At 33.3% G+C, this 72,089-nt stretch overlaps 1 protein-coding gene across 5 annotated transcripts; it reads right to left on the bottom strand.

The window, feature by feature from the left end:
* Window positions 1-26,082: 26,082 nt before the first annotated feature.
* On the bottom strand, window positions 26,083-70,301 carry LOC143240783 (serine/threonine-protein kinase RIO2-like). Of its 5 annotated transcripts, none has more exons than XM_076483832.1 (11): window positions 69,729-69,881; window positions 68,452-68,544; window positions 60,105-60,246; window positions 59,813-59,926; window positions 53,971-54,025; window positions 50,232-50,352; window positions 49,895-49,983; window positions 40,046-40,237; window positions 30,250-30,342; window positions 29,782-29,854; window positions 26,083-26,717 (listed from the first exon to the last, which is right to left on the bottom strand). In XM_076483832.1, exons 3-11 carry the CDS (start codon window positions 60,238-60,240, stop codon window positions 26,193-26,195), a joined length of 1,398 nt encoding a protein of 465 aa, XP_076339947.1. In that variant the 5' UTR covers window positions 60,241-60,246; window positions 68,452-68,544; window positions 69,729-69,881; the 3' UTR covers window positions 26,083-26,192. The 5 variants fall into 5 exon arrangements, with proteins under 5 accessions (XP_076339947.1, XP_076339946.1, XP_076339948.1 ...); XM_076483831.1 differs by having other exon boundaries at window positions 68,482-68,544; XM_076483833.1 differs by lacking the exons at window positions 68,452-68,544; window positions 69,729-69,881 and adding an exon at window positions 70,074-70,301.
* Window positions 70,302-72,089: the final 1,788 nt, after the last annotated feature.

The raw sequence follows: 72,089 nt of genomic DNA, 5'->3' as shown, positions 1-72,089 counted from the left end.
GTATCGGGTATAAACCAAGAGCTCACTGGATTAAAACGTAAGTTTAATATTCATCATAGGTAAATATATTTAGCAAATTACATCCTAATTTTAAAACTATATTTAAGTCAGAAATTAAAGAATTTTTGGATCCGTAAAGATTATAGAGGACTTGTACTGGAGAATCGGTAATCGTACAAGCCAGTGCTGACAATGTTAGTGTTAGTGGGCGTCATTATGTTGTGTGTGGCTGTGTTGCGGGAAACGAAATTTACAGAGTTAATGTGTAAGTGTACTTTATGATTCTTGTAACTAATACAAATTAACAGTTTAGAAAATACATACATGAATAAATATTGTTACGTGCATATGTTTTTTTAATATTTATATAAAATGTATGTTACAAAATGTGTAAGTGACAATAAAAACGTGTGTGTAATATTTGTTCATGTCTGGTGGCTCTCAAACATCTGAAGTTTATCATATGTGGTACTTTCGTCAAGCAAGTTTGGCCAATCCTGTTATATATCAAAGGGCCACTCAACACACATGGCATTTTCAAATGTGGCAGCGCTGTAACTGAACACCCAATTCCAATATCCAGTTTAAACATAATTGGGTATTGAGGCCAGATGATCTCCCATACCAATATGATCAAATGATTAATTATAAAAAAACTGGAAGATAACACAAACTTACCATAAAGCAATAAAACAGATCAAAATAACTGATACGTCTTTCACCCACACAGGATATTTTGTTACTGCAGGTGTTGAAGCAGAGGGGAACGTAAACTCGAGAACCACTTCAGTTTGATCTTGATAGAGAATGTCGTATGTAAATTCGGTTTACATATCGTATCGATTACGTAAAACCGAAAACAAATTTCGAATGGAAGATAATAATAATGGAAAAGAGGTACAATTCTTTATGTTCAACGATAATCTAAAGTTAATATTTTAAGTGAATAAGCATATTTCTTACATTCATAATGCAATTTCATACCTAAAATTGATAATGTTTAAAATTCGACAATTTATTTATGTATTTTCTACAGTTTAAACTGATACCTAGAAAAATAACAACTATTACGTTATTTGAGCTCCTCACTAGTAGGATTATTTCAGTCAACAAAAATCTCACTATTTTTTTAACTTACTATACAGTTCAGTATGACACAATTAATTAAACTAACTTCGACTCTGGTCTTAAACTGCAAAATTAGGGACGGCTAGCATAGATAGCCCTTGTTCAGCTTTGCAAGAAATTAAAAACAAACCATATACTTACAACACCTGTCAGCATTTATTCTGTATCCTCGAGTGCAAGCGAGGTTCTTCACTGGAGCATACACTGGAAAAAATATTAACAAAGCGTTAATCTCTATCAGCACCTTCACTGTTACCGCTGGAATATACGGTTTCTTTAGGATCGGTGCAAAAGAAAAAATTCTTGAAACAAATGAAAGTTAAATTATATGTTTTAATTAAAATTTTTTTTGACACACTCAGTCTAATACAGATATAAATCAAAGAGCGTGTAAAATCATTTTGAGAGAAATGTGGTGAAAGAACATCTTCGTTTGAAGTGATGTTTTAACTCGTTTGTTAACCAAAGAGCTTTATTGCTTCACCAACTTAAATATTTGGAACCCATGCTATATATATTTTACGGCGCATAAAAATATTTTTGAAGCCCTTCTGAGGAGTTCTGACATTAAAGAAAACATCAGACCTAAAATGTAATATTTGCACACTACTAATTTAAAATTCGTAAAGAGCTGAAACAAACAATGCATAAATATCTACAAGTGTGATTTTAAGCATAATTATTAGATTTCACCAGCCTCTCCATCAAAACTTTATACGAGTGAAGAAACATTCGTTTATGGTTAAAATTGAGTTTAAAATGAAAATATCTCATTTCTATAGATATAAATGTGTGTAGAGCTAACCTAGGGAACAAGACTTGTACGAAAATAGTATTAACAAACTGAAACCACATAAAAAATGTAAACCAAAAAGCTTCATTGCTTCATCAACTTACGTGGCCCAGCCTGGCCACTTGGGTTAAAACGTTTCATTCGTAATCTGAGAGTCGCGGATTCGTATCCAAGTCGCACCAGACTAGCTCTCCCTTTCAGCCGTGAGGACATTATAGTGTTACAATCAATCCCACTATCCCATGGTAAAAGAGTAGCCCAAGAGTTGGCAGTGGGTGGTGATGACTAGCTGCCTTCCCTCTAGTCTCTCAGAGCTAAATTAGAGATAATTAGCACAGATAGCCCTTGTGTAGCTTTGCGCTAAATAAAAAACAACAACAAAGTATATGGCAAATACTTAAGAGAAAAGTAATACTATTTTCGTAATATTAAAAATCTTTTGTATACATCAGCAATAGCAATTATTTTATAGTAAATACTCATGGTGGGTGAAAAATAAATGTCTTGTTTGTTTGTTTGTTTGTTTTTGAATTTCGCACAAAGCTACTCGAGGGCTATCTGTGCTAGCCGTCCCTAATTTTGCAGTGTAAGACTAGAGGGAAGGCAGCTAGTCATTACCACCCACCGCCAACTCTTGGACTACTCTTTTACCAACGAATGGTGAGATTGACCGTCACATTATAACGCCCCTACGGCTGAAAGGACGAGCATGTTTGGCGCGACGGGGATGCGAATCCGCGACCCTCGGATTACAAGTCGCACGCCTTAACGCACTTGGCCATACCGGGCCAAATAAAAGTCAAACGAAAATGTTATGGTTGCAAAACATTTAAAAGTGAGTTGAGCAATTTCCATTCAAGCGGTTTTGCTGTTAAATTAATATACTTTAATAAACGAAAATAAGATCTAAAAACAAAAACTTTATACTAACCTGTGTCATCATGTTTGTGCTCTCCTTCATTATTTCCCCATTTGTCTCTTCCAGAATCTTCAAACTGTTTATCTGTTAACACTATTTCGCCATCTTTTCCTTACTTTCGCTTCTCAGTGCTACTCACTATTTCACAAAGATTCGTATACCAAGTAATTTTCATTTGAGCACAAAAGTGTGAGAGTAGAACCACGTTCAATTTTGACTACTTCACTCCCTGAAACAAACATTAAAATGGGCAATTTGTAAGTGGCCCACTGAATAACTTTGGACTTAAACTGATAAATCTACACGACAAATTAAAAATAATTGTGTTAAATAGATTAGTAATAACGAAAATTAGGGTGGGGGTGGTTGAAAAATCCGAAAATACAACTAGTTGTATATGTTTTAACAAGGTTGTTTAGTGTATTTTCCCTTTAAAAGAAAAATATAAATAAAGGGCTGCAGAAACTGTATTTTGTGTTAAGGTTTAATGTTGAAAGGAAGCGGGATAAACTTATACTCGAATAGTTATTTGACTCTTTATCTTATTATAAAACATATAGTTTTCTTATAATAATATATACTAAACCTTTTGTTTTCCTCGTGATAGTTTAGATGTGTTAATTTAGAGGGCATTGCGGAAGAGAGTAGATATTCATAGATTTGTTTTTGAAGAACTTTTTAAAGGTTTTTGAAATTAATATTATACTTTATAGGAAATTGCATTAAATAGCGCGAGGAATAAGTCGCACGCCATAGATTCAGTGACATTATTAACTTTATAGGAAATTGCATTAAATAGCAGAGGGTTAGAGTTTGAAGTTAAATTTTACTTGTCCTTCCAATTAAGTTTAGTAAATGCATCGAAATTTTAAGTTTTCGTGTACTGGTAAATCGTAAAACAGGCTTTTATTCTTTAATTAATAACAGCTGTGCATCAAAGACTAAGTATGTAGAACTTAATTAGTAGTGACAATAACTAAAGATAATCATTTACCATGGAGAAAACTGGTTATTAAAACAATTTATACTTGAATGTTAGGGTTAATAACAACAATTTTGACAATAAGTCTTTCTGTGTTCGTAATTTATTTTCTTCTCTAATATATACTCTTCAAAAAAAAAAAACGTACAAGGGATATTTATTTTATTTTAAAGAGAAATATATGTAATAACGTTACAAGCTCAGAGTATGTGATGTTACACGTGTTAAGGCACTGATTGTCAGACTAAAATGACAATAAACGTTGTGCACTTTGAAAACGGAGGAAAACATCGGATTTCTCGACAAAACGCATTAGTGTCCAATAAATTTGTTTGAGAGATCTGCATGTTCTGCAAGTGCAACATGTGCAAAATCCCTATAAAAGTGACGGGTTCTCGGTTTCCATAGCTCAGTGTTAAGCCACCGACACACAATACAGTTACGCCAAGACTGACTGAAGCACAACGCCATTGGTCGCTTGAAAGCAGGCGAATCTCGATCATATGTTGCCAGAGCTGCGAATGTCCACCCAAGCACCATCACAAGGCTATGGAATCGTCACCAACAACATGGATCAACTCGTGACCGTCCACGATCTGGCAGACCTCGTGTGACCACGCCCATATAAGATCGCTACATCCGGTTTCATCACCTTCGGGATAGGACCACCACTGCGACGTCTACTGCCTCAACCATACCAGGACTGCGTAGGATTTCCGATCAGACCGTACGCAACCGTCTACGAGTTTCTTTGGCCCCATGTGCAACCCATCATGGTGAACGTCAACGGTTTTCAACATAACAACGCCCGCCCTCACCACTGTCTTCTTGAGACACTACAACATCAACGTTCTTCCCTAACCCTACAGATCACCAGATTTAAACCCCATCAAACATCTTTGGGATGAGTTGGACTGACATCTGCGACAGAGACAACCTCAACCGTGGACTCTATCTCAACTTGCAGCAGCTTTGCAGGCTGAGTGGACAGCCATTCCACAGGATGTGATTCGTCATCTCATCGCTTCCATGGGCAGATCCTGTTTATAAATCATACTCTACCATGTATTATCTATGTAACAAGGAACTGAGGCACAACAGGAATATAGAACTGTTAAAGGCCTGACATTTTAAAACTTTTGACTTCATAGCTAATAAGTATAATGATAACTTGGATCAAGGAAAGAAAAGTAGTTGGAATGAAAGATTCTTCAAAATGAATTTGAAACACAATCCAGTAAGATAATTTAACAAGGGGGGGTAACGTTTATGTGGTTCCAGGAAATCTGATCAGGGATGATCTAATAGTTGAGAATACTGATCTGAAAGGAAAATACAATCTTATGAATAATTAGTCTTTCGTGTTACTGACTATGAAGAAAATGGTTTTTGTTTACAAAAAATAGTTTTTAATTTCAGCTTGTTTGTTTTTTGGAATTTCGCACATTTCTAAGTGCAAGGTTATTTACTGTATTATTTAGGGAGAGCCATAGGGTTTAGTGTATGGAATTGCAACTCTAAAATCATGGCTTTGATTCCCCTTGCTGGACAGAACAGATAGCCTGATTTGGCTTTGCTATACGAAACATACACACTCATATGTGATACAATAAATAGGCATGATATAATAGGGTTACACTTCCGATATGTTTACTTTTATGTAAGCAGTTCCAATCCAGTGTTACTTGAATACTTCTATATATTGTTACTTTCATTAATTATGTTTGCTGTGCTATTTGACATAGCAAGTGTCATTAATATGAAAAGTAGTTAGCCAAACCACTACAGTGACAAATTAGAATATTAGTAAAATCCTGAATCAGTTTTCTCAAAGAATTACTAACATAACATACTTGAGATCTTTAGATAGTTGATAGAATGTGACTTATCATTAAGATTATCCCATAGATGACTGATAAGACTGAAGTCAGAGAGCATAAATTTTGCTGTTAATTTCTTTGTTTTCAAAGAATATATTAATCAGTTTAGATGGAGAAGTTGGGTGTTACTAATCACTCAGTTTAAGTCAAAGTTAACTGTACCATGTAAGACAACAGAATAGCTCTTGGATATGGTTCTTCCAAAGCATTGTTATTAGAATTCTGTATGGCACATCATGTTGCCCTTGAATGTTCGTGGCCAGTAGCTGATCCTCTTCTTTTCACATCTGTCTGATATTGGACATTTTCAAAGATCTTCACACATGGTTCACCTGTGACTGATCTTAAAGATTTCACTCATGTATATTTATTTGGTGATCATGCTTTTCCCTGTGAGTCTCCCATCTCTTATGACATTAAAAAGTTTCTTACTTGGGGCCTATCGTGATGTCTTCATGCAAGTCTGTCTTGATGGTGATATTTTCTTCTTAAACAGTCTTTAACTGGTACTAATCCTATTGTCTTCAGATGTGGAAAATCATTGGTTGACACTTTTCTTTTTACATGCTGAAGAACTTTGATCGGTCTTATACTTTTCACACATCATATCTGGGGCTAATCCCAATTCTAAACCATCTGTGTTATTTTGGACATTTCTAAAGGAGTTCACTCATGGCTCACCTGCAACTCACAGAAATGTCTTTATGTATATGTGATCTGTTGGTCATCCCTTTTTCTTTGTGTGATTCTCCTATGGTTGATTACATTATATTCACACGGGTCTGACCTATGGGAAAACTTTCTTTAATCTTATTATTTTTATGTCTTATCACGAGCTAATCCAGTATCTCTCATGTCCATCTTATTTGATATTTTAAAAAAGTCTTCACAGTGGCTCACCTTTTACTAAAGAAAAAACCTTCATGTTGATGTGATATTTTCATAATCGTGTGATTCTTCTGTCATTAATGTGGATGATACTTTTATCTTCATACATGTCTTACCATTAGGCTATACTGATGTCTTCACATGTATTGGTCTTGGTGCTGATTCATTCTTCTAAGACATTCTTCAAAATGGGCAAAACCCAATGTCATTAAATTTGGAAAATCTTCAGCTGGTCCTGTTTATTTCATACATGGGAGAAGAAAAGCAAACAAACAAGAGCACTATTAGCTTTTATAAGGCATGGAGTGTGTTTAAAGGCATCTCAACCTCTACATTATTTGCTCAACATTTTAAATATCAGGCCATAACTTAAGGACTTTTTACAAATTTAAATAATACAGTAAACATCAGATTTTAAGTTCGAACTTTCTAATATCTTAATAATATATGAAATTTAAACTGAAAATACCATAATTATTATTCTTATTATTAGTTTATTTCCATATTATGGTGATGTTAATGACTATACAGAAATGTTGTTGATGTAATCTTGTTCTGTGTTATCTCAAAGAGAAGGGTCACACCAAAATAAAACTAGAATCACAGAGGTAGAGACTCTGCTGCACAAAAGCAAAAATGGAGGGCTACAAAAAAGTGGAGTTTTCTTTAGTTGAAAAAAATCTAAAATTATACAATACGCTATTTGTGGTGTGTCCACCACAGGTATCAAACATTGTTTTATAGCAATAAAACCATTGTAAATATTGTAAACCAATAAACTTACAGTTGACACATCAGTATACCAGGGCTATAGAATCTAAGAGGTAGGAATTATACCTCACTCTCCAAGAAAGGAAAACTAGATTGCAAAATTTTAGATATAGGGTTCACGTTACTAAAATCAGGAAAGAATGTCTGGAAAATGTGAGGTCAAGAGATATGCTATTAAAAGTGGGTATTCAAGACTGGTGTATCACAGAGATGGGAATTTAGTAATGTTCCTGTTCCACTCTATACACATATTACTCATGTATCCTGGTTTAAGACAAAGTTCAGTAATATCCCTTTTCTGTTATAGACACAATTCTGTCCCGGCATGGCCAGATTGTTAAGGCGTTAAACCGTGAAGATATTATAATGTGATGGTCAATCCCACTATTCATTACTAAAAGAGTAGCCTAATAATTGGTGATGACTGGCTATTCTCCCTCTAGTCTTACACTGCTAAATTAAGGATGGCTAGCGCAGATAGACCTCGTGTAGCTTTGCGCAAAATTCAAAACAAACCAAACCACAATGCTCATACCAATCAATCTCTTTGAATATTTCATCAATCAAAATGGAGTTCTGTGGTAAAACTAGCTAAGAAACTAATGTATAGTATATGTTTACATTGCTAAAACTTCTGTCAACATTTTTCTTTTCATATTCTATCAAGATTATGTACATATGTTGAAAAATAAATACTACCTTACAATATTGTTGTAAAAAATAGAAATGGAAACTTTGACCTGATGTGTTCTTTCATGTAACATCTGGCCTTCACAAATTTTGAAATATCAATGCAGTGATTGCTGAACAGAATAGGCTGTGTTGAGTAGTTTATATATATATATATATATGTATAAATGATCAAAATATTTTAATTCTTGTACATATAAAACAAGGAATTTAAATTAAAATACATATTTCTCTTCTGATATTTACTGAAAAGTGTTTAATGTTATCAAAATTTAGCTTCAGAAAATATTTGGACCAATATAAATTTAAAAAATTCCAGACTTAAGTCACTAGGATACACATTTCTGTTTCTCAGATTGATGTGCATTTCAAAAGTCTTTTAAACTAAAACCATTTTTGCTCACATAAACATTCTTTACAATGAAATGATTTCTATTTTATTGAAATAAATCTGATTCATCCAGGTGAAGGTTTCTAACTCGGTAGGAACTATTTGTTTATAAGTACTTCCTTAATGGTATTGACAAGAGCAGAATGAGTAAGGATAATTCTATTCTTCCATATGTTTTGAGATACTCTACTAGTGAAGTTAGCTACCAGGTCCTTAATTCAAGCAATTATTAAATATCTTGACCCAAAAAATGTGCTATCGTAGTGTGAGAATTAACACATTTCATGTACTTTGTAGCAATTAGACGTAAGTTCCTGTAATGATGATGTGCTAAGAATCCTTTCAGTTGCATAATCTTCAGAATCAAAAGTTATGCAAGAATCAAGACTTATTTCCACTTTTACAAAATATCACCAAATACAATTTACTATTAAAGAATTTCATCTGATGCAGCACAACATTTCCTTCAGGTCCATAATTTAATATTTTAAGTTTACCTGCATTTGACTTGTCTGAAGAGATCTATGTATATTCTTTTATTGAAAAAATTGGTGTTTAACTAACAGTTTTCCCTACTGAATCATGTGTGATCTTTCATTAATACTTCTTCTAATGGTGAAATAAAATATTTTTATTTTGTTTATGTTTATTCATTCTGTATTTTAAACTTCTATCTAATTTGTACCATGTAAACTTTCTTCATATTCACATATTTTTACTGTTTCCATTAAATCAATTTTTTCTTTCGTTTTATTAAGAAATTTGGCTAATTTTGTTCATTGACTTATATATCAAAAACAATTTTCTTTGCTAAATTTTTTTTTTATTTCACAAACCATGTATAAATGACAATACTAAATCTTACTGGTTATAGCTAAATGCTTTTATTAGTTTTTCACAGCTCTGTCAACAATACCATAATTAAATTTTGTTTCTTCTGCAGTATACTTAACTAGTAATAACTCTTTATTAAAGTTTGTATATTAACAGCATAACTTTAGTATCATATCCATATAAGAATGAAAAAACAGCACTTTTTTGAGGTTTTTTGTGTGATAATTTTTTATGTTGTGTTATGTTAATGTTTTTAATAAATAGTACTTTTCATATTAACTTTCATTCATTATGACATTCAAGAAAGGTAAATATATTTTTAATATGCAAATCTGATAGAATTGGCAGTTTTTGAGGTAATTAATTTAACAGGTAATTCCTCTTTAATATGCTACCATGTAAATAATGTGTCATCAATATACCTCAACCAAATTTCAGGATTTTATCAGATATCTCTAATGCTTCAGTTTCTAAATAAATTTAATAATAATGAAGACAAAGAAGGTTCCACAGCTAAACATTTTTTCTGCTTATAAAATATTCATTTTAAAAAATATTGTTTGAAACATACTTATAGAAATATGGATGTAAAAGTAAATTCTTAATTTCTTTCAGTTCCTTCTTGAAATATAAAATGGCTGTTTTATCAGGCACTTTAATGAACATTGAAATATCAAAAGACACTAAAATATCTTTCTGGTTTAATGTTTAATTCTCCCAACAAATTCATGACTGTGTATTAATTTTTATCCATTAGAAATTAATTTTAGACATTATATATTGAACACTTAATATTTGACACAAGTATAATATTTTTGAATATTATAAAGAAATATAAGCAAACCATAATCTGGTAAATTACTTGTGCAGAGTTAAACTTTGCTTTTCACGAGGTGTTAAACTTGTACAGTTTTTACCTTTCTCTTTAATCATTGTAGGCAGTTTACTTATAGGATTAAATCAATGTTAAGATCAAAGATAAATAAAATTACTTAACACAGATTTCAAAACACAACTCTCCCCAAAGCAGCTGTAAGACATTAAATGCTAATACTGGTCACAATACAAAATAGCCTTTAAAGGATAAAGCTCAGTTTTCTAAGGAAAATACACCTAATGATTTTGTTCACATAATTAATATTCACTTGGTGTACATTTTTTTCTAACTGAGAATGTAAACATATAGGCGATGTTTTTACTGAATTTTTCTCAGGAGAATGTAAAAAATCCGAGCTTTATTTCAATATTTATTTGTCATTTGGAGATAAAGTCATGATATATAAGAAAAATTACACATTCTACACATATATTTTATCATTTTGGCAGTATGTTATAGCAATTTGGGTTTTGAACTACATATTACCAAAAGTTCAATTTTCCTTTTGGAAGAGGAAAAAAATTAATTTTGTAAGTTTGAGTATAATATGTACAACTAAGCATAATATTATTACTTGTTTTTGTTAGTAAATAAAAAAAATATGAAAATATACATAAAAGGTTAGGTTATCCGTTATTAAAATACTGTTGCACTTATAAAAGTTTAAGATAGCACTTTTAGTTCTACATATCTGGGATGACATATTTCACTAGACAACTAAAACTTGATCAGATGAGATTGGTGCTGTTTTGGTACCTGATGAACAAAAGTAAAGCAAGAAAGGGATAAAGTAATTCATACAAGTTTAGTGACATAATAATACTGTGGCCAATGGAACCTTCAGCCAGTACCAATCTGAAAATCACCCAACTCTTGTCCAATCAGCTTACAACATTCATAAATTTAGCATCACAAATGTTCATCTTCACAGTTTTAGCCCATATCAACCTACAACTACATGCATCATACAGTATTCATAGAAGTAGCACAGGTCAAATACCTTCACATAATACCCCCTGATCATGTTCTACCACTGCATTATATTGTCATTTTCAGTTTTGATTTATACAACCATGTGACAATTCAGTTGACTGTTTCTCATTATGTGTTGAGTATTCATGTAATTACTGTAAGTACAGGTCTTTTATAGACCTGGAATTTGCTTAAGTTTTAATTATATTAAACCTTCTGTCAAAAGACTCATCGGCTGTCCATTATCTTCTACTACTTTACAAGCCTGTTTTTGGTAGTGTTCTATTTATAATATCATAACATTTCACATGCTGGTAGAATTAGTTTGGTTTGAATTTCGTGCAAAGCTACTTCAGGGCTATCTGTATTAGCCATCCCTAATTTTACAGTGTAAAACTAGAGAGAAGGCAGCTAGTCATCACCATCCACTGCCAACTCTTGGGCTACTCTTTTACCAACAAATAGTGGGATTGACCATCACATTATAATGCCCCCACAACTGAAAGGGCAAGCATGTTTGGTAGGGAGGGGATTCAAACCTGCAACCCTCAGTTTATGGGTCAAGTGCCTTAACCACCTTGCCATGCCAGACCATGTAGATAGAAAGTGTGAAGATTGACAAAACCAAATATTTTCATTATTCAATAGAAACAAAAACTGTATAAAACCAATCCCAATGACATTTTAATATTAACCACTGCACTTGGAATTGTAAAAGATAAGAGAAATTGCACTCCTAATACTTTAAAAAAAATCGATATTCAAATGAATATGCATTTTTTGGTCACCTGTGTAAAATTTTTCCTCATCTTTCTTGATTTGTCAGATCATCCTTCATTTTGTATTTTCTCTTACTAACCACTGAAACAATGTTAATTTTCAGCTATTTCCCTTCATAATACTTCTTAACTGGTAATATTTACTTTTGTCTACAATTCAAGATAATAAGTCTCAGAAGACTACATGAAACAACTATAAAAAATATAAATATAAAAGTGTTAACTTTGTCACAACGAGTAATGTGAGCCTATGGCTTTACTTTCATTATACTTAAGCCTAAAGTAAAGACGTGATGTAAGATTGCAATTTACAAAGCCTAGACCAAAGTGCATAGTTTTCAAGAAAGTTAGAAATTTTAAAGCTAAATTAGTTTTGAATTCAGTTTCTTCACTGTTACACGCACAATTTTTTAAAATATTTGCACAAAACAAACCTTTTTAACCAACATAGTCAACGCATTTGTTTTCAGTTTCGCTGGCTTCAAACTTAATTTTACTATTTTGAAACTTCCAGAATATATACGAACAATACTAGATAAAGTAATAAAGCAATTGCATTGAAAATTAAATTGTTATATATTAAAATAATTTAATAGCCTAAAGAGAAAAGGCTTCAACCAAAAAACCCCGTCCAGTTTCCAGCAAGATTAAAACCGTTACCAGAAGAGTTTGTGATCAAAACAAAAAATCGAACATATAGCACGTGGCTGGAACATCGAAGTCTCGTGATGAAGTTCTTGGCGAGATAACGAAATTAACGTACAAAAACCAAAATATATTATTCAATTTATCTGCTTTTTTATTGGTGTGAATAAAATATTTTAATAGCAGAAACAAACGATCTTTTAACACTAATTTATTATTTTTATTTAAATTGATCAAGGATGGTTCCACTATAAGTCAAACTGAAGTCGTCCTATATTTTATTACCATTATTTGTTTGTTTTCTATCTTTCAAAACCAACCATACGTTTTGTGACGTCACCAAGTTTTGATTAATAAGTAAAACATTTAAAAACTCGTGTCGAGAATTACAATTAAAGTTATAACTGTGTTGTCATTAATCTGCACTGACTATAAGTGCATTATGAGATGTAAATGACATGAACCCTTAAAAAAATAACAGTATCGTTTCATTTATATTATGCTATACAGTGAATAGATTCTTTTTCACAGAGAAGTCTGAAAGCTCCAGTAAAAGTAGTGTCTTTCATCACACTCATTGCATCTAATTGTTTAATAAATATTTTTCTGTGTAGTAAAAAACTGGATTCAGTCTCTTTCATTCTAAACAATTTATTCAAGTCCAAAGAATACGTATAATATCCAGCTGTATTATTGAACCTGTACTCTGAGTGAAATTAATGTACTTCAGATTACTGAGAATACTACAGAGTACGTAACTAGCAGAAACGTTTAGTGCCAAATGCATAGAATTTGTTAGCGTAGGGTTATGTACATGTCTTCTGACAAATGCTCTTTATTCTATTAAGTTTTAGGTTTTGTACTTAAGAATAATGTACGTAAGACTTGGAATCAGAATGAAGAGATAGTCACTAAGGGTAAATAACTGTTTGAGAAAGTTATGGGGCTTCAGAGAAGTATTTTTATGAAAATTAAACTTTTGTTAGTTCTTAATGTTCTATGACTTCTTTCTTAGTGTGGCTATAGATTGAGAAAGGAGAAATTCTAAAAACTGGTATACTCATATCCCTGATCACGTTACTTCCATAAAGATCAACTTAAGTGCACAAGATACGTGGTAAATTGAGAGTCATCTTACAGAACTATGGTCTAATGAGCTTGAGACAGAGCTTCTAGACATTTGCTGATCAGCGTATAGTGTTGAAGAAAACTGTTAGGACAAGAGAATATTTTATTATTCTTTCAATTTTATGGGTCGAATTTTTCCATGGCATATATGCAGTTTTGATTATATAATGTTGGTTAAGAAAACAATAAAAGTCATTTCGTTCTAATTATGTCTTACCTTTTGTTGTGTATCAGACCTACAGTATCATGTGTGTCCTATCACTGAAAAAATTTCTATAATATTAGACTGTGAAATTTTCCATTCTGAGGTCAGGCGATACCTCAAAGTTATTACTACCAATGATGCTTTGAATGGAATGACCAACAATGACGTTGATAAAATATGCAATAGAATAGAATTATGATTTCGTGTATAAAATGTCATGTTTTCACACTCTGGAGGCCCGGCATGGCCAAGTGCGTTAAGGCGTGTGCTTCGTAATCTGAGGGTCGCAGGTTCGCGCCCGAATCGTGCCAAACATGCTCGCCCTCCCAGCCGTAGGGGCGTTAAAAATGTGACGGTCAATCCCACTATTCGTTGGTAAAAAAGTAGCCCAAGAGGTGGCGGTGGGTGGTGATGACTAGCTGCCTTCCCTCTAGTCTTACACTGCTAAATTAGGGACAGCTAGCACAGATAGCTCTCGAGTAACTTTGTGCGAAATTCAAAAACAAACAAACACACTCTGGAATGTATTCTTTTTCACATAACTATCTAGAAGCTTTAGTAAAAATGTTGTCCTACATAAATGTGTCACTAATGTTTCAATATTTAACTTATCCTTCTTTGTTGGTAACTAACAGTATTTATTCTCAAATTTTTTAAGGCTACATAAACAACTGTAAATAAGCTTTATCATTCATTTAATTACTTTGGTGTTAAACATTACATCAGAGACAAAGATTAGGTTTTGAAAATGTTAATATATACTGTCTATCCGCACTTTTGTCAACAGTGACTGTGGACTTATACTATAGCATTATTTGATTCCTACCGATGTAAAAGTATCACAGCCAAATATTCTGAACATATCATAGACTTAAAGACCTGCAGCAAACAACTTAAAAGGAATAGTTATGTAAAAGTACTACAATTAACAGTCTATATAGATAAGCTATATGATGGTACGACAATTAACAGTTTAAGATCCCACACTATTAAAGTACTGCAACTCAAGTTAAATAGAACAGCTAAAGAAGTAGTGGAATTGAACAAGTTAAATAGCACAGCTACTTAAAACAATTGTAGCTCAACAGTTCAAATAGAACAGTTCTATGAAAGTATTCTTGCTCAACACTTTAAATAGAACTGTTGCATGAAAGTACAGACCTCGAGCATTTAAATAGAACAGTTCTATAAAAGTACTACTTGTCTTCATTTCACACTTTGATTTGCTTTAAGTAATTCAACAGAATGAACGGAATTTCCAAGCAAAAACCATTTACTAACTGAGACTTATGTTAACAAACAGTGTAGGAGTAAAAATATTTTATTATTCAGTTTATAAAACTAATTCTTAAATTTGATAATTGTGAAGCATATACAAAGAAAATTTTACGTAACATATTACTTTAATTTTTTATTGAGGAATAATTTAGAAGGACAAATTGAAAGTCATGATTTTAGAAGATATTGACTCTAGTTGCAGGTAAAGACTGTTGTAATTTTCAAAATGTAGTTATAGTTTGAAACATTAGTAAACATTAAACATTCATGACTTCAGTGGAGTTGTGAGAGTTGATGTGAATTAGAAGCTCGGTAACACCATCGTACTCAAGTCACGAGTGATAAGAATACTTTCTAATTCACTTCCCTTTCTCCTTAATTTATTTATGAAAGCTCAAAAGTATCTGTTTTGTTCATCGGATACCACATGCCAATTTCTCATGCTGCATCGGATAATAACACACTGTATATACATGTCTTTGTATGCACGATATAAGTAAATTTATTTTTAATTAAGTGTGTGTGGGTGTTTTTTCATAAAAGCAAAGCCACATCGGGTTATCTGCTGAGTTCACCGAGGGGAATCGATTTCCTCTCAGCCTTTTGTACTAGATATTATTATAGAAATCTTCCAGAAAAGATGGGCGTGTTTCAGAAATGATAACTTTATAAATGAGCCTTTTGCAATGAAAATTATATTGCAGGAATATTGTCAAGATGTGTTTTTGACAATGTGACAACATGGTCCTCAACAATATTACAGTGAGGTTACATACTGAATATTTGTATAATGTCCAAATTTTTATTTGTAAAACTAAAGTAGTATAATATTTCTTTGTATGCATGCCAAATTTGTGTGCTGATAGTTGTGGATAAGTTTAGATATGTTGGATATAGCACATGTTATTACAGCTACTTTTCCTATTTGCATCAGAAAAGAAACAAGAACATCTAGTATGAGTACTAACACTTTTATTGATAAGGATAGAACAATGTTTCTACCTTCCTAGTCATCTTCAGGTTAACAAAGAGAGTTTGCAACTTACCATTGCCGAACACGTCTTAAGAACGAGAGCATAAATGGGTACGGGATTGTAGGCAGCGTTGCAGTTGGATGTTAGGTTATTAATTAATATAGGTATAAAGTGTTCCTTTGTATTGGTTTAATTTTGGTTTTAGTTGCTGCATAACTAGGGCTTCTTTGATTTTGCATTTGTTTATATTTGTTTCTCTACTAGTACAACAACTAGTAACATAACAAACCTTCCTTCATGATTAAACTTCATTTTCATTATTTCTAAATTAGTCTAACATTGAAAATATTCAAAGTGCTCATTATTGTTAACTATGCATGAATGACATAAAAAATCTTTATAAATAGTTAAATAAAATACAACAGAACTTTATTGGGGGTTTGCTATAGCCCAGCTTGTGTATATCTATTCATATTTACAGAGTGCATTAAAATATTTTATAATAAGAAAATTGAGCAAGATACATAAACTTTTGGAGTATTTCAGCTTTAAAATGCGAATATACTGTAGGTAGTATTTTGAGGTACCCTTCTGAGTGCAGTTTTGGACTTTGTTATCACATGAGAATATGCATTATTTTGTGAGAAAGTAAACTTAACGATGGAGAAACAAACTGATGTATTAGTTGTTTATTATAAAAGTTTGTTTTTTTTATATTTAATTTGTAGGACAAGTTCCTTCCTAATTCGGATGTGAGATTTCTGAAGTTACAAGAAGATATTCCTCACAGTGAATCAGAAAATCATCAGACACTAGGAGAATTACTTGTGGACTTTTTGAGCTATTACAGTAACAAATTTGCGTAAGTAGTAGAGGAGCTTTTACGTGTAATTTAGAGTGCGAGATTTTTTATGTTTTTGAGTTATAGAGGGATACACAACGTAATAATTACAAGGTTCACAGAGGTTCTTGAAAGGATGAAATTCTGAAATTTCATCTAGGTCATAAAATTTGTGGAATTTTGTAAACTATCATGTAGAGTCATGTACATTATTCATAATGCACAGTTAAATTTCATCTTAAACCTCATGGTTATTTGATAATAGGTTTTTCAGTGTGTCAACTTAGTACAAACAAAATCACATATGACAGCAGCATGTTGATCACATGAAGTTTGTACACTTGGAACAAGTGGCCTAATTAAGTGCTGTGGATCAATCAGAAATCATTATTTGTGTAATGCCCAGTTTTTTATCTTATGTGCTTTCACTAACATAAAAATTACAACATTAAAATTTGTACAGATAACAATGTAGAAAGTAAAAATCTCTTCTGAAATATATGTTTGTAAGTTACAGAATACTGTCATCTATGGCTTTAAATTTAATATATTTTATTGTAAGTTGAATATATTTTAATTTGTGAATTAGATTGGATTTCTGTAGAAAAATCTGATTTTTCCTGAAGATAGTTTTATTCTGCCACTATGACCAGAGTTCAAATTTTCACAGGAAAATTATTGTGTGAAAATTTCCAGCACATGCACATTTTAGGTTGTATGGCTGTTCCACAACAGTTATATAATGTGGATTAAATGTTCAAGATAATTAATTATTGAAGATCAATGTCAGTTGTGCTTTAAATCAATAGAAATGTTAATTTGTGTAATTCTATTTCAAGAAGTCACATATTGTCTCAAAAACATGTTAGAGTGATAAACAGTGGTACTAAAGCAAAATATTTGCTTTTCTTTTATGTGAAAACTCACTTGATAAAACAACATCAACATGTTGGAGTTGAAATTCTGGCTCAGGTGGCAGTAAGAAAATGTTTTTTTTCAAGGTTTTTAGCCTTTTTAACACATTTATTAATGATAAAGTTATTAATTATAATAATAAATTTAATGAACTTATAGACTCTTATTTCTTAACCCTTCCAAGAAGAGTTTTTGAGTATTCTAAATGACTCATAAATATTGTAAATTATATGTAAAGGACAAAAAGGGTTAGGTGTTAATGTTTCATACAAACTGTCTCCATTGAGGTACCTATGAAAATATATGATTATTGTCCATGAAGCAATGCATATTTAGTGTTGAATAAATTGTTTGGATTGAACTAGATTATGAATTTACTTAAAACTGTACATTTGTTTTATGAACATATGTAGAAGAATGGTTTCTACTAACTGGTGGAGATGAACAGTCTTTTCATTCATATATAGAAGGATGGTGTATATTAACAGTGGTGGAAGTGAACAGTCTCTTCATTCATGTATAGTATGATGGTGTGTACTGACAACTGTGGAGGTGAATAGCATCCACGTTCTGTCTTATGGCATCTTTTATTTTGTCAGTGAATATGTCATGGTTGAAAACTTGCCTGAAAAGTAATTATTTAAACAGTATACTATAGGTGACTATGGAAAAGTCCTGAATGCTTTCAAGGAGTCAAGATTAACAAAGAAGTGTTGGAATTTGCTATTCAAGGCAGACTGATGTACTGTTTGTACCTATAGTAGCAGAGGAAGGCACAGAAAAATGTAAATAAATGAAAACACAAAACTTTTTAACATCAAATGGACATTTTTGTTAAGAAAAAGAACAGCTGCTGATTGGTAAATTAACCAGTCACATGACTAAAATTAACATGATCATGGTTCTTGTGAAGGAAAGTGGTATTGTGGATGTATGTAAAAGTAATCTTAAGACTGTTAGTTATTAAGTGGAAGTTCAAAGAAATCAGTAGGAACATTCAGTCTAACTTAGAAATTCTTTTGGTGTCACTTCTATTTGAATAGAGTTTCTCGAAAGTTGATTTTGGGGTTCGTTGACTAGTTGCTATTATTATAGCCTATCTCTTTAAGATTAGGAATGGCTAACAAAGATAGAACTTAAGTTACTTTGTGAAATTGTTAAAACTAATTTAGAAAATTGTGCACAAAATACACTGCTGGTCAAACTCTTAAGGCCAATGAACATAAAGAAAAAATATGCATTTTGCATTGTTAGACTCAACCACTTATTTGAGTAGAGCTTCGAAAGATGAAAATAAGAAAAGGGAAAATAAAAAACCTTTTCAGCAATTAATATGGAAAATGTGAACACTATGAAATTACTCTAAATACCAGCTGGCCAAACGTTTAAGACCTTACTGAAACGAAATGTTAATCGGTAAACACGTAACAGAATTTAGTCATTTGTGTTCAAGCATTAGTGTTGTCAACATCTCCCACTGATATTTCCTGTGTTACATTGGGTAAAAACATGACCAAGACTAAAAAGTTGACAGAGTTTGAATGTGGCAGAATTGTCAAGCTGCAAAAACAAGATCTCTCTCAATGTGCCATTGCTGGTGAGATTGAGCGTAGTAAAACTGCTGTTGCAAATTTCTTAAGAGATCCTAAGGGATACGGAATGAGAATTTCAAGTAGTCGGCCCAAGAAAATTTTGCCGGCGTTGAGCAGGAGGATTTGACGGGTTTTCCGGCAAGACACCAGCCATTCATCGAACCAAATTAAGGCCCTTACGGACACAGAATACAGCTCAAGAACTATGAGAGAAAGGCTTTAACAACCGTAAAAATCTTCAAAGGCCACACCACAAAACAGCTCAGTTAAACTTTGCTGAGAAGCACCAAACATGGGACGTAGAAAAGTGGACGAAGGTTTTGTTCTCTGATGAGAAAGAATTTAACCAGGATGGTCCAGATGGCTTCCAATGTTACTGGCACAATAAGGATATCCCATTGGAGACATTTTCTACGTGATAGAGTGGAGGAGGTTCCATCATGATCTGAGGTGCTTTCTCCTTCCATGGAACAATGGAGGTTCAGGTTATACAGAGGCATCAAACAGCAGCTGGCTACACTGGCATGTTGGAGAGAGCATCATTGTTGACTGAAGGCCCTCTCTTCTGTAGAAATGACTGGATCTTTCAGCAGAACAATGCTGCAATCCTCTATGCCTGCAGGACAAAATACTTTTTCGTGGAGAATAACCTGATTCTTTTGGATCATCCAGCGTGTTTGCCCGAATTGAACCTCATTAAAAATGTTTGGGGGTGGATGGCAAGGGAAGTCTATAGAAATGGACGTCAATTCCAAACAGTGCATGATCTTCGTGAAGCCATCGTCACCACTTGGAGTAACATTCCAGCCAGCCTTCTGCAAACGCTTATATCGACCATGCCAAAGTGAATGTTTTCAGTTATTTGCAATGTTGGCCGTGCAACTCACTATGAGACCTCTTGCTGGGCATTTCCTACCCTGTTTAGGACTTCTTTTTGGTATAGTCTTAAACTCTTGACCAGCTAGTATTTAGACTAATTTCATAGTGTTCACATTTTCCCCATTAATTGCTGAAAAAAGTTTTTTATTTTTATTTTCCCTTTTCTTATTTTCATTTTTCGAAGCTCTACTCAGATAAGTGGTCGAGTCTAACCACGTAAAATGCATATTTTTTCCTTATGTTCATTGGCCTTAAGATTTTGGCCAGCAGTGTATATTGACTTTGATTTTATACCTTTGTTTTTATGCTATTTTATAGAAAAATAAAACATTTACTTCCTTGCAGAACAAGTGTTTTAAATTTTGTTCACAGTTTGTAGAAAATAAAATAAAGATAGAATAAAAAAAATTCAAGCAAAAGAGCTATTCCACATAATAAAAAAAATTACCCAAGTTTCTTGTAACTCATGTAATTTGTTTTTCTGTTTTGGCATATGAACCCTAAATTAGGACTAGTTAATAAGTACTTTGGGAGTGGTTTTGTTAATGAAAATTGTTTCTACAATGCTAGCAATATACATAGTGGAGTCACAAGTAATTGGTTCAAAGTGCTGTATTTCTTACTGGCACAGAACAGTTACACAAAAAATAAAAGCAAATAAGTTGTACAGCATACAAGTAATTGTTTACACCAACCATAAATATTAAAAACAGGTACAGAATTAAAAACAATTAAGCCAATATATGACCACTATAATTTTATATGTTTTGACATCATTTTCAGGAGTGACCTGGATGGCATATTCATGTCTTATTTATACTTTCTTTTTTTGTTAAATAGGCCGCATGACCTGTGTACAGGCTTACACATGAAGGTTTTAGAGAGGGTCACACCACATTTTTGCATAAATATTTGCTGGACCCTCATCTCCATTTAATAATACATTATTTTTTTTATATATTTAATAATTCCCAACATTTATTTACTGGATATTATTTGCTATAATATCTTTAGGCTAGATAATACTGCAGTTACTTCCCGTGATAATGCATGTTGTGTCTCGTGTATACGTTTTGCTGTGACTGAATTTTCAACTTTTTTATTCCTTAGATGTCCTTTACTCTCCATTAAATGATATTTTAAATTACATTTAGTCTGTCCAATATAAGTATTTCCATGTTCATATTTAAATTTATAGATTTATATGTTTTTCCATTAACTGTGTTATCTTTGGTATTACCTAAATTTTACTTTATGTTGTTAATCATTTTAAATGTAGGATAAATTTTTTTATATTCTAAATACTTTGAATAAATTATTTAGTTAAACCTGGAATATCAGACAAAAATTAAAGCTTTTTTAAAAAAAATTTCTATAACTGGTTTTAAAGTAATACTTGATCACTCATTACAATATTAGTGAATTTCTTAACAGTTCTTTCTACAACATTTGGATTCAATTCTTTTCAGCTGGTATGAATTTCATTAACCATTAAACAATAGGAGTGTTATTGGTAGCTATAATGGTGATGGCCACATAAGTGTCAATAATAACTCATTTTTTAAAGTTTTCTTGTATAGTACACATCTTAAATTCTGTGAATGTAAGTATAAAATGCAGATGTGTTTTGTGATGTAGTATATGAACCAACCATGATTTACCTTTAACTGTTTTACCATTCTCTGCTATCAAACAGTTTGCCACATAATTCAAGCTTGGATTCATCTGTAAAGCATACACTTCTTTAGCTTTGATTATTCCTGTGTTTGTGGTCCAATTTTAACATTTTGATTTAGTTACTTCTTTTCAGAAGCATTTTTTTTTAAATTGCACATTCATTGAGACCTTCTTAATATCTGTTGACTTACCAGCAGTATTTGTAGGACATTGCAAAACTGTTCCAAATGGGAACTGCTCATCAGATTTGGAAAGATGCCAACCAGGTGCTGTGAGCCATTTGTGATGACTAACAATTACAAAGAGAGTTATGCACTTGTACACCACAAGTGAAAATCCTTTAGAATCCCTTCTTATACTGGCTGTGTTTGTGTGAAAGGTATGCACTGATCCAGTTTTTAAGAAAAATGTCTGCTGTGGTCATCCAAAACGTTGATTGCTGTGCTCGTGGATAGCCATGAACATCTAAGAAAGCTAACCATTTGAGGAATAATGGCTACCAGAGTTGCAAGGACATTTTAATATTTCGGAATTTTGGTGCATCTGACTACTTTGATTTCATCCTTGACTGGCAAAATGATGGAAGGCTGGAACTTCCTTTAACTCAACATATGAAGAGCTCATGCAGCTAGTAAATCAAAGAGTACACTGAAATTAGAGTTTCATCAGTTTCCTTGTACACCCAAGCCATGTTACTGAAGTTTCAGATGCAGTGTGGATTTTCAAATACCAAAATGGATTCATTTGTACATGTTTAAAACACAGATTATGCCTCATTTCAATACCAAGTCATATTACATATGTGAATAAATTAATTAAAGATTCATAAATGCAAGGTGGTTTGTTTGTTTTTTGAATTTCGCACAAAGCTACTCAAGGGCTATCTGTCCCTAATTTAGCAGTGTAAGACAAGAGGGAAGGCAGCTAGTCCTCACCACCCACTGCCAACTCTTGGGCTACTCTTTTACCAACAAATAGTGGAATTAACTGTCTCATTATAATGCCCCCACGGCTGAAAGGGCGAGCATGTTTGGTGTGACGGGGATGCGAACCCGCAACCCTCAGATTATTAGTCGCGCGTCTTAACACACTTGGCCATGCCGGGCCATATGCAAGGTGGAACCTAATGTGAACCCTGTTGTAGGTTCTGGGTATTTTAAGCAATGGTTGAATTTAGCATAAAGTAGCACACAAATGTCAAATAATTCCATAAAATAAACTGTAGTTTTATTGAATAACATCCAAATTTTCAATGCATTTGCAGAACCAGAAAACCAATGCTTAAGATAAAATATTTTAACACTGAATTACTGTCATCATTACACAATTTTTGCAACCCTGGAAACTCAAGTAGTGAAACTTTTAATTTTCACCTTACTCTATTGTATAGACAGTATCCCTAATGCACTTGTACTTCTTACTGTTATTGTTATTCCTAAAATACATTGTGAATAACTGAGAAATAATTGCTAATTCCTTAGCATCTGTTACAGTAATATATGATTCAAACTTTTAAATTCATAGACTTTTGTTGTTTACTGAATTTATCAGCTCTTCAAGTTGGAAACAATTATATATAGTTTGTTGGATTTGATGTGATTTGTCTTTATTTTACAAATGTATTGTACAAATGTAGCCATTGTAGTGTAGTTTGGATACCTCTTATACATGTAGACAATAATGTTTGAAATAACTGATGCAGCAAATGATATTTTACATACCACTCACACTGTCTCACCACTTAATATTTGACTGGATTACCTTTTGCTAAAAGAAAGATACTGAAACACTTCTACAATTGTAGCTTATAAAGGAGCATGATCTACAATCTGATTCTCAGATACTGTCAATTACAAACTGATTCTCAGATACTTACAACTAAGATGGCATAATGAAACAAATATGTTCAATCAAATTGAGACTTGTTTTGTTGGTTAAATAAAAATAATTTATCATGATCTTATGAACCAATTCATATTTGGAATAGCTTCTAACTTAGTCTCTGAAAATATTTTATAGCATGACTTTCAACCAGCTTGCACTGTTTGAACAATATACACAGTGTGATCAAGTGATTCTGTGGCTTTTTCTATATCTGTTTTAAACCAAAAAGCGAAATTCAACTTTTCACAAGATAATTAAGTTTGTACCTTATTTATTTATTGGGTGTCACATGACAGTTTTCGTAATAGAACTGAATTTTAAGCATTGTTGAAAAAACTGGAAGAAATTTAGCATTCATTGTATTTCATAAGCCTGCCCATTAGTTCTTATCCATGGAGATTGATTGTGACAGTATGTGTAGAGGCAGGTGTATTCCTTTTTTAAATGGCATTGTTTATAAAATACTGATAATACTTGGCAATGTGATGTTAGTAAGATCTTGTTAAAGCTATAGTTTTGTCTTAGTCTTCCAGACTTACCATTGTTTGGTTACATCTTTGAAGTTAGAAAATATTAAGAATCACCTTGCATCTGTTTTGCAGTTCTAAACATATACAGTTTCCCACAATGCACGGTTACATACAAATATATTAGAATACCATTACTGTTCCTGTAGTTTTTATTTGTTGTGCTTATGAAATAAGTGTAGTTTAAAATGTTAGAAAACTAACATAATCTTGGTAAATATTTTTTTCTTTTTATCCATGACTTGGATACATGTGGAAATCCTGTCCAATAAATTCAGAAAGAATAAAAATAGTTCTGTGAAAAATCAAGTGATGACACTAACAAATCAAGCAGAGATAGTTTCAAGATGTGCAGAAATGTGACCTTTGAGGAAAAATAGCAGAACAGCTTTTGTAAAAGTTGGCTTTGATGTACAAAATGCCTTGGATGGACATTTCAGTGGTCTGCTTCTAACTGATGTGTATACCTTTGTTAAAGAGTCGATAAACAGTTTCAGAAGGAGTACCTTGTGGAAATAGTTGAATATGTACTGCGAAGGGTTGTAACATCCTGAAAATGTGGATCGTTGGAAGTCCTCCGTTATCTAGAAAGAAGCTCATAATGATTCTCAACACATTTCCAATAGAAGATCAGGAGACCTTCAGTAAAGCCCAGACTTTAACCCTATAAAACAGATCTGAGACTTGCCAGACTTTATGTTCAACAAAAATACCAACTACAATAAAACAAAAAAATCAATAGACAGAGCTTCGAGAAAATACTGAATGGCCTTACACTACAAGTTTTGAGAAAATATAGACACAATGTCACAAAAATCCAGGTTATTACTGAATTATAAAAATGATCATACTACATATAATAAACTTAGAAGCTTTATTTATGTAATAATTTCTTGCAAATATAATTGTTTTTTTTATACATGTATATACCATATCAATGACAATTTTGTGTACAGATCATGAAGTAATAGTTGAGGTGTTATAATAAATGTACACACCACTATATGTCTGATGGGTCCTAATAATGTGCCTAGTCAGTGCAGTGTAAGATTAACTAAGGAATATTAACACTAAAGACAAAGCTAACTTGGAACTTTTTCAGAATAAATACCACCATTAAAATGCACTTCAGGACACTGTTTTCTATTAATTTTTATCTGACAATCATGGAAAACAAAATTTGTTTCACACTATATTTAGTCACTTTGTTTTCTAGCAGGTTCATAATATCCTACTCTGATTTCTTTTAATTCATTTTTCAACAGGTCTTCTGACTTGTATATACACACACACACACATATATATATATACCATGAAACACCTTCAGTGTAAAAAAAGCTCAACAGAATTAGTATGGTTATAATGAATAATTAAACAACACTAATACAAAATCATATATGTATATGTGTGTGTGTGTGTGTGTTATGTGATACAAAATATATATATATATTATGTAATATTTAATATTTTCTTAAAGAAGATTATGTAATACCATACTGTGCTGTGCAACTTCACAGATGACTAGTGTGTAATTAGTTTCCAATCAAATATTTACTCAGAACAAAACAAATATTTTGATTATGATGTCATTCATAAAGGTAAAATGAATAATTTTACAAAATATTTACTTACATTTTTCACAGCTCCCAAAAACTTTATTCCTCAGCCCTTAAGAGATTATAATAGTTACACACTTATGAATTACACAGGTTTTTTAACAAGACAAAATAATACAGGTTGTTTTCAATCACACCAGAAACCTGAAAGAGTTTGCTTAATATTATCTCTATTTTCCCTTCGGCTCCTAGTCACGGAATTTGCTTCTCCTTTTACTTTCATCCTGTGTCCTTGAGATATTTCCCGTTTCCTAAAATGTTTCTTCACCCGATTTCGAATTTCTTCTGGTGCAATTGTTGCTGTACTTGTGACACTGTCAGCATATCCTTCTACTTGGCTGTTGGTTTCTTGTAGACTTGTTCTTTTTTCCACTTCATTTACTTCCAAATTGTCAGTGTTCAATTTTTGGTTATCTTCTAAAATTTTACTTTTTATTTTTACCTTCAAAGTCTCAAAGTTGTCATCATCAATTAATACTGGTGGATTGTCGTCCAGTTTAGAGCAGTGAGCCTCTTCTAAGAATCTCTGCATCATAGAACTATGTTTTGGGGGGTTTTCAATGTTTATTTGTGCAAGTGTATTACTACAATAACTTGCTTCATTCTCTTCTATATCATTTCCATCCTCATCTTCATTCATTAATTGAATAGCCTATTTATAACAATAGTTTATGTATACAAGTTTCAACCATAAGTATGTAAAAACAAGAAATACACAGCAATTTATTTTTTCTTGCTTAACGATTGTTATGGCAGACCTAAGTTTAAAATATAATGCTATAGGTAAAAAACAAAAATTTATTACAGCACAAAAAAAATAGTTCTTTACAAGTTCCATCACAAACAAAATAATTTTGTTTAAAATAGCAGAGAGCTACATTTGATTAATGCTTTCTTGTGTTTTTCACTGGGTCAAATGATACTGGTATAAGTTTCAAAAACTACCTGATATTTCCCTTAAAATCACCGATCAAATAAAACTAAAACATTCTAATTTAGATCTTGTTATGGTGTATTTTTTATTAAATTTGTTTTGGATACAACCCAAACAGCTAATATTTAGATTTTTGCCCTATATTAGTAATATTTTTTAAAGAAATTAAATGTTTTACCTGTATAGATTCAAGTAGTTTGAAAAATGTGAATTTTTGAAGTCACTGATTTAAGAAAGTAATGTTTTAATTAACTACACATTTTGTTTCACAGCTTCTAAGTCTAACAAGAACACAAGTATATCGGTTGAAAGCTGGGATTATTTTCTTCTTCACAAATTTGTTTAATACAGAGCTTTTTTTTCCTTTTATTGAATGTAAGTTTCTGAACATACATTTACTACATCTTTTGGGATTAATCATTCTAAAACAATCCATCAAAATCATAGTTTTGGTTGTTATATACTAGGTAATTGTATCTTTAATGATTCACAAGCTTGTTTATTTTCCTAAAGTAAACCTCTTGTAGTTACTTTCTGCTTTAACAAACACACCTCAATTTGACTCTTAATATATCTTATGGCAGACTATGTATGAGATCAAAGACTGGCAAGTTCGTTTTTAAAACAGAATTTCTAAAAGGATTATAGAAGTAATTTTTATAAGCAAGATAAATAAATACTGTAGGTTTCTATTGGTTTTTATGTTATGAACTCTTTAAACAAAATATGTAGCACATACAATCAGTTCACTTGTGACTGAACTTTACAAAGCTTGCATGAAAACTGGCTTTCAGTTAAATGAATATGAACATGTTGCTTGCTTGCCCAGCATACACTTATGTAACAATGCAACTTATTTCATTCTAAATATCAAATTTATAAAAGATATTAAAAAAAAATCAAAGTGAGGTTAAAAAATGTCAAGTAGTTATCATGCTTTTAGTTTCAAGTGTGTGTGTCAAATAGTTTTAATTCTGAGTTACTCATTTTAAAGCAGTTGCAGAAATGACCTAGACAGTCACAGGGCTGGGAAGTGTTAAGCAATTTGTGAGTCTTCTTTGAAAGATTGTTTAGACAGAGTATTCACAATGAAAACTTTGTAGAATGGATGGCAAGTGTGCCCAGTTGATGTGGCATGCTTGAGACAAGAATAAAAGAACATAAAGATAGTACAAGACTCATGGAAAGACAAAATTCAGAATAAACTGAGAGAAAACTAGAATCATTGACACAGACAAATTCTGGAAGACAAGAAATATCAAAGAATCATTTTATATTAACATTATTAAACCTTCACTGAACAGAGATTCCAGATTACAGGTGAGTAACCTGTAGCTGCCACTGGTTGAATCTACAGGAAATCTCTCCTCCAATCAGAAACAGTAATAATCCAATCAATCACAACACGCTCTCCACAATCCACCAGGACATTATAAAAGACCGTCAGCACCTTCACACACACAAAAGACTTTTGAAATGTCGTCCTCTACACTTGTGTCTCCACAACAGGCAGTCCATCCATTCTACAAAGTTTCATCAGTTTGTGAGCCTTTGTGAGAAAGTAAAATAGTGAAAACAATGATGGAAAGAGAAAACTAAATTAATCTAACTGGTGCACTTGAGTTCAACATGCTGTGTCACTATAATCCATCACATACTATTTGTGCTATTTTATAATACCAAAAATAAAATTAATTATCTTTACAAATGTTAAGTTCTCAACCACAATAAATTTTACAACCAAAAGAATTCAGAGTTTCTAAGTTTTTGGCTGCAACTTTTATTTTACCAAAGTTTTCAATATACTTGAGATGTTTTTTTCATTAATGCACTTCTCTTAGATCTAAAAGCTTGATCCGACATTTGGTTTACTAATTTTGAATTTATGAAGAAAGATTAAACAAACAATTTATAAAATGCTGATTATTTTGTTTCATTGCAAAATATCCATTAACTTTCTGTATGATGCCTTAATATCTCCTACATAGTGTTTTTTAATAACACTATGTAACAAAATTTTTACTTGTTCTTGTTCCTGGGCAGAAAGTTTTATTTCCCAATTGCTTATGCCTGATGTAAATGGAAAAGACTTATTTTTCCCTTCAAACTTTGTTTTGTGACCTGGGAGCATATAACGAAAACATGATGGGAGACTATGTTCGGGGGCTGATACGTGAAAGTGATTTACATTACAGTAACAAATCTTGAAAAACTACTCACTTCTAAACATTTTTGTTCATTTATGTATAACTTTAGTATAAATACATGTAAATCTTGATTCATATGTTGTTTTATTCAGCCTTTATGTAAATGAAAATGTGCAAATTTGCCCATTTTTACACAGAAAACAGGTTAATTTCTCAATTTCGTTATTTAGGTCACAAAAGCAAAGTTTGAAGGGAATGATGGCCATTTTCTGTACTTTTGCAACATAAGCATTTAAGAAATAACACGTGCTATCCAAGAACAAAATTTGTGTTACACAGTGTAATGAGCCAACTGAATAAAACCATACCTTCATTCTCCATTCTAATCTTCCACAATTTAAAAATTGAATTAATTTTCTCTGTTCATATGTCCCCAAAACTGTTTGTTTTCTAGTCATCAACTAGCTCAAAAAAGTACAACTTGTAGGTTTTTGCTGGTAGTCCACTAGTCCCAAAAATTAACAGTGTGCATTTATTATTAGTTGTCTATTAGTTCCCAAAAGTTAGTGTTTAATTTTAGCAATCAACTAGCTCACAAAAATCATGTTTTTCAATACTATGAGTAAATCTCAAACCTCTTCTAAATCCTCTTGGATTTCCTTGGAGAAACCACTTGCTGCTGTACTGAAGTCTAGAGAGTCTTCCCGTCTAAATAAAGATTACAAAACTTTGACAGATTGTTCATCAACACAATATGACATTTTTCTAAAACAAGAGATTTATGATTTTCAACATATACAACATGGCACGATTTGAACTATGCACACTTCAAAATACGTAATTAGTGATTTGAACAAAATAAAATTTTTCTTATTTTAAAGATTATTTTCATTAAAAAAAGAATCATACATGAAAAATGAATTATCTAGCAATTATGCATGTTTTCTGGGGCAACTAAGTAAAAAATAAAAAATGGCTACAGGAAAGTGTATGATATGTAAAGATATGTTATCTGTTCCAATAAATATATTAATGATGACTTTTGTACTATTTACATAGCAATATTTCCAAGATGTCAATGAACAAGACAAAAATATACTTACTTCACATCAGCAAAACATGGATAAAGCTCACTTTGAAAGTCAAACCGTTTCTTAAAAAACTCCCAAACACATGCCACATCTCGATCAAAATACCTGACAATAAAAATTTGCAAACTCAACAAAAGTAATAATCAAAATTAAAGTGGTATGTCTAAATGAATTTGATACACAGATCTTACTGTATTGATATCTTAAAATACTAAAATAAACATGTAAAACACAACACAAAAGTATCAGACTGTGTTAAATAAAGAAATAAAATCCATACAAATAAAAAAAGGTTCGTTGCTTATAAGTTGCATGGTTCTCAAACTGTTGTCTGTGAACCACAACAGCATATAACCAAATTACATATTATAATTTGTTTGTTTTTTACAAAAGAAGTAATAATGTTTGATTAAATGTAAATAACGTTTGATTGAAATTTCTTTAACTTGTTTAAGGCATTGCTGCTTTATACCCATAGAATCACCTCCTGCAGACAGAACTACTTGAATATAGGGGTCCATAACAAAGAAGTCTAGAACCACAGAACTAAGGGACAATAACAGTTTTCAATATGCTAGCTATATTGGTATTAAACTGTATCAGTGGGCTATGACCTAACATAAATATTTTGAAAGTTTACAAAAGTAAAAGAAATGCTGGGTTTTCTTAGATGCTTTCTCTAGACATTTCTATGAGTAGATGACACAAATCTCACAGTATGGTTAGAAGGATATGAAAGACCATGAAAACAATGTCACAACAAGCATCATTTTACAACACGTATGTAACAAAACCAGCAGGTCTCAGCTTCCTAAAATTAATCAAAAATTCTATGAAAGAACTGAATGACAAGAATAAGCATGCAAATGGTTAAAACTAGGCTTGATAAGGTTCGTTTTTATGTTATTCATTCATTTAACATGCCAATTCTCAGTGATTTCAAGAAAAATGTTCACAAATGAGGCACACTGGCTGGTAAGACTAAATATAATCACAGTTTCATTGAGAAAAGATATGCATAGAGCAGTGGAGGCATACTGGTCTGAACAGAAATCAGTATTAGTAAACAAAGTGACCTGGTACTATGAATGAAATATAATATAGGGATGTAGTTTTACAACCATTAGTTATACACTATATGCAGGTGTAAATGTTCAGAACTTTTCTATAAAGGATGATAATACATTATCACTATGCTTAACTGGAAAGCTTCTTCCTAACACAAAAGAGTACAAAGTGAATGGACTGGCCTGGGTTAGCTGATGTGACCACCTTGCACCTAAGTTAGCTGATGTAAACACCTTGCACCTGAGTTAGCTGATGTGACCACCTTGTGCCCAAGTTGGTTGATGTGACCACCTTGTGCCCGAGTTGGTTGATGTGACCACCTTGTGCCCGAGTTGGTTGATGTGACCACCTTGTGCCCGAGTTGGTTGATGTGACCACCTTGTGCCCGAGTTGGTTGATGTGACCACCTTGTGCCCGAGTTGGTTGATGTGACCACCTTGTGCCCGAGTTGGTTGATGTGACCACCTTGTGCCTGGGTTAGTTGATGTGACCACCATGTCACCACAAGTGTTGATCCCTTTCTATACTACATCATTTAATGTGATATATGTATCTTCCTGAAAGCAAACTTTCAGGAAGTGTTACAAGTTTTTATGCACAAAATGTCAGACTTTTTCAAATTAACTATTTTTTCCTATGTATATAGTCAGTGTTGCCTACTATGTTTGCAGTCTGAAAATTTTCAAATTTTATTTGCAAAACCTTTTCAAACCTCCCAAATAACTATCAAATACATTTTATACTAAAACTTTATATTTTCTCTACTGTAATTGACTCATTTGATTTAGCTAACCTTGGAACCACTTTAAAACAAAATGAAATAAATCTAAGTTACCATTTTTTTATAGAATGACTGCAGGTTACAACAGAATACTATAATTATTCAATATAAGCAGCTTCAGGCTCATAACATTTGTTTCTACTTTATTATTTCAATGCCATCTGAATCACGGTTAACAACCCTGCCATACAGATATATACATCTCTCTACTAATAACATGTGCAATGGGCATTCCATTACGACAATTGTCCAACTTTGTGATTTGTTTTTCAACTCTTAATTCATATAAAAAACACCCAAAATATCTAGCTTACATCATTCAAAAGCAATCCAATAAATCAGCAGTAACATTTGTTGACCCACAATTAACTTTACGATAACTTCTTAGGACTATGCACATCAAGACGGAGTACTGTGACATGTGAATTTAACAACCTAGAGAACACTCTGGGTGTTATAAAAAGCAGTGATCTCCAATTTCAAACAATTTTTTTTTCCACACAGAAAGTAGAGAAATTTTATTTGATACAAAAAAACAATTTTTATGGATTTTTTTCAAACTTTTTACATAAATAGATATTTACAACTTACAATTAGGCAGCAAAATTGGTCTAAACATAAGAAGCACGTATAAAGGTATTCAATAAAAACTGTTGGATTTTGACCAGAATTTCTGTGCATACCTATGCAAAAAGGAATGTGAGCTATTAGTATAAAAATTTTTACTACTGCTTCATCTAAAAGTAGAAGCAGACCAGTTTTATTTTTTCACCTTTTGAACTGAAGGTGGCTGAAATAATAACACTGGGGAACACTTTTTCAGTAACTTTGAGTTGCATTGGATATTTTAACTGATTCTGAAGGAGTTTTAGGAGCTGATTTCAAATCTGAAATTAGTTTTTCTCTACAAGCTCTAGTTTGTATGCAATTTGAGGTTAATGAAATTGTACAAATGTGAACTTGCGTAAACTATGTATAAGCATTTTCACGTCCATATATATAGATAGCTTCTAATATTTTGATCATTCTTCTTTTGTTTCAGATCAAACATGGCTTCCAAAAATAGATATACTTGCAGAAACAAGCCTGATGCCTTCTGCTACATATGTGGATGCTACACACTCAATCGTCAGAGACGTAACATATCCTCGTTCGTCAAGCGTGCCTACAAGGCATATTTTGAAGTTCATCTTGGTGATCAAGACAAGCAATGGGCTCCTCAGGTTGTGTGCCACAATTGTGAGGAAATGCTTCAAGACTGGACCAAAGGAAAACGCAATGGTCTGCCTTTTGGTGTTCCAATAATTTGGCGTGAACCCACCAACCATGTAACTGACTGTTATTTCTGCATGGTAAACACAACGGGTGTTGGGAAGAAAAACCAACATAAGATTACGTATCCAAACATTCCCTCAGCTATTCGGCCAGCTCCGCACTCTGAAGAAGTTCCTGTTCCAGTTTTCAAAGGCTTGCCTTCATTGGACGATAAAGACATTGGACATGATACAAGCAAACAAGACAGTTGTGACAGTGAATTGTCAGAAAAGTGTACACAATCGGAGAACTGTTCTTCAGATACTGAACCTTTCCCCGTCCCCAAGCCTCTTCCCCAGGCTGAACTGAATGATTTAGTGTGGGATTTAGGTCTTTCAAAGAAAGCAGCAGAGCTTTTGGCATCAAGATTACAAGGCAGAATTCTTGTTGATCACTCTGTTAAAGTATCATATTTCAGAAAGCGTGACCAGCTTTTTTGTGACCTTCTTTTCAGAAGACAGACAGTTTGTTTACTGCCATGACATCCAAGGGCTTCTCAAAGAACTGGGTGTACCTTACTATAGTCCTGCTGAATGGAGACTCTTTTTAGACAGTTCAAAACGCAGTCTAAAGTGTGTTCTTTTACATAATGGGAATGTTTATGGAGCAGTACCTGTCGGTCACTCAGTGCATTTTGCGGGAAGACTATGATGATATGAAAATGGTCATGGACTTATTAAAATATCATGAGCACAATTGGATCATTTGTGTAGACTTAAAGATGGTCAACTTTCTTCTTGGACAACAGAAAGGTTTCACCAAGTTTCCATGTTTCCTCTGTATGTGGGACAGCCAAGCACAGAGACAGACATTGGGTCCAGAAGGACTGGCCTATTCGTGACACCCTTGAAGCAGGCATGCCAAATATCATACAAGACCCAATTGTAAGCAGAGATAAGAGATAAGATCATCTTTCCTCCTCTTCACATTAAATTAGGTTTGATGAAGCAATTTGTCAAGGCACTGGAAACCGAAGGTGAATGTTTCCAACACATCATCACAGCTTTACCAGGGTTATCATTTGAGAAGATCAAAGCAGGCGTGTTTGATGGCCCACAGATTCGAACCCTAATTCGTGATGATCAGTTTGTTGCTAAGATAACCGCTTTAGAAAAGGCAGCATGGTTATCCTTTGTGGCAGTCGTTCAGAACTACCTTGGAAACAATAAGGCGGAGAACTACAGTGAACTTGTGAACAGAATACTCCTCGCTTTTCGTGATCTCGGGTGCAACATGAGCATAAAGCTTCATTTTTTGAACAGCCACCTTGATAAGTTCCCTGACAACCTGGGGCTGTGAGTGTGAACAAGGAGAACGATTCCACCAAGGCGTAAAGGTCATGGAAGAACGCTACCAAGGGCTGGGACAAAAGTATGATGGCTGACTACTGCTGGAGCATTAAACGAGATTGTACAGATGAAGTGTACAAATGCAAAAGTTACAAACGCAAATTCCTACCTGAATAAAATACACAAACAAATTGATAAGCTATTCCTATAATTTCCTATAATAACAAAAAATTAAAAAATAAATAAAAATGTCAAATTGCATAAAATCTATAGCTTGCAGACAAAAACCGACTTCAGATTTGAAATCAACACACTCAAATTGACTATAGAAAGGTCTTTTTTTAAATGCAACAAAATGAGTGTTCCCCAGTGTAATCAGTGATGTTGAGAAAACCCACTTGTAGAGAAATATAAAGGTGGCTGAGTTAGAGCAGCTAAACTACAGTATCAGAGCACATACAGATATACAAACATTGGTTAGGCCAAGTAAACTAGATTAGCAGTTTCAAGCTCAAGATTTTGAAAAAAAACTGTATAGGTGGATGGTTATTATTCATTGTCAACTTTTAAGCACAAATTTCCTAAGTTTAATGAAACTCTCTTAATTAAACAATTGTGATTTCATTAAGTTGCACACGCAGTCCTTTATTTCTACAGTGGTTTTGATTAGATTCATAAATAATGAAACTTTCAAATAGTGAAATGGAATAGTCCATATTGCTGTCAAATAGGTTAGTTATTTTGTAAATATTTGTATATATATCTGTGTACCACTTTCAAGTTATAGTGACAGTGTCATGCAAAATTCAAAAAATTAACAAAGCCACACTACTGGAAAGTGATGGAACATTCCAAATAGCCAAACTCTCTGTTGTTATGCACTCTTTTGGCAAACTCACCAGACAATGAGCTAATACTGGTACTAATGGGAAACCACATAGCATAGCATCCCAAAGGCTTAATGTGAAACAAAAAGTTACTCTTATACCATACTTTAGAGTAAATTTAATATCACACATGAAATAAAAATAATTTAAGCAGTCTGAAAATATGAAATGGTTTAACTTGTTTTTTTAAATGAAACATAAGTTCACAACAAGATAAAATGAGAATGTTTAGTACCAATTCATGTAACATCTATTTAATTCAGAAATTTTTCTGATAACTTTGACTATGGAGCATATTTTACAAAGAGCTATATAGGACTGATTCTTAAACACCATGTATTGTGGGCCAAGCTGGCTTTCTAGAAAAAAAAAGATAAGTTTGAGCCCTACTTTGTATACCTTAACCTCATATTTGATAGGTAACTGAGATAAATAAATTTTACAAAATCAAGCTTGAACAACAAGGAAGTAGAAAAGAGCAATCCAGAGAGTCAAACTTTAGTAAATTCCTTTGTAAGCCAATCAAAATTAAGATCACTCATGAAATGAATTAATGGCACCCTAATCTATTTATAAAAGCCAGCATGTGCCACATCACACTTGATTTCTCAAAACTTGGAGAGTTATAAATGCCAAAATGTATTTATTTATGTAGAATAATTTGATTACTATCTGCTCATCATGACTTAAGTGGTAGGATTGTAATGGGACAGTGAGGGGTAATGGTACCTCTTACAAGTACAATGAGTATTAGTATATGCCTAAAATAAAGATAGTGTGGAATCACCTAGCCTACAGTCAAAAGCACAAAATGTAGCCAAGTAAAAATATTAATTGAATTTTGAACTTAAATTTTTTCTAAATTATTTTCCATTACAATACAAATGCTTTTACTAAAAAAAAACTAACATTTTCACTCAATGGAGACTCTAAATTAAGAATGTCTATACATTACACTTACAACTTTCAGTACACATAATAAGAATGATATTAGGTTATACTTTTGTTGTTAAGCAACATGACATAAAAGGCATTGTTGGAACATAGTGTTACCAAAATCCACTGGCTTTTCTATATATGTTAGAAGCTGTTAATCTAATTATTATATGAATATGCCACAAATTCATTTCGTGAATGATCTCAATTGGCTTGCAAAGGAATTACCTTGACTGCACTTCTCTGAGTCTTGGTTTGTCAAGCATGATTTCTCAAAAATTATGTCTCAGTTACTTATCAAATGTAAGGTTAAGGTATACTATGAGGTGGGGAAGGTGGTACTTGTTCCATCATTTTTGATGGGCTATACACTAGTTCATAAAATAAGTATTAGTTCCAACAATGGCTTTTATGTCATGTCGCTTAGCAACAGAAGAATAAACGCATAAACAACAAGAACTGTATACACACACATTTAATACATGTACTGTTGTGGATAAATGTTTTGGGCAATGTCCTTCTTCATATTTCAAAAACTGAAGAGAAGATTCTTAACTGAAAACATTCTGAACCAAAGATATTGTCACAATACAAATTCCTTTGTTTCAAACGTTCGTAAGCATTGTGACATATGTTTAAATGTTACACTGCCATGAGACCTTTGATTTAGAATGTTTTCATTTATGTATTTACTGTTTGGTTACTGAAACCTGAAAAAGGGCATTGCCAAAATGTAGTATCCCCAACAGTATATGCATACATACACACATACATATCCGTAGTAAAGTCAATGTTATCTTTTGTGGTTTGATGTACAACATACTTCTTTTGAGTTCCTTCAACAACCACTATATACAATTTTCTACACAGTTTTATACCAACTAAGTTAGTCTGTGCACTGAAAGTATAAAATGAAATATATAAACCACAAAACTGGAAAACACATTTGTTAATTTCTTAATATAGTTGCCATAGAGTAAAGAGGCTTTTTTCCAAATTAAAAAGGCTTGTGATGTAACAGGAAATAGTTCAATTCAGAAACAATTTCAGCTTAAAATTAAAACTATATTTTTATTTTGATAAATTTTATGCACATGGCTCTTGAATAGGTGATCCCATGTTAAGTCTTTACTTTAGGCTTATTATATCAACACTGACTACACTTATAAGGTTTCACAGTACTACCCCTCTCATGGCCCCCTTGCAACCCCCTCCCTAAATTCATAAGAGGAAGACAGTAATTGACTATTCTAAATGGATAAATACATTCTGGACTTTTTAACTCCTCCTAATTTGAGAAATCCAGTGAGACAAAAAGATGATCAATGCTTTTCTGAAGGGTAGGATTAGTTTACTGTTTGTTGGCACCAGCCTATGTTGAAATTAGGTGAAAAAATAGTAGTAGTATTGTTTGAAAATAGAATGGTGACCTTGTGCCATAGCAATATTTCTTGTTATCTGTCTGTCCATCACAATTTTGAAATGGCTGATGATTGGAGATGATGTAAATAACTTCCATCAATGTTGGTCAAATTTCATACGTAGAAATCAAGAAATTCTCCCAAGGATCTTGTTTGATCCTTCTCAAGGTTACACAGAGAAACATATGAGTAGATATGCATAAAAGACATACAAAATTCACAGGTCATAGATCATTGCAGTCAGAGGGAACAAAAGCCAGAAATCTTATATAGCATCTGTTCTCTTTATGTGTAAATCTTTATAAAATATGAATAGATTAGTAAATAGATAGAGATGCCTGGAGTTTGTAATGTAACCAGAGATCAAATCCTGGAAATGTTTAAAATGCTTCTCTTCCTAAGGATTTTGTTTGATCCTTCTCAAAGTTAGATAAAAATAAGTTGAGAGAAATGCCTTTAAAGTTATGTACGATTTTCAGATTAAAAATTATCTGGGATCTGGAAGAGGCAAAACTCAGAATATTATTAAGGCCACAGGGCATTTAAGATGATTATTCTTTTCTTTTAATTTTCAAGCTGATGTACTATTACTTCATAAGTCTCATTGGTTGAAGTTAATAGTTGTCTACTAGATCAAATATAATCTGGAAAAAAAAAGGCCAGCTTTCCAAGCCCTAAGTGAAAAATTAATGTCATATTTAAAAAATTAACTTAGAAACTCATTTCTATTTTACTAACATTAATCTGTGCTGTAATCTTATGGTCTTGCAATGAATTTGTTTGGCCTTGGTACCCCTTGAAAATAAGAGAAAATCCAAGGTAAAATGGCTTTGCTCTAAAAATGACAAACTTCTTTGCCAGATCCTTAACGTTGTTTTTTCCTGTTGGTTGCTGGTGAAATTTAAGCCTACTCTATAACACCCTAAGTAACTATCAAACGTTTTTCTAAGGTAAGAAAACAACGTTTTATCTGTTATTTTCTCTACATTAACTGTATATACAAAAGTTAGACCTGAATAACCTTGTAACCATTATAAAAAAAATCAAGAAATAAATCATAATTATCAACTTTTCATTCTAGAATGACTGCAAACTGCAACAGGAAACCACAAATGTTTAATCTAAACAGCTCATATATCATAATAACATATATGTATTTATAATACTGTCATATACCACGTACTGAACATTGAGTCCATATTACATATTGAATAGCATAACTCTGGCCTTTGTAAAATAAAAATGTTTTAGTATTTGCACTAGTGAACCAATGTTTTGTAAAACATGGTAACATTTTCATTATATTACAAAAGATGACCTAGGAAGGTTGAAACATTGTTCTCTCCTTATCAATAAAAGAGTTAATATCCATACAAGTTGTTCTGAGACACATTTTTATTTCAAGTGGGTTTCTCATCATCAAGAATTTCCTATCACTATGAGAATTTTTCCAGCTTTTAAATGTGATAACAGCTGCTAAACATTCAGCATATATCTTCAATATGATTCCCATGGGAATAAAGGATGAACTGGAACCAAAATAGACAATCTTCTGTGCAGAAAATAGAAATATGTCACTTGTAGTATAAAACACCAGAGAACTATTGGGAATTTGTGAAAAATGAAAGGCAGGCATGACAAGTGGAACTGATTTCCTATTTTACTGTTCTGTAAACAAATAAAAGTAAAGGCTATAAAATATATTATAATGAGCAATTTACATTAAATTCCACAGTTCTGAGAGGGATGACAAATAAATCAGAGAAGAGGAAAAACCTGGAGAACAAATGTTGTGGTTTTCTATACTAGGAGAGATTGAGGATTGTTTTTTAATATCTTCGTATCAAATTAACGACTTAAAGTGTATATAATATTAAAATCTTGTTTATTAATTACACCTTGATTAAGTTTATTTGTATAAAATATCAAAATAATGTAATTAACTTTTGAATGTATTTCTCTAAACAGTAAACAAATGCACAGTGAAAAATAACGAGATAGTGTTAATTGTTTTAAACAGTGTCAAACATAGAGTTTGTTTCCACATACTGCTAAGATGAAAAATATGAAAACATTATTTGGTGAAATAAATTATTACGAAACATAACTCACCATTCAGCATTAGGATGCATTGTGGATACCATCTGAGGAAAGTCAATTAATGTAGCATGGTCCTTTTCATCCAGCATGATGTTAAACTCATTGAAATCTCCATGTATAAGCCCATGATTGGCTAATCGCACAAGCAAGTTCATTAAGTTGTCATATAAGACTGGAGGGTCAGCAACATGGTGGACTTGACATCTTTTTTATATATTAAACAAATGAAACAATTACATTTGCCTTTTCACCAGCTACAAATGTTTGACACATATAAAACTCAATAACAATAATTTTTTTGAGCAAAGAAAATAACTTTTCCAATTGTTTTAATTTATTTCAAGATTAGCTAATAAAACAAAGTCATATGGAGGGTCAATCATATTTCACTCTCTCATAGCATAAATTTCAAATCTTAAAAAATATTTTAATTTTCTATGTTCTAAGTTTGTAACATTAAATTTAATTGAGGTCTTCATGTGCTACATTTGTCTTGAGCCATTATATTTTTACAGACTAGCCACTCAACAAACTTATCTGTTGATTTATCCAATGGCTGCATCATATGCTAGATTAATTTCTGTAATTTAACTGTGAAAGTCTCAACAATGTCCTAGTACTTCTGATCCTGCTGACCACACATTTATTTTTTGGAAGTTATCCTGAAGAAAAGTTTCTACACATTCTTTAGTGTAATTGAAATTTCAGTTTATTATATATACAAACATCTAAGCATGCCCTCTACATTGTGACACTCAGTTACATGACCCCTTTCAAACATGTTACCTCTTTCTTTCTTTGTGAACCGGAGAATGACCGAAGAAAGTCAAAATGTTGTTCTCTCCTCTACGTAAAAACTTTTCTCAACCCAAACGAGCCATTTTTACAAATATAATTTCATTTTGTTTTAATTCAACAACAACAAAATTTCTGAATAAGGTCAAATTTAAACCACAAAACTTGATGTAAAGCTACTCTTCTGTTTATCAATATCAGCTTCCATCATATTTGCAAAAGGTCATGGACTTACAGTGACTGACAGATATGATTAAAAAGAAGACAGTGTGAACACCAGTCTTATTTTCGTAGTTTGTAGAAATGTAACCTGATGTTGACAAACTTTCTTGTCTATCTGGTCGTAGAGGGCAGAAAGTTTATTTCAATTTACAATTCCTCCTGATAGTATCCATACTCCACTTTTGCTTTCCTGTGCATTTTGTGAAGTTTAAATGTTTCATAACATGACAGAACTGTGAAATATAGCAAACTGTCAAGAACAACAACGTTCTTTATTACTGACTTTAGACCAGACATCACTTTATGGTGAGTACAAGTTGCTTGTTTCAGGGCATTACATTATGGTGAGTACCAAGTTGCTTGTTTCAGGGCATTACATTATGGTGAGTACCAAGTTGCTTGTTTCCAGACATTACTGTATGGTGAGTACCAAGTTGCTTGTTTCCAGACATTACTGTATGGTGAGTACCAAGTTGCTTGTTTCCAGACATTACTGTATGGTGAGTACCAAGTTGCTTGTTTCCAGACATTACTGTATGGTGAGTACCAAGTTGCTTGTTTCCAGACATCACTTTATGATGAGTACCAAGTTGCTTGTTTCCAGACATCACTTTATGATGAGTACCAAGTTGCTTGTTTCCAGACATCACTTTATGGTGAGTACCAAGTTGCTTGTTTCCAGACATCACTTTATGGTGAGTACCAAGTTGCTTGTTTCCAGACATCACTTTATGGTGAGTACCAAGTTGCTTGTTTCCAGACATCACTTTATGATGAGTACCAAGTTGCTTGTTTCCAGACATCACTTTATGGTCAGTACCAAGTTGCTTGTTTCCAGACATTACACTATGGTGAGTACCAAGTTGCTTGTTTCCAGACATCACTTTATGGTGAGTACCAAGTTGCTTGTTTCCAGACATTACATTATGGTGAGTACCAAGTTGCTTGTTTCCAGACATTACATTATGGTGAGTACCAAGTTGCTTGTTTCCAGACATCACTTTATGGTGAGTACCAAGTTGCTTGTTTCCAGACATTACATTATGGTGAGTACCAAGTTGCTTGTTTCAGGACATCACTTTATGGTGAGTACCAAGTTGCTTGTTTCAGGACATCACTTTATGGTGAGTACCAAGTTGCTTGTTTCAGGACATCACTTTATGGTGAGTACCAAGTTGCTTGTTTCCAGACATTACATTATGGTGAGTACCAAGTTGCTTGTTTCCAGACATTACATTATAGTGAGTACCAAGTTGCTTGTTTCCAGACATTACATTATGGTGAGTACCAAGTTGCTTGTTTCCAGACATTACATTATGGTGAGCACTAAGTTGCTTGTTTCAGGACATAACATTATGGTGAGTACCAAGTTGCTTGTTTCCAGACATTACATTATGGTGAGTACCAAGTTGCTTGTTTCCAGACATTACATTATGCTGAGTACCAAGTTGCTTGTTTCCAGACATTACATTATGGTGAGTACCAGGTTATTTGTTTCCAGACATTACTTTATGATCAATACCAAGTTGCTTGTTTCCAACCATCACTTTATGATCAGTACCAAATTGCTTGTTTCCAACCATCACTTTAAGATCAGTACCAAGTTGCTTGTTTCCAACCATCACTTTATGGTGAGTACCAAGTTGTTGTTTCTAGTCATTACACTATGGTGAGTACCAAGTTGCGTGTTTCCAGACATAACTTTATGGTCAGCATCAAGTTGCTTGTTTCAGAACATTACATTATGGTGAGTACCAAGTTGCTTGTTTTCAGACATCACTTTATGGTGAGTACAAAGTTGCTTGTTTCCAGACATCACGTTATGGTGAGTACAAAGTTGCTTGTTTCCAGACATCACTTTATGGTGAGTACCAAGTTGCTTGTTTCCAGACATCACTTTATGGTCAGTACCAAGTTGCTTGTTTCAGACATTACATTATGGTGAGTACCAAGTTGCTTGTTTCCAGACATCACATTATGGTGAGTACCAAGTTGCTTGTTTCCAGACATCACTTTATGGTGAGTACCAAGTTGCTTGTTTCCAGACATCACTTTATGGTGAGTACCAAGTTGCTTGTTTCCAGACATCACTTTATGGTGAGTACCAAGTTGCTTGTTTCCAGACATTACATTATGGTGAGTACCAAGTTGCTTGTTTCCAGACATCACTTTATGGTGAGTACCAAGTTGCTTGTTTCCAGACATTACTTTATGGTGAGTACCAAGTTGCTTGTTTCCAGACATAACTTTATGGTCAGCATCAAGTTGCTTGTTTCAGAACATTACATTATGGTGAGTACCAAGTTGCTTGTTTCCAGACATCACTTTATGGTGAGTACCAAGTTGCTTGTTTCCAGACATCACTTTATGGTGAGTACCAATTTGCTTGTTTCCAGACATCACTTTATGGTGAGTACCAAGTTGCTTGTTTCCAGACATCACTTTATGGTGAGTACCAAGTTGCTTGTTTCCAGACATTACAATATGGTCAGTATCAAGTTGCTTGTTTCCAGACATTACATTATGGTGAGTACCAAGTTGCTTGTTTCAGGACATCACTTTATGGTGAGTACCAAGTTACTTGTTTCCAAATATCATTTTACTGTGGCATAAGCGAGTTATTCTTTTAAATTTAAATTAATCCTCCATATACTTTAGAATGTTGGATGATAATCCAACATTAAATATGCATATTGGTTTATCAAATTTAGTATTATGTATAAGAGATGGAGTAATAAAAAATGTAGCTCCAAGTTTGTATTTTTATTTCTTTTGAAATGACTAACAATTTGGCCTCTTGTTTATTCACAGAACTATAACAAAAAATATTTCAATATCAAATAATGATTTCAGCCTAATATTAGTGAAACACTAGTATGATGTTAAACTTATACATTATTCAATTTAAAAAACTGTAATAAGTGTGGATAATCCTGTAAATAAGATTTAATTATAAAAATATAACTTTTATTTAATCAAAATACTTCTAAAATTAAGAGAGAACAAACATTAAAAAAAAACTAAAAAAATGCATGCACAGATTAATATAGTGAAAAAACAAGGATTGGGTCAATAAATACTTAAAATGGTTCACTTCATTTGTGAATAAAAATTTGCACAAATGTAGCAGCAGGTGAGACACTCCACGTAAGTCAAGAGAGGTGTTACATGTTCTACATGGTCTTCCTATATAATTTACATGTTACTTACTTCTGAAACAAGTGCAGAAGCATATCATACTTCATTATTGCAGCCCATTCAACATAAAGGGTTAATACTGATAAAACTATGAGTTGAACGACCATTTAAAACAATAAGTTCAGCTTCGTGTTCTCTGCTCAGCACACAACTGAAGCTACTGTGATAGTTCTGACATATTGTACAAGGTATATGCTGCTTGCGTTGGGTTGGAAAAGACTTGTAATGATGAAAGACTATGTACAATGAAATAGATGAAACATGAGCAGAGCATTCAACTTTCTTGCCATACAGGAACTGTGAAACTAACAGGTAAACATTGATGAATCAAGCCATCCCTTTTTAATAGAAGATGCCAAATGCCATGACTGAAGGTTAAACTACTGTTATGTTAAACTACAGTACACTACTGTTATGTTTTATTAAACCACAAAAAAATACATCTTATTGTCTAGAGTTCCACATGTCTGACTAGCAAATGCCAAAATATAAGAAAGTAATTATCTGAAAGCACCTGAAAACATAGGTGCTAATATTATGGGTGTTGTTGATCCTCAACTAACATTTACTAATGTCAATGCTGCTAAGCTCTCAAACTCGTGTAAAGTGTACACTCAACAACTACAATCGTGTGGAAAAATTGACACTAATGTCTAGAAGTCAAGCAAAAACTGTATGCAGGGCTACATTCAGGGATGCCAATGACATTTATGAAAAAAAGACAAAAAGGTATATAGCCAGGCGCCACAGCACGGCACAGCTGCGCCTGTCTTGGGGGTTCCGGGGCCATGACCCCGGGATATTTTAAAAAAATGGATGCTATTTGGTGTGATTTGGTGCAATCTGGGACATAATTTCTTTATGTTTTTTGATATTGCAATGTTGAAAAAGTACACAATATATATCATATAAAATAACAAAAGGAAATTAAAAGACTAAATCAAACTAATAAAAACTATAACTTTCATTTACAGTTTTTAGCAGATTGATTTATTCTTTTAATTTGCATTCATTTTTTAGAAGATATATCAAAATATCTAAAATTAACAAATAAAATAAAAAGTAAATAAATGAAATTTCAGATTGTTTATTTGCTATTTATTCAGTTTAATTTTTTTCTAAATCAAATTATATTAGTAATATGAGTTAATAAAGCCAAAGTAACTCAGTAAATATTTCAAATACAAATCATTTCATTATTATCCTTTTTGTCATCAATAACATCGTCATCATCAACTACTGGTATGCTGCCAATTAAATGTTTTACAGTCATTGCCAATAACTACTTCTCTGCTGCATATATTCCATACAATTTTCAAATCACATAAAATTACTCTTTTGACTAATCATGACTACCTACAGTTCAAATTGTTCATCTATGCAATCTTGTCATTATACTACTGGTACCTTAATGTCAGTGAATTTTCCATTCTTTCACAAATTGACAATACAAACTAAAACAGCATATGAAGGAAAGCTATGACATTGCTTAAAAATTCAACTACTGATATGGTTCAATATTAAACTACTGATATCAGTGATATGCCTCAGAAATTAAATTTTGTACAGTCACTGACACCAACAACTACTGCTCTGCTGCATGTATTCCATTAAAATTTCAAATTACTTAAAATTACTCCACATGACTACCTACAGTAAAACTTGTTCATCTATACAATCTTGTCAGTAAATTACTGGTACCTCAATATCAGTATATTTTTCATTCTTTCACAACACAAACTGAAACAGCAAATCAAGGAAAGCTTTGACATTGCTTCAAAATAAAATTAATGATATGCTTTAAAATAAACCACTGGCACTGTATGCTGCAGATAATAATAAAATGTTTTTCAGTCACTGATATCAACTTCTGCTCTACTGCATAAATTACAGTCAAATTTCAAATCACTTAATTTCCTTTAATCAATCTTGGCTACTTTCCTCTTTTTCGAGACAAGGGTTTCCAGTGCTCTCTTCCGAGCTTTTTTCTCTCCTTCTCTGAATGAGCAGCTCTCTGTGCCTCTGCAGCTTTCTGGACTTTTTTCTTTAGCCAAGGTGGCTGGGCCAGATTTCACAGAACCATAGGCCTCAAGCCTTTCTGCCCTTTTCTTCTGATTCTCCCTCAGCTTCGAGGTATACTTTGAAGCTGCTGATCTAATGTCCTTACACATTCTCTTGTCTACAGGATCAAAATGAACATCTTTCCTTTTAAACATTTCAATCAATGTTGTTTCTTTGGAGCGTAGAGAATATTTTATCGTCTGGTATGCACAAGATACCAGACCACAAGACCTGCAATGAGACTGCCTCCAAGATGGCGGTCAGATTTTTTTTCTGCAATAAACATTGAAAAAATACGATTTCTCCTCAAAAACCACCTACCCGGCCCCCAAATCGCTCATATTTTCTCCTCGAATTTACACAAATCTCGTGGGTGATCGTTGGCCGTTTGTAAACCGGGGAAATCCGCGTTTCAGTGGAAAAATGGCACGCATGTACATTATCCTGTGAGAATAGTTTCTAATTTTTAAATCTCTCTTGTATTCTTACTTAATTAAATGCATTGAAAATGATGGTGTTTTTTGTATAAGCCTTCCCTTTTTCTCTTATGTGTTGATCAGTGCTGCCCAGAATACAATGCAATGTGCAAACAGACTTTACAAAAATTTCACTGTGAGGGACTTGTATGTTACACATGACTGTATTCAATATTCACTGTACTCCTTTAATTCACAGAGTCCAAAATTCATTAGATCTTGGTCACCATCATGAAGGGGTTTTCCTCCTGGTTGCAGAATGATGAAGAAAGCTTCTTTTTGGAAACTATTTCTTAAGATATACTACATACCATGACCTCACACTTCATGGAATGGAAGCCTCCTTGTTATTACTATCACGATACTGTGCCATCAACATCAAGGACACTTACATCTTATCAACAACCATTAACAGCTTTGTATGATTTCAAATTAAAGATTTCCTCAAAATCTTTGTAACTACAAAACTGTAGTACAAAAGATTTACCTCTGGAATATCGAATGTATGTTAATATGGAACAACTCATATAATGTCTTTAACCTTACCAACACTGCCTCGGCATATCGGATCAAACATGTGACCATTTGTACTTGTTACAGGTTACATCACTAGTAACTTCTAATATATTAAGTATATCTTGATAAAATCTTGATAATATTTGTTATTAATATTTGTTCCTGAAGTTGTCGATTCATTTTTTAACTAGTATGAGAACAAAGTGGTTTTAATTTGAGATTAAACATACTTTTCTTTGTCTCAAGAATCTCGTATTTCACTTGTATAACTTCTATAGCCTCTTAAATGAATATATAACTTTTTTCACTAAAACTTTATATTTTATCTGTTATTACATTACTTGAATCTTCAGCCTGTAGAAAACTCAAATATAATTAAAAGAAAAATTGCAAAATCAGAAATATAATGAGCAGCTGCGTCGTCTTTCCTTCATTATTAATCACAAAGTTTCAAAGTTCATACCCTGAGAGTTTCAAATGTTAAACTTATCACATAAATTTTTTATTTTTATTTTACTTTCAACATCTAAAGTTAACCCCACTGTAAATAAAACTGAAATTACTAGCTGTCTCACGTTTTAGCTCTTCGCATACACCATAGTATGACAACCTGGAGAGCAAGAACACACATGCAAAACAGAAAAGTGTCGTTCATACATGCCCTTGCCCCAAGAACACAATATTGGACTAAGCAGCTTATGTTTCCTACAATACTTATAAAACAAATTTCCAAAGGTAATAAAATTGCAATACAAATGTGTGAAAACATTTATTATGTGGTTTAAAGTTACACTGGTCCAATAAACATTGTAGGTTCTGAGCCTCACCAATCCATTGCTATCACAGGTGTTTCAGTACTACTACTCGTGTATATAATGTTTGTGGAATTTCACAGAACATGTTTATGAAAGTGTTATTTGGGCACATACTTATGAAGTTTACTAATTTAGAAAGTAAATGAGAAATATATTGAAAAACATTAATTTTGAGTATGCACCCGTGTGAAGAAATTCTGCACTCGGGCATATGTACTATCCTAAGCCTTGTTTAGACTTGTAGGTGGGATGTGTAGATAATTTTTGTAGGCTACAAATATTAACTTTTGAAAACTAAAAAAATCCATCAAATTACAGTATTAGTATACACTAAGTTCTTATAATTTACTGGGGTCTCTAAGTATATGTGGGTGGAAATCTAATTCCAATTCAGAACAATGACTTATTGATCACACATTTACAATTTCAGCAACATTCTTTCTTTTGCCTTCAAGTTACTTTTCAACAACTGTCAGAATTACAAAGAAGGGAAAATTTTCTTTCTGTTGGTTATAAACTTGAGCTAAGTAGTAGGTGGTACTACTTGAGAATTTTCAAATGATTAGTTTGAAGGGCAAAGCCACTAGTAGATATGCTATATATATTGATATCTCAGCAAATCATAGAGATAGGACGTTCTTATTTAATATTTAGCTTGTCTATATCTCAAATTCAAGTTTCTATTCATTAGCTACTTGTATATGTTGTATGGTGGACGTAATAAAATAGAAACTGAGCAACAAGACAACTGGACGTGCTATATGACAAACAAAAATGATACATAACTTTTTCTTTACATTTCCTTTCAAATTAAGAAATTAAAACATATATAATTTTAAAAATTAAATTATAAACTACATTTGATGCCAATCTCACTGATATAAGTAGTAAAAATGTTATTTGATAAATAATTTGCAAATAACGCACCAAACGGCATGACACGTGCACTTTAACCAACAGGGTAAAAGTGTTATAAAGCATTCTGGTTCTAAGTTAACATTCAGAATATGCTGGTGTCTGTAAGAACCTAAGATTGTCACAGTCTACAGAGACAGAACTGTCAAAATGTAAGCCCTGCACCCATGGCTCTTTCACAATGAAATAATAACAAGTCTCTTGAACTGAACTATGCTGCATTAGATATCATAGACAGTTCATGTGCACCATGTGACTTTTCTCTTTCCTAAATACTTACCTCTTGCAACATTTGCACCGGTTGAATTGAGCACTTAGAAACATTTCCATGGTTGCAGAAGAATGAAGAAAGTTTCTTTTAATTTAGAGATACTTTCACTAGTGTTTTTTACCATACATTTTCTTAATGATTTCCCATCATTTATTTTTCATGATGTCAATAAAAACCTTTCATAATTGTTATCACCTTACCAGTGTAGGAGAAACCAATATTCTCATAATATAATTGTGCCAGAGTTTATACAAGGATTTCTCTTGTGAGAACATCAACTTTCTAGTTTAATTTTACCTTTGGACAGCCTGGCATGTACATCCAGGTGTGTTTTCTGCCATTCATTTGAAAACAAACCACAATGGATTTTATGCAATACTTACTTCCACAAGGATGTCCAAACACTCTAATTTGCAAATACTATCATATTGTTTCTCTTATTATTCCATAAAAATATTTGTTATAGGGTGGATTTCTTCTGTCGTACTGAAACATTTTATGATGCAATAGGCCATTTTAGGATCTTTATACACCCACTCCTTTATAAAGACTTTTAAAATAGCAAGTTATTAATCTAATAAAAACAACTCACAATGGATATCCTTTAACCATTTCCATTACAACACAGTGTCGGTTGAAGTCAACTGGTTTTGGTACTGGAAAATCTCTCTCATGCAATGCCTACAAAACAAATTACTTTCCATAGATCAAATACTAATAATACTGCTGGCAGTAAGATTCATCTTTCATTAATAAAATGAATATTTAATTTGCAGTTAGTATAACTCTGAATGATAATTTCACCACAATGTTACATTTTTAGCACCCATGTACATGCACTTTAGTTACTATCAAATAATTTATTGATATTACAGTTTACAAACATTCAACATTAAGCTTCGATAAACATAAAATGAATTATCACTTACCTTCATAAATGCGAACTCTTTTACTGCTGCTAACCGTGATAGGTAAATCCATGATGCACTATGCCTGTGTCCGTGATAGTCTCGTTTCTCTTTCAACTTGCGGAACGATGTTCTACCTAATCTGTTTGTGGAATGTGAAAAAAAAACTTTTCAAACTTATTTTTAAGTTTTGTTCCTATACATGTGTGACACCATTAAATTTAAAATACAGGATGATGCAAAAATCAAAATCATTTTTATGTTTCATCAATTATTCTTTTTTTTTGTTGTTAAAAAACTATTTGGGTTATCATTAGATTAATTTGCAAGAATATATGAAAAAGATTCCATTGTGATATTTAAATTAATTATGAAATCTCCAATCAAGTATTAACACCTCTAAACATTGAACATTTTTCTCAACAAGTCATTAATATTTTGCTCATGTAGGTTCAACATGGTATTTATGGTTACCCTTGATTACAGTTGATTAGCATAATCAGATGATACCGGTTCTCCACAAAACGTTTCACTCTTGAGAAACCCAAACATAACTGTGCTGTTTTGACAACACAAACCTCATAAATCTTCCATATATAATTTATCCATTTGTGTGCTCAATAGATGTTACTAACATCACTTGATCTTCTTACTTCACCCAATGAAAATACTTAACTAATTTGAAAAAAAATTCAAAGAATCATGTCATATGATGTACGTTTTCTATCAATTTTGGCAAGAAATGACTTTTCACCTTAAGTTTTAATGTTTTTTGTTCCTGCAATCAGAAAGTTACATTTTATATATCTGGTCAGTTTCAACTCAACTGATATTCATCACCATATATCTTTTAATATTTTATTCTCCTAACTCTCCTAATTGTTACATTTTATATATCTGGTCAGTTTCAACTCAACTGATATTCATCACCATATATCTTTTGATATTTTATTCTCCTAACTGAAAGTTACATTTTATATATCTGGTCAGTTTCAACTCAACTGATATTCATCATCATATTTCTTTTGATATTTTATTCTCCTAATTGAATGTTACATTTTATATATCTGGTCAGTTTCAACTCAACTGATATTCATCACCATATTTCTTTTGATATTTTATTCTCCTAATTGAAAGTTACATTTTATATATCTGGTCAGTTTCAACTCAACTGATATTCATCACCATATATCTTTTGATATTTTATTCTCCTAATTGAAAGTTACATTTTATACATCTGGTCAGTTTCATCTCAACTGATATTCATCATCATATTTCTTTTGATATTTTATTCTCCTAATTGAATGTTACATTTTATATATCTGGTCAGTTTCACCTCAACTGATATTCATCACCATATATCTTTTACATCTGGTCAGTTTCAACTCAACTGATATTTTATTCTCCTAATTGAATGTTACATTTTATATATCTGGTCAGTTTCAACTCAACTGATATTCATCACCATATTTCTTTTGATATTTTATTCTCCTAATTGCAGTAGCCATCACTTCAGGCTAGAAATTATAAAGAAACAAAACACTAAAAATAACAAAGCTTTTTCATAACTTTGGACCTCACCTTTCAATGTTCCACAACCATTTACCTTTGTAAGACTAGGTAATAATATGTTTGCTTGCAGATTTGAACAGTTAAAGAATATTAGTATTGCCCAACTCCCTACAAAGCAGGACTCAAACAATAAGCAATAAGAGAGAAAAGGATTCCTGAAAAGTAAAAATAAGAAAAAAGAAAATACCCAATCAAAGTCTCACTGAATTCCAATATTCTAACATGGGTGCATGCAAAAGATGATAACCCGAAGAGGAAGAAAACCTCAATACAATGCAAATAGTTAAAAATGGATATATCATTGGTATTCCAAAGGATTTTGAAGATGAAATGGCAATGAAAAAGTAAGATGTCAAACTAGGTGAGAAGACACACAGAACAAAGTACAGGAGGAAGACAGAAAGAAGCCAATCCAATGAAGAACAAAAGAGAAGAAGGATTGTTGCCAAGGAAGAAAGAGGCAGGAACAAACACTTCAGAAGGAAGTTGTGCAGACAATATAACAGACAAACATGTAAAGGACATTAACACGGGTGTCCAGATGAGGATGAAGGTGTGAAACAGAAAGGAGAAATGGATAAACAGAGGAGTTATCTTCACAAGCTGCCAAAGTGTTAGAGAGGAAAAACAATCCTAAAAAGGAAAAGATATGTAGAAGAATGAAGAGGATACGAAACATCAATAACAAGTAAACAGACCATTGATAGTCACAGATGAATAGAAGGAGGATGCAAGACGTAAGCAAAGGCGAAACAAGAAACGCTGGGATAGTGGTTCAAACAGACAAAGTAAGGCAGTGCAGGACTATGTTAATATCCCCATCTAACAAGGCAGCCTGCCATGTCAGATGACAAATCTGGAAAGAACACATCCACATGTAAAGTGTAAGGGAGGTAAATATCTGTGGGACTAGGAAAGTCCAAAGGTGTGGATCAGGACTGCCCTTGATCCAGAACTTGGAAGAAATCTGTATGACAAAAAAAAAAAGTTGGTTGATCAGGAAAAGTTCCAGGACCCAGAAATCAATGATGAAAAAATACCATTTGCACTGAAAAACTTCCATATAGAAAGGATGAATAAAACAAGCCACAAAAAAGGCTAACCATCAGAAGTTAGATCACCTCGCTAATGACCAGAGAAAATATATGCATAAAGATGGAAGACAGGATGGTCTGGAAAAAACATCAATGATTAAGGGTGACAAAAAAGGGACAGAGTTAGAGGAAAAGGAAATGGAAGAGGAAGTTGGAGCTGGAGGAACTGCAGAAACTACAGCTGAGACACAGCCATATCAGCCAACCTGAGCATCATGAGATATCTTGCACTCTTACTGGTAAAATGTTGATACATGATAATTTCCATAACAGATACACTGCAATCAGTCCTAGGGGAGATAGAAAGCTTGTGGCATGCATAAAATGTTTTGCATATAGAGGGCAGCACTGAATGAGAATAGCTATTTATTTGAATAGAGGTAATGTAACATATTGGAAACAAAGAAATACGGACCCATTTGAAGACCTGCAACAAGCTGTACCCTAACCATACAGTGTAAAATGTGGCATTTTGTAACATTTTGGTATAATAAAAAAGGATCTCCATCAGAAAAAGTGAAATAAGCCCTGTGTACATAAGTTGCTTCCATGACATATTTGTTCCATAGCAGGAGAATGAAACAGAACTTAATGCTATTCTATAAGACATACAGATCAAGTCATTAGGTGTGGCATCTATGGGTTTCTGTGGTATCATTCTTGTATGCTAGCTTGATTATGAAAACCAGCAAAGAGGTGGTAGAATGTTTTAGATATGACAACCTTACAAGATATCTCCTGGTAATGTAAGCTATGCTTCAGTGCTATTTTCAAGATGCATAGCTGTCATATAGATGATGAGTGAATATGCAACATGAACTGCAATGATGTAGTGAGGCTTCACAAGAATTTTGATACAACTTACTAGATCTTGTACGTAATCGGTATAAAAGACATTGAAGAAACAATTCACGTATACTTCTAACTTTATTCAATCTTCCAACACACTTGTCATCTTTATGACTTTAAGGATATCGAATATAGTAAATATTAATAACTGGAAATAACCCAATTTAAAACCAAAACTGCTTAAGGTTTATAACATTAAGTGAACAAAATTGCAATATTCCTGATACAAATGTAAATATTCTTGCCTATGAATTTTCAGTACCATCTCTCTCCCATCTTCATCAGCAACAATGTATATATCTGTAATCATAAGTACAAAGAAAAGGAAAGAATGAAACTATAGTATTACATACATAAATAACAATAATACCAAACAAATCTATCAAAATAAAACAAAGAATTTTAGTTTTATCAGTAAATTTCCATGTAAAATTACAATAATATTTTATAATTACTATGTTAATTGTACAAATTTAACCATGTCATGTAAATAATTTTAACTGTTTAACCTGTTCAGTGCTGTAGACAAAATAACTCGTCCAAGCCGATCAGTAACACAGTGCCATGGATGAGTTAATTCATTCTCAATAATACCTAACTTCAATGCTAGATGTCAGCACCATACATGCATTTGACCTACTTACAAATTGTTTCACTTTCGATCCAAAATGGTGTCACAAAAAAGATACAAAAAGAATAAGCATTGGAGTTGTATTTTAAACTTGGTTCAGAGTTTGAAGATAGCAATGGTGATTCAGAAGATTTGGATTTTGAAGATTCTTTGAAAAATACGGAAATACAAGGCTCAGATGTTAGTGAAGATGATGATAACTGGCCATCAACCAGCACTGGTAAATGGGCAATAACACTGGGGAGTAAACGTAAAATTGCAAGTCGTGGTAGCAACAGTTTCAAGAAAAAGTGCCCAAATGACAATGATTGGAATGCTGAATCCTTTGCTGCTCCAGTTATAAACCCCTTCTCAGGAAATCATGGTGTCCAGTATGACGATTTGAGCCAAGATTCAAAGCCCTTTCATTGTCTTCAAAAGTTCTTCCATCCCACAATTGTCAATCATATTGTAACAGAGACCAATAAATATGCAGAAACTATGATGGCCCACGCTGATTTGAAGGAACATTCTAGAGTAAAATCATGGAAGCCAACTAATGAGAAGGAAATTTATGAATTTATAGATCTGATAATGATAATGGACATAGAAAGAAAATCAACTATTTCCATGTACTTCAGTACAGACCCTTTGCTTGCCACACTCATTTTTGGTCAGTGCATGTCAAAAAACCAGTTTCTTTTGTTACTATTGATGCTACACTTTGCTGACAATACCCAGGAAAATACTGTTGACCAACAACAGCACAAGATACAGCCCATTACTGACCATTTATTGGAAAAATTTAGAACCTCATATGTACCAAACAAACATATTTGTATTGACGAATCTTTGATACTATGGAAGGGTCGACTGGGATTTCGACAGTACATTCCATCTAAAAGGGTTAGGTTTGGACTCAACAGTTATGAGCTGTGTGAAAGCGTAACAGGCTATGTTTGGGACTTTTTCATCTACACTGGTGCTTCTACACAGTACAGCACTAAAGAGGGCAGACACGGCAAACATGTTGAATGCACATTGATGGATCATTGTTTGGACAAAATTATAAGTTCTATTTGAATCATTTTTTTTTACAAGTCCCACTTTAGCAAAGTCATTGCTTGATCATGATACCTGTTTGTGTGGGACAGCAATGAAAAATCAAAATGGGATGCCAAAATGTTTCACAAGTATCCAATGGGGAGAAATGGAAGTGGCACAAAAAGAGAGCATTGGTGTTTTTCACTGGAAGGATAAGAGGGACATTTTCATGTTGAGTACAGTACATGACAATACCATGCAAAACACTGGAAAGATCAACCATGCTACTGGTGCAGCTATTGTTAAACCAAAATGTGTCATTGATTATAATCATTATATGTGAGGGGTTGACTTATATGACAGTGTGTTGCATGCTTATCCAAGTATGAGCAAGACTGTCAAGTGATACAAAAAAGTATTTTTTCACATGATGGATATAGCAGTGTACAATACTTTGGTAGTTTACAAATCACTGGGAAACAACCTGTCTCTCCTGGAGTTTAGACTCGGTGTCATCTGTACCCTGATTGAAGATTACTACAACTAGCACCCAAAATCCACTGGAGACCAGCCTTCCTTGGAAAACCCCCTCCACCTCACAGAATGTCATTTCCCAACACTTATTCCCCAAACAGAAAAGAAAACGTACCCCACTAGAAAGTGTAAAGAGTGCTCTGACAAATCCATGAGGAGAGAAAGCAGATATGAATGTACTGATTGCAAAGTGGCTCTTTGTGTTGACCCCTGCTTCAAAATATTTCACACAAAAATGAATTATTAAATGTGTCATGTATTTCAATAGCCAAAAATAACATTTTGTGCATTATTGTTTCATGTTTTGTACATATTTCTTCATTTTGTGTATGACTATAAGTTTGGCTTAGAGAAAAAATAGTATTTGTTGCTTATTTCCTTTGTTTTAAAAATTACTCAATTTTGCTGAAAATAACCCGGCATAGGAGCTGCCGCAGCAACTGAAATACTTGGCAGTCAACAGGTTAATGAATAAAAATATAAGCAAACAAACAAAGAATAAAATATCTATAACTTAAGTTTATATTCTCTGAATTAAATAAAATCACCATACAGACTTCCATGCAGTAATATAAGGTGATTATAGAACAAAAACACAGGAAGGAAATGTTGAGTTATAAAATGCTATTGAATTTTCAAATGTTATTCAAATACTATTTAGTAATAAATATTATAAATAACATCTATATTAATGTACACTTAAATTATGCAATTATATATATACATACACACACACACTGCTGGCCAAAATCTTTAGGCCAATGAACAAAATAAAAATATGCATTTTGCATTCATAGACTCAACCATTTATTTCAGTAGAGCTTTGAAAGATGAAAATAAGAAAAAGGAAAATAAAAATAAAAAACTTTTTAGCATTTGATATGGAAAATGTGAACACTATGAAATTACCCTAAATACCAGCTGGTCAAAAGTGTAAGACCATACTGAAATGAAGCGTTAATCGGTAAACACGTAACGAAATTTAGTCATTAGTGTTCAAGCATTAGCGTTGTCAACATTTCCCACTGACATCTCATAGCGCCCGACATGGCCAAGTGTGTTAAGGAGTTCGACTCGTAATCCGAGGTATCTGTCATTTACTAAACGTTTCAAGACATATACACTGCTGGCCAAAATCTAAAGGCCAATGATCATAAAGAAAAAATATGAATTTTGCATTGTTAGACTCAACCACTTATTTGAGTAGAGCTTTGAAAGATGAAAATAAGAAAAGGGAAAATAAAAATAAAAAACTTTTTCAGCAATTAATATAGAAAATGTGAACACTATGAAATTACCCTAAATACCAGCTGGTCAAAAGTTTAAGACTATACTGAAATGAAGCGTTAATTGGTAAACATGTAATGAAATTTAGTAATTTTGTTCAAGCATTAGCATTGTCAACATCTCCCACTGACATCTCCTGTGTTACATTGGGTAAAAACATGGCAAAGGCTAAAAAGTTGACAGAGTTTGAACATGGCAGAATTGTCAAGCTGCAAAAGCAAAGTCTCTCTCATTGTGCCATCACTGTTGAAACTGGATGTAGTAAAACTGCTGTTGCAAATTTCTTAAAAGACCCTGAGGGATACAGAATGAGAATTTCAAGTAACTGGCCCAAGAAAATTTTGCTAGCATTGAGCAGGAGGATTCGACGGGTTGTCTGGCAAGACACCAGCCAATCATCAAACTAGATTAAGGCCCTTATGTATGCAGAATGCAGCTCAAAAATAATAAGTCAGCATCTACGAGAGAAAGGTTTTAAAAACTGTAAAAGTCTTTAAAGGCCACGCCTCCTTCCACATCACAAAACAGCTTAGTTAGACTTTACCGAGAAGCACCAAACATGGGACGTGGAAAAGTGGAAAAAGGTTTTGTTCTCTGATGAGAAAAAATTTAACCTGGATAGTCTAGATGGCTTCCAACATTACTGGCACAATAAGAATATCCCACCGGAGACATTTCCTAAATGACACAGTAGATAAAGATCCATCACAATCTGGAGTGTTTTCTCTTTCGATAGAACAATGGAGCTTCAGATTATACAAGGGCGTCAAACAGCGGCTGGCTACACTGGAACGTTGGAGAGAGCATCCTCATTGACTGAAGGCCCTTGCTTGTGTGAAAATGACTTGATCTTTCAGCAGGACAATGCTGCAATCCACAATGCCTGCAGGGCAAAGGACTTTTCCATGGCAAATAATGTAATTCTTTTAGACCATCCAGCATGTTCGCCCAAACTGAACCCCATTGAAAATGTTTGGGAGTGGATGGCAAGGGAAGTCTATAAAAATGGATGTCAATCCCAAACAGTGCATAATCTTCATAAAGTCGTCTTCACCATTTGGAATAACATTCCAGCCAGCCTCATGCCAATGCTTATATTGACCATGCCAAAGCAATTCTTTAAAGTTATTCGCAATGATGGCCATGTAACTCACTATTGAGACCTCTTGTTGGGCATTTCATACCCTGTTTAGGACTTCTTTTTGATATGGTCTTAAACTTTTGACTGGCTAGTATTTAGGCTAATTTCATAGTGTTCACATTTTTCCCTATTCAACGCTAAAAAGTTTTTTATTTTTATTTTCCCTTTTCGTATTTTCATCTTTTGAAGCTCTACACAAAATGCATATATTTTTTTATGTTCATTGGCCTTAAAATTTTGTATGTGTGTATGTACACACACACATATGCATTTTTACATTTAACATATTGAGAATGAACAATGAAAACCAGAAGTCTTTGGGAAATAATTTATTTTCTTTTGTATAATATAGCAGTAAAACTTCATGATGTGATTGTTATATTATTTTTGTCCCACTCTAGCTTGTTCTGACTGGATGTTCTTGGTCAATCTGTTTTTTCAGCTCAAATTAGTACTGTGCATATCATTGTTCTATTCTGCAAAAGCTTGTTAGTGCCAATAAAACTATGTGATTTAATCACAAACTTTACAGAGCGTTAATATTTTACTAACATTTAATAGTAAAACAATTTCAATGATGTTTTACCAACTTTCACATTAAAGTGATTTAATATAAAAACTATAAGATATCTTTACCATATGATGAGACCAAGAAATATTTCAAGATATACAAAATATTATATTTACAAGTTCAACCAAGTTGTATTGGTAGCACAACCTGTAATCTGTGTGTGCCCTTAATCCCATGTAATTTTACATAAAGTAAACCTATCAATGGGCCTCCATTAAGACTACTGACCCTACAGCTGAGTCTCCTCTAGCTCCTACCTAAACATGCTACTCTCCTTACACATATATAAAATTCCAATAAAAATAAATTGTATTAACTAACCCACTATCCCTATTTGTATTCAATTAAAATGTTTTAAAATGTATAAAAAAGTTCTAAGCAAATTTTTGGGAAACCACCATGTTAACCAGTAAAACATATTTCATTTTGACAGACAAATAAAAATGATTAAGTGCTATTACTGCCCTAAACTACCTATTTATGAATTTATTTACTGATAACTACCAATCACCTTTCACTGAGAGCCAACATAATATTAATGTTCTTAATGTCAAGAAAGAAAATGTTTACAACTTTATCTTTTCAATATTATGAACAGAATAAACATTTCAATATCTATACAATTCCAGTAAAAATGTTAGCACACACAAGGGCAATGAATTCATAAAAAATACCCGTAACTCAAGCACCTTCAAATAAATGGCTATTCTTATGAATAGTCAACTATATGAAAGTACTCAAGTTTTGGGGTTTTTTTAAATTCAACATCTATACAGTTATGTTAAATTAAACTTTTCTTAGAAATTATTGTAACAAATTTTTAATCTATACTAACTACAAATAAAATGCTTTAAAAAGTAATGATTTTAAATTATCAATTTCAAAACTGCCTAGAAGTACCTGATTCTTTGCCAACACCTATCTGATTCCCAACAGACGTAACTACATTTTTCTTAGACAGAACATGTAGAGCCAGATAATCATAGCCCATGAATGTCAATCTATAGCCATCATCTACAAAACAACAAAACATACACAGTTAATGAATAACAAAGTTTGACTAATAGGTGCTTAATAATAAATGTGTTCATAAATGCTGGAATATTCTTGATTTTACTTTAATTTACATAAAGAAATGCAGTTCAAAATAATACCTTAACAGGTTGTTTGACAAAACACTTTTCACACTTACATCTTTTTCCACGTTCATAAGACAAAAGTTTATTTTTTGTCAGCTCTTTCAAATGCTTGTGACATCCACCATGTTTAAGGCTAGCTATTGAAGCTATCAGAGGAACAGGAACAAGCTCATGATTCTTCATACCCATTTCAACCTAAAGTACAACATTGCACAAAACACACTGACAAAAGTGTACCACAAAATTCTAATAACTTAAACAACTTATATCAAACACTGTTAAACGAAATTTTCAATAATATATCAATATGTAATAATACTCTAAAGAATTAAGTACTAGTACATGAATGCATTTATTTAAAAAACACATGTGGATGCTTAGCAATTAGAAAAATATTTAGTTTCAAATAGTTCTCTAATCACTGAAACTGAGCATGGCCTAAAGGTTAACATGCCATCTTCCAAGTGCCAAAGATTTGAGCACTGATGATAATGAATATGCTTTACATTTTCTGCTGGGAGAACATTAAAAACGTGACAACAGTAGCTTTGATGCTTCCAATACTTACCTCTTCTCATACTGATAGCTATTCCTTGACTGCTAAGGTTTCTTCTAAGCACTGGTCTGATTTTATTTTTATTTGCTTGCTCTAGTCATTTTTTTTTATACCCACTCAGATGCCATTGGCAGTATTTATCTAGTCATCAATGCACCCTCTATCCTGGTACTATATATAAACACCAGATTCCTATAATGTTATTACATCTTCAAGACTGGCACAACTCCAGTCACTAACACTGGCTTGTGGTGGGGAGGCAGCTTGGGAGAGTTTGATAGAGATAAGTATTACAGGAAGTACATTTTTTATTTAAGGAAATGTTAAATTCCAATGCACACTTATTTCCCCTTGTAGTGACAACCAGAGTTCCACATTGATAAGGTGGAGGGATTAGTGAGGGCATTATCCGTTCAGAAAACATCTGCACAGATCATGGGTGTGTTAGCAGTGATTGGCACCCAACTGAGGAAACCACAGTACATCTAGAACAGATATGCTCTTCACACAGAACTGTACTGTTGGTAGAACTTTATTTGATTTATCCTCACTATATATCAGGTTTCATCCAAACAGCCAAGGTTCCACTACACTGGGTTGTAATTAAAGAGCCATGCCCCCTATATCCCATATTGGTGGCTAAAGCAATTAGACAATAAACAATATATATATTTAATAAACAAACATACTTATGAGCAGATTCCGACCTGCAACCAAAGAGGGATATGGTTTCAAACTATTGGAATAATGAGGAGAAAGTAACTGGTTATTTGGTGTTTTATGGTGCAAAGCAACTAGAATATCTGTGCCAAACAACTGGTAAAAAAATTAAAAATAAAATTATTAAGATTTATAAAAAGGAATCATGTTGAAACAAAGTACAATTTTTGAATTAAAAACTTAAAGAGACAACACATTGGGGCATCAGTCCCAGATAAAAGAAAACGACGAGTTAAAAAACTGACCAATGGAGTTACAAAACTGACCAACACGTAGTCTAGTCAGACAACCTCCTCCTCCTCATCCTTATGGAAACAAGACAGCCAAAGTCTAATAGAGGGTTTTAACTGAAAAAGCTTGTTATCACACTGCTCACTCCAAGTCGACTGCCATCTGGTGTGGAACAGGCATGGCAGTGATAGTGTCAGAGCACACAGACTTAGCTGCAGTGTCAGCGAGCTCATTCCTGTGAATGTCAACGTGGCCTGGTAACCAAAAGAACTGGACAGATGTTAAAGAGAACTGGGCCAGTCAGTTTTTAATATCAGTGAAGGCAGGGTAAGAACTAATGTGAAGTAATTCTAGGGCCAGTACAGAGCTAAGTGACTTGGTATAAACAGTACAATTTGAGTACTGCTTAGCTTCTATGTGATCCAAGGCAAGAGAAATGACATAGAATTCAGCAGCTAACAAAGAAACTATAGAGAGGATTGTGTGTGCAACCACCAAACCACAACAAACCATGGCAGAGCCCACACAGTCACCCGATTTTGAACCATTTGTGTAAGTGGGAATGGAAGGATTGTTTGAAAGATGTATAGTACAGTTTTGATCAACCTGCTCCCCAATGTGGAAGAGAGGATACAGAGGATGTTCAATGCCCTTGTACACTTGACTTGTAGCTACTTGATGTGTGAAATAAAGGTCAGCTTGTGGTCAAAGATAAGCCCCAAGTACTTTGCCTCAGGGACCACAAGAAACACAATTTTCCTAACACAGAGTTCAGGATTACGGCAACTACCCAATTGGTGGCAAAAGCACATGAAAACAGTTTTAGAGAGAGAAAAGGTAAAACCGTTTGTTGTAGGCCATTTCAGTATATGATTGAAAACAGTCTGTAGCTGCCGCTCAATAAACTTCATGTTTGACGACTGACACGAAATATCAAGACAATCATAAACCATGCTTTCTAACATTTTACAGAGACAGCTCATCAAAGCAACTGGACAGTAGTTTGAAGGAATCTTTGGATCCTTTCCAGGCTATAAAAAAAGAACAATAGCCAGGCACCATACATCAAGAAAAGCATTCTCCTGCCAGATCCACTTAAAAGCAACCAGAATACCAACAGAAGCAAGAGAGAGATGATACAGCATCTCATAGTGTATATCATCTGGTATGAACAATGTACTGCAAGACCGATGAAGAGCAAGCTTGAGTTCCACCAGTGTAAATGGGCAATTATAGTCATAGAGATGATCAGCCCAAAAAGGAAAGAGGCAAGGCTCTGTCTGAGTCTTGATGGCTAAGAAGGTGTAGAATGAAGTAGAAGTGCTAAATACCCAGCAAAAGCTTTTGTTGAGAGTGTTGGTGGTGCTTTGGGCATTGGCAACCTCCTGACTATCACAGAGCAAGACCAAAAGGGGGACAGAAGTATACTGGGCCACTGGCCTTTCAAATCTTGTCCCACATCACTTTGGAACTGGTGGTAGAAGAGATGCTGGTTGTGAATTTAATCCAAGATTCCTTTTGGCTTTGATGTCTTACCTGCTGAGCACATGCATGCTGAAAAGTGATGCGAGTTGAAAGTGTGGGATATCTGTGTAAGGTATCCCAGGCCTGTTTGTGAACCTTCCATGCCTGTGTCAGGCAGGATTGCACCATGGAAAATATGTCAAGGTTTTAGGAATACACTGAGCACCTGCCTAGATAATACAGTAAGTCACTACTGCTATACTGCCATCTATCAATGACTTACAGACGACGGCAGAATCAAATTCTGTGAAAGCAGTGAAAGAGAGCCAGTTGGCTTGCTCTAGGTTCCAGCAGGGCACATGGGTCAGGTGGCTTTGATACGGATAGCTATGACCTCCAAGGGTGTGTTGAGTGGCAAAGACAAGGCAGGCACATACTGATCAACCAGAAGTGCCACCTCTGTGTACATGCATCCATCACACAACTTGTCATTTCTATACAAAGATAACTGTTGAAAGGTCTTTGAATACAAAAGGAGTTCACTGTGTTTTGGAGTGGATGTTTCCACCAAGATGTGTCCAGAACATAATTTTTTTTACTGTCTCTGAAGAGGTAGCAAGCCCCTCTAGTCTCTTTTGAATAAAAAACAGAGACATATGCCCTAAAGAATTGACTGATAAAGAATTTAATATCAGAAGATGAAGTACAAGTGTTAAAGAAGTTGAAGATTGTTGTTCAGAATCTTCAAGACATGGCCATTTACATAGTCTATTTTTTACCATTTTATTTTGATTTGATGGATCCATAATAAAGAAAAAATATTTCAATGCCCACTGACACCACCCACCAAGGAGCCCTATGAAGGAACACACTACAATGCTAAAGAAGGACAATCCAGCAACACCAGGGTTTTGTGAGCACTATACCTGAACACCAGTATCAGATACAATGTCCACAACACCTGTTGAGAACATCCAACACTGGTACTTGGTTGATCCTAGCACAATTGGACCAGCTGAATGACCCAAGGAGGGCCACCCCAAGGCCACCCACCTACAGGAATGCATGGCCAAAGTAGTGTGTGTGTGATAGGGTTGGACCACTCAATCACCAGGACCCTCTCCTCCCATTCATGGGTCACCACACACAGCAAACACTTGGGTGGATGTTTAGATACCAGTGGAGGTAAACTTAAATAAAAGAACCTTTTATGAGAGATCCACTCACCATGTACAGGAATCCACACAGAGGAAGAGGAGAAAGTGAGCAACAATGAAATGGAGAAATTTTCTCCTCAGCCTGATAAAGTCCAAAAGGCAACAACCTAGGCATGGATTGATGGGATTGTGTATGCCTTACTCAAACTAAGTAAAGAGAACTTGTGATCTAGAGTTGTGAATATTCATTCCAACTCCCCAGCTATTCGAGCATGGTAAGTTCTAATTGAACCTGGAATTATGGGAAGGATGTGGAACAATAGTGCTTAACCAAGGGTCCAGGGTGGGGCCACTCTGCATTCAGAATTAAGAGGAAGCAGTAGAACCTCTTTCTTGAACAATGTACTGATAAATACTGATCAAAAAAATGGGTCATGATCAACCCAACTGGATAACTGAGTGCCAAATCTGAACCAGTATTATGAGTAGGCTCTTGTGCATGTGAGTGCCACTCCTACCAACATCTGGAAAAAACATCTAGGGACCTGGGTAAGATAGTCCCCAACTCATCCCTCTGTATGATCAAGAAGAAAAGGTTAAGATGCTACAAGGTACAGATGAAAACCCTCAGATAAAAATACTGCCAGATCTTGCAGGTAATGAAAGACAAAAGTATGGAGAGCAGTCCACAAAACGTCTTCCAGCAGAGAATTCAACCGAGCTGCTAAGTGCATAGAAATGTGATAAATCTGATTAGATGCAACTTGAAGGAGCTTTCTTGCTTTCAAAGAGGGCCCAGAATAAAAAAAGTATCTCTAAACTTAGTGCAGGCAGCAAGCCTTTAAAAAGACTCATCCCAAATATGATCACTCAAAATTTGATTGGGTATAGAAGTGAGAAATACTGATAAGGTGGATCTGTGAAAAGGATTTATCCCCTTCCCTGCCAACAGTGTCTTGGGTAAGAAGAATTGTTCTATGGACAAACATTGCAAATCACTCCACCTGGCAATGTCTGTAGGTCAGCAACCATGAAAAATAAACATTCAGGATGCACAACACATAAGAATCAGGTTACAAACAGGTGTTGAGAAAGGGAATATAGCGTAAGATACATTGTAAGTAACTGGAATCATCATTTGGGACCATTTGGGACAATAAAACAGCAGTCAATACAACCATCTTAAAAAGGATTACTATAGAAGAAGCAAAGACCTTTGCAAAAGAGCCATATCAAAAACCAAGTTATAGTTGGCACATTTGATCATAGCAGGTTCAACCTCTTCTCATTTTTGATATGTGTGTCATTTCTGTTGACAAATGATCATCTCAAAACCAAGTAAAAACTAATATTGGTACATGAAAACCTTAGAAATTAAACTTTGATGCCTTACAAAAGATTGCATAACCTCTACAACTGAAGTTTAAGTCTAAGAAGTGGAAGAGGTGGGCACTTCAGAAAATACTGCAGAATCAGAGGCCAGGACATAGTAGTCAATTATATCTTATTAACAGGACCTGGTAGTGGGTTAGAACAAATCATATTTAGTACCCTGGGTAACATGTAAAGTGGAAGAAAGGTCCAGAGTTGTAATCTCATCCTGTCCTAGTGAAATACATTCACTGCTAAAGCCTAAAGATGAGATACTGGAGACCAAATTGCCAGCAGTTGAATGATCCAATGAGAGGCCAGTGCACCAATCAGAGTACAAAATGAGAGCCAATCCAACATAACCTGGCAATGAAATCTCTCTTCTGTCAGCAAAATTTGTTTAGGTTGAAACAATTAACCTGTGCATCATCTGTGTGATATGGCAAGCTAGTAAGGTGATAAGATAGGAATGGTTCCAAAAAGGAGTTCCAAATTCCACAAAAAGGAGTCCTGAATCAACATTTTCTATGCAAATCACAAGACATCAACAAAGAACTGTCAGAATGAAACCTGGCAATTTTTTTCTTAATAGGTCTAGACAATGAGACATCGTCTTTTTAAGTGCAAGATAAACTAAAACATTGTGTAAGAAAACCTATTCATCCATTCAGAGACATACAGTGTTCATTAAGAGATGGAACCCTGAAAGTGGCAGAGAAACCTATATCTTAGTAGTATCTTGACTTGACCCCTCAAGAACTCTGACTGATCCCAACTTAGCAAATTGGGTAATCCAATGAATTGATGTTTATAATTCTTTGGTTGCATAAAGATCATCAAAAGGATCTTTTGTGTTTTCATTCCAAAAGCATGAGAGATGTCAATGATGTCACATTTTTAGAAGAGAAAGAACCATCTGTGCAGTGGGAGAAAAAGAAATGAGTATGAGTCAGCCAACTAGCTCCCCAGTGTTGAGCTGTACAGAAGTGAAATGAGTCCAACCAAGTGATAAGATGAAAAATAAATACCCAGAGTGATGACTAGAGCATGAATAGATGTTTCAGCCAAGAAACCCACTTTGGTATTAGAAATAATAATCCAGAAGTTCATACTGTAAATTGACTCACCAGTTAGAATCAAATCAACTAGATAACACAGATAATGTTTAATATATATCCAAATAATCATAATACTGGGTGTGATACCTTGTCAAGAAAAAGTGATAACATTAACTGAATAAAATGCTTATACATATAAAGAAGTAGGTGGACAGGGTTACAAAAACAAAAATCACTAAAGTCAATTAAGTTCAGTATAAAAAACTGGAACAAGTAAGAAAAGAGTCAGACCAGTACTTAGACAGACAAAAAAAAGAAACCCTGACAGTTGAATGACACCTATCAGTGTGAGAGGAGATAAGTATATTTTGGAAGCATAATTACACATTTTGAAACTAAAATATGCACGTAATTAGTTTATTATTATATTTATGAACACTTTTTAGATGATGCAAAACATTTTACTCTGCATTTTATCTTCTTAGGTTGTCCCATTGAAATAATGTAAATTGACTGAAGTTGTTCTAGAAGATACCTCACCTACTTAAATAATAGGTTAAAAATGTTTTCTTAATATATATAATGTATTCTATAAAACACTTTGTATCTACATTTCTATCAATCAGTGATGAAAACTTCCAAACTTTCTTTTCCTTGATAACCATGAAAACAATACATATTATTATTTTTGAATTTTACAGCCATTTTATCTCTCCTCCATTACTGTCTTAATATCTATTTCTTAAACAATGTTTAATAATAAACTACTGGGACTTTTGAGTACGGCCCAAGTCTCCAGAACACCTAGAAGTGTACAAGTTAGGTTATACACTGAAAACTGTCATACAAACATGAAGTAGCTGGCCATTATGGGTGAATTTCTAGACAATTTCCTGCCAGTATTCAGTTGATCTTCATGAGAAATGACACAATACTGTCCTACCATCCTGTGTAGCTAACGAGTGGGTCTTTGTCAGTAAATAAATAAAAATTGAGAAACCTACATGTTGCTGAAAGTAAAGAAATGTTCAATACTCCAATAAGTGGTAATTTCAGTTTTTATAAACATCTCAAAATACCAATTATGCCATTACTAATGCCCTATGCCAACTGTATTAAAGAAATGAAGATGTGTGTGCCATATGTAACCACAAGTGGAAATTGAACTAAAAACTGAAGTTTCAAGCTTTACTTACTCTATGTCAATATAAGCAAACAGAAGAACAATTAGAGAAGGCTGACAGCACTGACAAACAGTAATTATATGATTCTCACACAATACTTGAGATAACTTAATGGAAAAAGTTTATGATTTTCTGAATTTAATTACTTATTTAAAAAATTTATCCATAATACTTTTACATAGTTTCTGATGATAAAAATATGTTGTCCAAAACTGTTTTTTCACATTAGTAACCTGGTTATGAGATGTACAGATTTCCAGCACAGGAGTCTCACAATCTGGTCTTTCAAGGCTGTCCTTGCTCACTCACTCTTAAGTAAATATTTAAATCTCCTTTTTACATGTACTTTTCAGAAAATCATTGTTTTTCTTCTTAAATCCTTATAAATTGATGGCTTCCACTAATGCTTACAGCAACTCATTCCATAACATAACCACCCTCCTAGAAAAATAACTATATTTTCAACTGGAACCTAGCTGTCTCTTCTAAATATTAAACTTTTGTTCTTTCTCCTTATTGCCTTCAGAATATAGTACAAAAATATCAGAAGCTTTCACTCCATTAATCCTCTGAATAATCTTCTAAACTTTAACAAGATGTCCTCTCACTTTTATTTTCTTAAAATTGAAACAAGCCAACAGATCTTAGCTTAACCTTACAAGAAAATCATTCCATTCCTGAAATCATACCAATAGTCCTCTTCTGAATCTTTTCCAGTAATTTACTATCCTTGCTTAGATAAGAAGTCAAAACTGTAAAATTTCCCAAGTGAGGCTTAATTATTGTCATATATATAGAAATAATAACAACTAATTAATTAAATAATCAGTACATATATTTTACAAGTACACCCTTATATTAGCTTTATTGTACTAAATGTAGCAAAAGAGTAGTACACCACCACTGGTGATTAAAATTATAATAACTGGTGCATTATCTTGCCCTTACTATATCCACCACATACTAAACATTTGTCCAGCTTACTAACTGTTCCAAGTCATTCTGTAGTACTTCTGCACACACATATCAATACCAAAAACAGTCAAATTTCACTTTACTCCAATAACAACAACCTTTTTATTTCTCTAATCACAATTCAAGTGACTAATCTTTCCTCAAATCCTAACAACGTGTGGCACCTTAACAACGGCTTTTTCAAAAATCACAGTACACTAAGCCCGATTTTACTCAAATATATTAGGTGGGTGGATTAAAAATTAGATTAACTTCAAAAACAGGGAAAAAAGAAAAAATATATTGTTATTGTTAAAGTTACTTATGGGAGGATGAGAATGCAAGAGCTTTGTTTACAAGTTACAAGGACTAACAGCAGTTACACAAGAATACCTAAAGTTGTTCAGACTGGCTCAGCATATACTTTATAGCATACTCACACCCCAAAGTGAGGTTCAAGTTTTTTGCAATAACGACAAAGATACTCACACATTCACAATCTAAGCACAGTGATTTAATGAAATCACTGTGCCTGCCCAATTTAACTAAATAAAGTTAGTATTTTGTATAACATTTTCAAAATGTGGTTCATAAATAAATAAACAAGCATGATTTGACATACGCGAGTTTTCATATTAATTTCCCTTCCCTAACAACTTATTTGAAGTCCACTCTGAGAATTAAACTACTAAGTTAGAGAATTTACCCACTCTGTACAAAAAACTGTTACCCTTATCACGGTAATATTACAATTAGTATTACCGTTTACTACAACTATTATCTTACGAACATAGCAGCAAAGTACCAATACTAGTAGAAGTAAAAGTAATAGTAATTGCATTACTAATATAGGCTGTATCATAGAACACTGGAATTCCAACGGGATTAATTTATGTTTGCTATAAATTACATACAACGTACGCCATTTTGAATTTACTGTAATATCAAAAACATATGTTAATGAAACTTAAAAGCAACTTACAGCTGTCAGAACTCTGAAATCATCTTTATACATATAACGAAGTAATGAAACATTTAACTTTCCCATTTTGTCAATCTTAATTTAATCTTAAGTCTTAAATTCACAGCACATCTCGTGTCTGACACATAATAATAAAATACACCATTTGTCAACTGTTTATGGAACTAGCAAAAATACAATAAATTACGTAATTATATTGATAAAAAAGTGGAACATAAGAGTCCAGGAAACAACATTGTATTCTACTATAAAAGGGAACGCATTTGTAAGAGCTACTTTTATTTTTTCACGTAGTGAAAACCATTTTAGTAAATCTTAAATTGTAAATAAAGTTATGAAGCTCACAGCTTTTCACGGACAGAACGAAACACAAGACAGCATTTCTCTCTCGTCAACTGAATCAGGGAAAATTTTAAGTTAAATGAAAATGCATTAATTACTTCAAACATATTACACAATGAACAATTATATCCATAAAAAGAGACCGAGACTACACAATCTTCAGTATATCTATGATATACTTAGTTAAAACTTAATTGATAATAGAGCAATGGGATGGGCCTGCTTAATAACAGGAAGTTCAACAATATATTTATTATGAAGTAATTTTGAATTCATGGGCTTCTTAAGAAGGAAATACAAAAACTGAACACAATGCAATTTATATAAGAACAATCTTTATTATATCACACGAAGACTACAAGCACAATGTGTACACTTTTTGTTACAGACACCAGATGACCATCTGTAGTGGATCAGGTTACTGTCTTTCATAATGATCAGACCAAGATTATCTACCATTTTGTCTAAATTAAACGTTATATACGTCGCAAGTAACACTGGATTTTCTCAGAGCGTATAGCCTCGTTATACTAGTTCAAACATAGGGAAGGGCTTGACATAGAGATACCTCTTGATCTACCATTATAGACACTGTTGGTTACATTCAAAAGAGCACCAAACCAAGCACTTAGAATAGCATTTTGGCTTCCGCATATATACTCCAACTGAATATCTGGATAAAGTGAATAAAATACCGAAAACCAGGGAACGTATTACAACACTTGGTAGCAAATAATTTAAAACATCAATCAGCCGTACGGAATTGACAAAGTAATTTTCATCATTAGCCTCCATTTCTGAAACCTGGTAATGATACATCTCATCTCTAAGCATAACACACTTTCTGAATGGTAATGTTTAACCACATATGTCCCGATCTTTCTTATAGCCTAGTGGGATATAGTACTGGGCATCCTGCCAGAGAAAGTGAGTTTTCTCAGATTATCTCCCTTTTTCTTTACATCAAAATTAGTCTAGAACTTCAGAGCTATAGATTCCCGCTTCCCTGAAAAAGGCCGTTTACTTACTTTACAAGTAATCTGTTTGTTTATTTACGATTAAGTTAAGCACAATGCTACACAATTGGCTAGCTGTGTTCTGCCCATCATGGGTATTGAAACCCGCTTTCTAGCATTGTAAGTTTGCAGACACATAAAAGTAATGAATTTAAATAATGTACAATAAAACAATAAATTCAAAATAAAGTAAATAGATAAAATCAACAAACAAATTTTATTTATTTATTTATTATATTATATAAAAAATATTTTAATGCAGAAACAGATTTGGTTATGTTTGAACGGGACTTGTGTACTTTGTCCAACCTTTCACCAACATCTCAAAAGACTCATTGACACAAGATGAAAAATCCTCAATGTTGGCTCTGCAATGTCACCAGTGGCATCATCTCCGTTCTGTTCTTTTCACTTTATCTTCTCTAACTTTGAATCTTGTTCACAACTCTCGATTGCCTTGTAATTCCCAGTTTTCCTGACAACTTGATGCGTCACAAAATTTAATCTCTATCGAATTACGAGTTAAAAGAAGTTTAATCAATTTCATTTTGAACTCACTTTCAGTTGGTTACGAAGTGAAGAGAAGTTTCTAGCCGCTCCGGGTTATCTTTCTGACCTCATCGGATCATGAAAAATACTTAACCAAAATAACCACTACGGATCGGATCAACTGTCTGAACACCTACACAATGGGTGTGACCTCAATAGAATGACAAGGAACAAAGGCAGTTAGAACGACATAAACGATTTTCTTAACCACGAGTTGTACGTAAACTGCACATAGTTAGAAATAACTGATAAATCTTAATTAATAATATGCTGAAATATAAAACATCTTGACAGCAACTTATATGCCTAACATTAATAACTTATAACAAGTATAATTACTTAAAATCATGCTTTTAAAGAAGGTAGAAAATAAATAGTATGTTTAAGCACCACATTTCTGAATTTTAAACGCTTGTTTGTTTTTTTAATTTCGCACAAAGCTACTCTAGGGCTA

The sequence above is a fragment of the Tachypleus tridentatus genome, chromosome 13 (assembly GCF_004210375.1).
Source record: "Tachypleus tridentatus isolate NWPU-2018 chromosome 13, ASM421037v1, whole genome shotgun sequence".
In the NCBI taxonomy this organism is placed as follows: domain Eukaryota; kingdom Metazoa; phylum Arthropoda; class Merostomata; order Xiphosura; family Limulidae; genus Tachypleus; species Tachypleus tridentatus.
This window is presented reverse-complemented; position numbering and strand designations above follow the sequence as displayed.

Coding starts and splice junctions, on each gene's coding strand:
- LOC143240783 (XM_076483830.1), bottom strand. CDS start 69,794: ATGGGAAAGTTAAATGTTTCATTACTTCGTTATATGTATAAAGATGAT. Junction 49,984..50,231: donor AAGAGTTCGCATTTATGAAG/GTAAGTGATAAT, acceptor TTTGTTTTGTAG/GCATTGCATGAGAGAGATTT. Junction 26,718..29,781: donor TCCAAGAGGATTTAGAAGAG/GTTTGAGATTTA, acceptor TGTTATAAATAG/GCTATTCAATTAATGAATGA.